The following is a 70,864-nucleotide window of genomic DNA, read 5'->3' as shown; positions in this document are numbered from 1 at the left end:
AACAGTGGAAAACCTACCAAAGGATCATGGAGAACCACCGGCCCCAGTTGTTTGGATTCTGGTATCTTTTGGCTCCTGGCTCTTTGTGGGTTTGGTATCTTTGTGCTGCATATATTTGTATACTCTTTATTTGACTCATGGGTTGGAGCAATAGCACAGCGGGTAGTGCATTTGCCTTGCACGCGGCTGACACAGTCGACCCGAGTTCGATTCCTCCACCCCTCTCGGAGAGCCCGGCAAGCTACCGAGAGTATCTCGCCCACACTGCAAAGCCTCGTGACGTATTCGATATGCCAAACACAGTAACAACAAGTCTTACAATGGAGACGTAACTGATGCCTGCTCAAGCAAATCGATGAACAACGGGAGGACAGTGACAGTGACAGTGATTTGACTCATACTTTCTGCCTATTTATGCCTCTCGGAGAGCCTGGCAAGCTCCCCATTGTGTATTTGATATGCCAAATACAGTAACGACAAATAGGTTTCATTCCTCTGACCCTGAAACAGCCTCCAATCGTTGGGAAAAGACGAGTAAGAAAAGGCTGTTAAAATCTCAGGGCTGGGAAGAATAGACACGTTACTGGCACCCGCTTGAGTAACTCACCGATTAACGAGATGACAGTGATACAGTGATTTGACTCATAGTTTGCTCAGATCCCTGCTTTGTTTATTCATTGAGGCTGAGCACGAGTCCTGCTCGCTCCTTCGCTTTGAAACTCCACCTTCCCCTACAATAAATATCTGCCTTGGACGAAGACCTACTGCATTTCATTGTGCGCATCAAGCTCTGACTACAGCAGTCGTTCTAGGAGTCACCCTCTGAGCTAGGTTGGAGGAGTTGCCTCATTTGACTACGTGGACACCAGCTCATGCCATCTGTGGCTCAGCCTCAAAGACGGCTGAATTAATGCAACCTGCAGCCCAGCGTCAACGTGTAACGGAGAACTTGAAGAGGTTAAGTCACTCATGTAAAGCTGCACATCTGGCAGCTGGGAGGTTAAGGAAGGGTAATCCTTCAGGTGACAGGCAGTTGGGCCAACCAGATATCAGTGTATCCAGAACACTTAGGAAAATTGTACCCAGGTCAATTCAGTTGTGGGAAAGAGACTTCCCCTACCCCAAGGTTCTGACACAGTGACAGAAACTCTTGGGAGTCTGCTTTGGAGCTGGGAGCTGGGATGAAGATTTATCTCCAGCCAGAGGCAAAATCCCCCCAGGATCAGCCAGCTCTCTTTGTTTGTAAGAACCCTGTCCTGACCAACAGATTTTCCAAGTGTCCTCTGAGGCTCCCAGTACACCCCGTGGTGTCCACATCTGTCCAACCCAAGGGCTACCCTTGTTGGCTACCAGTTTAAGGACCCCTCCCCTGAGGGTTTACTGAGTGAGTGCTCCACTCCACACTCTCAGCCTCAAATATCAGGGCCCACTAACAAGAGAAACGGTTTGGTTCTGCAAATCTAAGGGGACCTTCCCATGTCTGGGCGATTTTGTCCTCCCCGGGGGTGTCACAATGGTGAGATACTGTCTGTTCCCATTCCACGTGGCTCAGAGGCATTCATCACCCCCATTCTGCTCCAGACACACCCCCATCCTGTCCAGAGACCCCCTTCTGCTCCCCCCGTCTTCTCCCCTGCCCACCATGTCTCTTGACCTCCCCATTGCTGGGCATCGGGAACCCCCGAGCTGCTAAGAAGTGATGCAATCTATTCCCAACTCCGCCACTTAGCAGGGGCCTGTGTCCCTCAGGCCCCTCTTCACTCTCCTGCAGTTACAGGCCTTCAACTTCATGTCCAGAACACAAAGCGGCGGGGACAGGGGTAGATTGGCAAAGGATACACCAGAAAAGCAGATACAAAAGGTACCTGGGAAGAGAATGTGGGTGCGGTGAAAGGAGATAGTGGGTTCAGAAACAACGATCTGGAAACACAGTTTAGGAACCTCAATGGCGTGCATAGAATCAAGCTTAGCTGCTTCGCAACTTCGTTGTGATAAGCTGCAAAAGTCAACCATTGTGCACCACACAACTTCGTAGCTCTTTGCTCTCATACTCCCCTTAGGCAGATAACTCTGTGTGAGGAGATGGGGGAGCAATTGGAGGTCAGGATCACTGAGAAAGAAAGCCAGCAGCGTGAGGGTGGGTCATGGTGGGCCAACAGAGTCTGGGATGGTGCAGTTTCTAGGGCTAGAGAAGCTCTCTGTTCTCAGCTCCTGACAGCGTCACCCTTGAGCACAGTGAACGCAGGGATTGGAGCCAGCTCCTGTCTCTTAGGAGACTTGCCTCTTACAAAGAGCGAGGCCTAGGGCTGAGACCCAACTTCTTTCTAACTCTGGCCTAGAACTCTAGCTTAATATGTCACAGAGATACACAGGACTCGAATACGTTTTCTAGATGATATGCAGAATCTAAAGAATCAACATTTGGCCGGGGCTGGAACGATAGCACAGCACGTAGGGATTTGCCTTGCACGCAGCCGACCCGGGTTCAATTCCCAGCATCCCATTTGGTCTCCCAAGCACTGCCAGGAGTAATTCTTGAGTGCAGAGCCAGGAGTAACTCCAGTGCAACGCCATGTGTGACCTAAAAAGAAAAAAAAAAGAATAAACATTTGGAAGGCAGGGTGATGGCTCAGAGAGTGGGTTGGGGCAAGGGTGGGGGGTTGGAGTGTATACGGGAGCCCGGATTTGATCCCTGGCTTCAAGTGGTACCCCAAGCATTACCGGCTGTACGGCCGTTCAACCCCCCCAAAATCAATGTCTTTTCTCACCAGGCTACAACAGATATTTCTTGACACCCTGCATTTTAACCATGAAACACCGCAAGCAACTAGCAGATGGGGAACAAAATTCTGGGGGCGGGGGTTGTTGTCGCATCTGAGAGTCTTGAGGTGGTTATGATCCAGATCAAAGTCATGCTGACAAAAAAGAGAAAGAGTCTGAGCCAGAGCGAAGTTAAACAGTCAAGATTGATCTGTACAAAACGATTGCAGCGAGGGAAAGGAGGTTCCAAGAGAGAAGAGGGCTTGATTCAGACACAAGGAGAACAGTTGGGACTGGGAGCCAGGGAGTAAGTTGGTTGTCACTGATGGAAATTCCTAAGAGGAGACTTCAAGTCTGGAGGGATCCTGGTGATCAATGATCAGGATCCCAGTGATCAATTAACACCTGGGGGTGGTAGGAGTGAGGAGGCATTTGCTCAGATATCAAGGATGGAGAATTCACTTTAAAGGGACGTAATAGGGTTCTAGGAAGATTCAACATGAGATTCAACAGAGACTGTACTATATCCCTCTCCCTAGGCCATTCTCTGTCTCTGTCTCTGTCTCTCTGTGTGTGTCCCCGTATCAGTTTGTCTCTCCATACTGCATCTGTGTCTCTAATCTAGCCCTCTCTCTGGGTCTGCATCCAGGGAACTTGGAGATGCTCTGTGACTTTCAGGACCGGTTATAAAATCTTTCAACTCTACTGTGAGTTCCACCATTGTTTCTCATTATAGAAGTCTCCTGAGGCTGCTGTTAGGAATTAGCACAAACTGGGTGGCTTGAACAAGTATAATTTATTATCCTAATGTTCTGATGGCTTAAATCCCGAGATCAATGCTTTGGCAGGAATCTTTTTTTTTTTTCTGAGGGCTGGGATGCCAAATCTGTTCCATGCCTCGCTCTTAATTTCTGCTGGTTTGCTGCAAAATGCCAGCCTTCCTTTGTTGGGAGAATAGTACTCTGATGTCTGTTTTTATCTCCATATCGAGGTCTCTTTGTGTGGGTGCAGTGTCTAGATGATTGTTATAGACACTGTCACACACAGAGGCTGCACCTCCAGGACTTCTTCTCACATAATGGTGACTGAGGACGAAAGAGATATACGGTGAGCACTGCACTGCCTTGCATGTGGCCAACACTGGTCTGATCCCTGGCACCGCATATGGTCTTCCAGGCCCCTCCAGGAGTACTCTCTGAGCACAAGAACCAGAAGTGATATATGAGCACGGCCAGGTATGGGCCCAAAATCCAAAACAAACAAAACAAAGTAATAGTGATCCTCCTTCCGAGTAAGGCAACATTGTGGAGTCTGGCGGTTTCAGTTCCAGTGACTCAGGAGGAAGGAGCCACCATTGGAGACATACAGTGATCGCAGTCCTCTGGCCCACTTCGAAGTTCATATCTGATCCCATCCTTCAGACTGCCGTCCATGTCTGGGTCAGCTCCTGAGTAGGCCACTGTCATGGACATTCTGGGACAACCCAGGGGACAAGCCATTGGACAGGTGCCCAGTGCTTAGTCATGACTCCAGAACTTGGCGGAACAGTTGGGCTGGGCTGGGTGGCACTGCAGTTACCAAGAACCCCAGTGTCAGTGCTTCCCATGGCGAAGCACATGCTGTCACCTGTCACATGCTCTATGCTGCGGGCCATCCACAGTCGTGGTGACGAGGCTGAGCAAGGCCTCTGCTCATGATTCCACACTGTCCTGGGCAGAGAAGAGGGTGTGTGTCCTCTTGTCCACCATCACGCTTATGCTCAGGACTTACTCTGGGCTCAGGGATCATTCCTGGTGGTGCTCCTGGAACCATATCAGTGACAAGAGTGGAATCAGGGTCGGCCCATGCAAGGCAAACACCTTAACCCCTGGATCATCGCTCAGGTTCTTCTCTTCATTTTTCTACCTGGGAGTGAAATGCTTTCCTCGCTGACCACAGCTTACTGTGTGCCTGGCACAAGGAATATCTGGAGCTATTTAGAGGACAAGCGGTTTTAGGAAACCTGGGAGTGACTCCCCTTTCTTCTCTTCCCGGCTTTTCAGGGCACACTGTGAGGGTGACCAGTTGTCCTGGTTGGCCAAGGCAAGTTATGCATTCCAACCTGAATATTAGCCATGTTCAAGAATCCCTGCTTGGACACAGGTTCTACAGTGCTCCTTCTCATTGGTAGGAAGAGAGAAAGTCTGCAGGGAAGTAGGCGAGGTTTGGAAGGGAGACACTGCTGAGCCATCTGCCAGCAGGATCTCCTAATGGCACTCTCTGTCTTATTCCCCGTCAATCACATGGAAGTTTCCTTTCTTTTGGGGGTGGGAGACATGGTCCCCATCCAGTGGTGCTCAGGGCCTATTTCTGGCTATCTTCAGGAGTGACCCCCTCGTGGTGCTCAGGGAACCCTGTGTGGTGCAAAGATCTGGACTGGGGTGGGTGGGGATGATGTTTTCTCACCTTACCCAGTCTCAGCTGAATACTGGGGTGGGGGAGGGGCACGTGATAGAGCACTGCAGAACAAGAGCCCTAGGAGAGCCCAGAGTGGCTATGGTGACAGAAAGGGGTTGTCACGGGAAGGGAACTGATCAGGGTGAGTGTCAGGGGTCTGTTCTGCCATTCACAGCCCCAGAATTCTTTCTGTGGCAACTCTGGAATCTTAGGGGGAGGGATCCTTAGCAAGAAGAGGGGCCATCATCAAAGGTATCTCACTGAGAACCCCTCTTTCTCCTTCCCTCGACCTTTCCTGCCAAGTGAGAAAGCTGGAGCCATCCATAAAATCAGGGCAGGACCATTTACCAGATACAGCATGGGAACTCCAGTCTCCAGGCGAAGGCAGGAAAGCCAGCCAGCACCCCATCCTGGAACGGGGGAGGGCAGGGTCCAGCTGAGGACAGGCCCTGATCGAAGGAGACAGAGTTGGTCATGCCCAGGCATGCTTTGGGAGGACACCCGATCTCCCGGGACAGTATGAAGAACAGTACTCAGGGACCACCTGGCCAATGTGCACAGAGGAATGAAGCCAACACCGCACTTCACTTCCTGGCTTGGCAAAATGAGTTGTGAATGGAGGTGGGAAGGAGAAGGAGGTGAGTGGACCCTGGCGGGCGGGTGACTGACCTATTCAGGCAACACTATGAGCAGAACAACTCAGATGTCATGTGGATACACATTTCGGAGTTCAGGGCCTCTAGCCCGGTCACCCCTGAGCCCGGCACTGGAAGAAGATACCGCTGCCTCCATCTGGACAGTGATCCGCAGACTCTTTCTCCTGCCTCTCCTTTTGGGCACTCACCTCCACAGTTCTGCCTCAGTCGCGCCTCTAGCACACCACTAGGGCTAGGGCTGGCTTCCAGTTTCCCGCTTCCATTCTTGCCCCTTCAAATCTCCAGCGAGAGCCAGAGCCATAGTAGAGTGCACATAGCAGAGTTGGGTTCGATCCTCAGCATCCCATATGATCCTCCAAACACCACCAAGAGTAATTCCCGAGCACACAATCAGGAGTAGCCCCTGAGCATTGTCAGGTGTAGTCCAAAAATACCTTGACTACCTTTAGAAAATAGAGTTCCACTTCCTGTCACCCCTTTGCTTTCATGCATGTAATGATGTTACCTGCACTTGGCATGATGCTGAATTTCTCTCCACAGACCACGGGCCCTATACAACCTGTTTTTCCCAGTCTCATCTCTAGAGCGTTGTCTAGGGGGTAACTCAACTCCCTGCCCCAGGACCTTTGCACTTGCTCTTCCTTCTCCCCGGACCCTCCTTTCCCTACTCTGCTGCTATCTATCTGCCTTCTTATCCTTTGGATCTGGCTAAGCCCCCTACTTCTTACCAATTCTCTCCTCCCAGAACCCTATCCATGTCTTACACACTCAGATATGGTCAAGCATATCTGCACATAATGAAGTGCACTATCATGTCCGTTGGCTGGCAGAAATGTGACCGTGTCAGGAAACATCTCTCCTGGCCGAACAGAAAAACTGTGTGTGTGGCTCCATCTCACACACTCACACATAGATATGACACTTGCTCAGGTGTCTCTGTGGCAAACAGACGTTCTTCTTGCTCATAAAATATCTCCAGAGGGACCAAGGATGCAGCTCCATGGTAGCATGTGTGACTCACATCTTTGATCATGACCCCTACACCACAATCATGACCTTCCATCACCACCACCACCGCAATAAATACAGGAAGAGAGAGAAGTAGTCAGAGACACTCTGCGGTCAGCTTAGTCTCCATCCCCTTCTCAGAAACGGAAGTTGACACTTCATGATGTCAAGTTCAAGATTGGATGGATAGTCCAGGGCTGCAGGCACTTGCTTTGATTCCGGGCACTCCATATGGCTCCCCAGATTTCACCAAGAGTGATCCCTGAGCACAGAGGCAAAGTAAGCCCTGGGCACGGCTGGCGGTGTCCCCAGCACCCTTCTCCATCCCCCATGTCAAGTTCCTGTTCCAGAGTCATACTGTAAAGCTACAGAGCCAACAGGCTGACGGTGCATCCCTGCACACCAGCACTGGACTCTCAGCACCTCATGGCAATGAGCCTGAGCTCAAGATCCAGGACAAAGAGAAGGGAGCACCAAATAAAGGGTGTTGGGAGGATCCGCCCAGGATGGGAGAAGCATGCTGAAAGTAGACTATAGACCAAACATGATTGCCACTCAATACCTCTTTTGTAAACCACAGCACCCAAAGGAGAGAGAAAACAAGGGGGAATGCCCTGCCACAGAGGTAGGGTGGGATGGGAGGGATGGGGGGTGGGAGGGATACTGGGATCAGCGGTGGTGGAGAATGGGCACTGGTGGAGGGATGGGTACTTGATCATTGTATAACTGAAACCCAAGCACAAAAATTTCTAAGTCTACAACTGTACCTTATGGCGTTTCGCGAATAATAAATAAATAAATAAATAAAATTTAAAAATAAAAATAAAACGACCCAGGGCAAGAGACAAAGCGACCCAAGGGCGTGTGAGGAAGCCAGGTTTATTTGCACCCCAAGCAGATGGTGGAGTTGTATTCTTGAAGCCCATCTTGTTCCCGGACTGGGATTAGTAGTTTGTGTGGGGCGATTGAGAAAGCAAATCGGCAGTAGAAACTGTCGAAATTGGGTCAGGGAAAGAAGGTATATGGCTCGCCTCAGTAATCTTTTCAGATTCTTCCGAGGGTGAGCAGAGTCCCTGGGTGTGATAAGTTCCCGAGTTTTCTCAGAGGCCTATTGTTTGCTTCTCCCGCTCCATCCTGGACTAGGGCCAGTGGGAGAGTCAAGAGCATTTGTAGAGAGAGGCTACCTCAAGAGCCCAGAGCACGTGCTTTGTGTGCCGAAGCCCAGGATTCAAACCCCCAAGTTGCCCCCAGACACCCCTGGAGGGAACTGTCCTGCGTCCTGTGTCCTCCCGTTGTTCATCGATTTGCTCGAGTGGGCCCAGTAACGTCTCCATTGGAGACTTTGTTGTTACTGTGTTTGGCATATCGAATACGTCACGGGGAGCTTGCCAGGCTCTGCCGTGCGGGCGAGATACTCTCAGTAGCTTGCCGGGCCCTCCGAGAGGGGCGGAGGAATCGAACTTGGGTTGGCCATGTTGGCTGCGTGCAAGGCAAATGCCCTATCGCTGTGCTATCACTCCATCCCCTGGAGGGAACAAAAAAATGAAAAAGAAATTGGTGGGACATAACATTTGTGAGGAAAATGATGGCGTCTCTAACTGCTTCCCTGCTCACAGGATGGCACAGAACCAGCTAAGCAACTGCGTGTGAGGTTAGGGGGTAAAGGGGCATCTTAAGAGAGCAGAGCAGAGACACAGGTCCCAAGAGGGCACCTCCCTGACAAGCCCTGCAGTAGAAACACAGGGAAACAAGTTCTTGAGGAACTGAGTCACTTAACGAAGCCCCGAGAAGGACCAGCCAATACAGACTCACAGGACACTGAGAGCAAAGGGTCCTTGGGGGATGCTGGGCTACCCACGAGAAGCTCACGTGCTTCCCGAAGGGGGTCGAAAGCAAGAAACAGCCGTGCCCGGTGGAATGTGAAGCTCAGTTTAGGTGGTCTAGTTCAACCTCCTCTACGACAAGGTCATCAGCGTGCAGAGAGCCACCTCGAACATTCCAGCTCCCGGGCCCTGCAGAGTTGCAGGGCGGATCCATTCACTGCTTTGCAGCCTTCCCTTCCTTTTAAAGGTGTCTGGGCTGGCATTGTCCCCGTCACACAAAGGCCTTGTCCGCTGGGAAAAGGACTGCTTCGCCAAAAATCAAAGCTGACAGGAGAGAGACAGAGAGACAGAGAGAAGGAAAACGCCTGCCATAGAAACAGGCTGGGATGCGGGGTGATGGGAGAGAACATGGGGACACTGACACAGGGAAATGTCCACTGGTGGAGGGATGGGTGTTGGAACACTCTAGGACTGAAACCCAACCGTGAACAGCTTTGCAAGGGTCTACCTCACAGTGATTTGATGAAAAGAAAAATTTTAAGTTGACAGTCAAGATTTCCATTGACTGTAATAGCTGAGTGGCTTTTCGCTCCCGAAAAGGCACCGAAAGGGGCTGGAGCGATAGCACAGCGGGTAGGGCGTTTGCTTTGCACGCGGTCGACCCAGGTTCGATTCCCAGCATCCCATAGGGTCCCCTGAGCACCGCCAGGAGTAATTCCTGAGTGCGGAGCCAGGAGTAACCCCTGTGCACTGCCAGGTGTGACCCAAAAAAAAAAAAGGCACCGAGTAGGTGCCACTCTTGTCCCCATGTGTTCAGCTTGCAAAGGAAAAGAGAAGTGGAGCTGGCTTCTCTTCGATTTTTGTGGAGCTAGAAAAGAATGTCAGTGGAAAAAACTATCACCTCCCTAAACTATGCAAAGTTTGCCCTGAAGATCTTACAAGCCAGATTCCTGGGTTCTGCTTCATGGAGGTTTTCCTCAGGACAACAACCCGATGATCAAGAATCACTGTCTCTAAGGACTGGTGGCCGGACTTAGGCACTTCGGTAGAGGAGGAGTAACAAGTTTGTGTGCCAGAGCTACAGACACGAACACTTTTTGTTACCAAGTTAGCTAAACTGAAGTATGGTACCTGCCACAGACTTGGCGGGGGGAGGGGCAGGGAGAGGTAGGGAAGGGGTGAGAGGGAAGTGGGCATTGGTGGAGGAATTGGTGCTGGTACATTGTATGCCTCAATCAATCATGAATAATTTTGTCACTCACTGTAACGCAATAAAAATAAATCATATAGGGGCTGGAGCCATAGTACAGCCAGTAAGGCATTTGCCTTGCATGTGACTGACCCGGGTTCAATCCCCAATCTCCCATATGGTCCCCTGAGCACTGCCAGGAGTAATTCCTGAATGCAGACTCAGGGGTAACCTCTGAACATTGCAGGGAGTGACCCTCAAAGCTAAAAAGATGAAATAAAAATTTTAAGTAATGTATGAGACGACTGCTGGACTAGAGTCATTACCGACTGGATTCCACGGGACGTCAAAAGACCGCGTGGTCGCCCACCTACCAGATAGTCAGACTTCTTCATCAAGATCCTGAACGATTGGTTTGAGGCTCTTCTTCGTGTTCCTAGAGCGAACAGACACCATTGGGCTACACTAGCACGTGACAAGGACAAATGGAGACGTTACTGGCGCCCACTCGAGCAAATCCACAATTAACGGGAAGTCAAGTGATCAAGTCAAGTGAAGTGATCAAGTAATGTATGAAATAAGCTTCAAATATTTGCTTCAACACTCAGTTTAGGGGGTGCTTCCTACTTCCTCACCCACTAACTGCCTGTTTGCATGGGGCCATTTGGTGTTTGCTGCAGATCTGCTGAATGTGTCACCAAGAAAATCCTGGGGAAATGAGCAGACAGATGGAACCGGACCAATGGCCTGCTCTCCGAGACCCTCCCAGCCTTGGGGGAAACTAGCGGTCCCCAAGAAAGAGAAGTGTACCCCTGTAGCACATCGAAGGCGGTACTTGCTCCAGGCTCCAAAAGGCATGGAGGGTCACGGAGATAGCACACAGGTTAAAGCGTTTGCTTAGCATGTGGCTTTGGCATGACACTGGTTGAAGTCCTGGCACCACGTATGGCTCCCCAAGTACCACCAGGTGCGGCCTTCAGCACAGAGCCAGGCGTGGCCCCAAACCTCCAAATTTAAAAAGTTGTGGAGGAGGCAAGTGCATCACTCAACAAGACGTGTGGATGCCTCACATGTGGGAGCCCCTCTCACACTGCATGGTCCTCTGATCACCACTAAGAGTGACTCTGAGCACTGAGTCAGGAGTCACTGCTCCTGAGCAATGTGAACATGGGCATAAACTACCCCATCCAAAAGAAACACAGGAGATAGATCATACAAGGTTCCACATGGCCCCTGGAACCCCCACCGCCACCGAGCTGAACAGCATTGTACCTCGGGCCCTCGCATTCAGCTTTCTGGCCAGCTTGGCTGAAACTCACTGAAAGAAGCTCCTGTGAACCCCCAGAGCAGCCTTGAGAGCCGCCCTCACCCCCATTCTAACAAAGCCTGGAAGAGGCCAACAAGTGACAGGTGACAGTGCTAAATTTTGGACGTGAAGGAGCTGAAGAAGTGTGGCATGTGACTGAACCTGAAGCCGTGCCAATGCCCTGAGGAGTAATGCTTGGTGTAGATGAAGAATCACAAGGGAGCAGAGTGAGCGGCATGAAGGCATGTCAGGGAACTGAGTCACGGAGATAGTTCACCCCACCGAGCCTCGAGAGCAGCTCATTGCTAGCCCAGACCCAGAGGTGTGGTGGGGGTGTCCTCAGGAGCAACACTTGGCCAGGAAGCCACAGGGGACAGAGATGCCAAGGATTATTGAGCACTGGTCCCTTCCATCCCATTTAAATGGGCAGGAACCCGCAGTGGACAGCCAGAGATGCCAAAAATTACTATCCACTCTTCCCCTCCCTCCAGGCCAACTTGTTGGTGAACGGATTTGGCACCCCAACGGGGATGCGGAGTGGACTAGGCTGCTGCCATGAGGAAGCTGATGGCCAAGGACAGTGGGCTTGAGAAGGGGCATGGCAAGTGGGCAGGGGCGACAATCAGTGTGCTCATCCCGAGAGATTTGCTGAACACATACTACTACTCTGAACACATTTGCTGAACACATACACTCTCCACACACATGAAGGTACCGGCAGAGGAACAAAGGCATGCGGGTCCCGGGGCTGAGATCTCAAAGCCTGCTCGGATCGGGGCTGAGCATCCTCCACCCAGATCCTCCACCTTTCACTAGGCAGGGGTCACACCCACCAACTGGCCCCCTGGCGCCGTGTAATCCCATCAACAGCCAAGACTCAGAGATTATAAAACCCAGCTCCTGGAAGCGCGCGGCCGCATTTGTGGCCGCACAACATCTTATTATCTCATTTCTACTTTGGACAAACTGGCAGGCTACCGAATGTAACCTGCCCACACGGCAGAATCTGGCAAACTCCTCGTGGCGTACCCAATATGCCAAATACCAGTAACAATGATGGGTCTCATTCTCCTAACCCTGAAAGAGCCTTGAATATGACACTTTTTAAAAAAATCTCAGGGCTAGGACGAAGGAGACATTACTGGGGCCTGCTCCAGGCAATTGACGTACAACAGGATGGTCATGATCATTGTGATCATGATACTACTACAGTGCTGGCGTTGAAGACTTGCCCTGCTAAAGCCCAGCTGCGGATGAGTTCATTCGTTCCTGTGGTCAAACCCGCTCTACTGACACTGGTTTCACTTTATGGCAGACTCAGAGTGAACACCGGGCCCACCCATATCCACAATCCCTGTAGCAGAGAGGGGCTCCCTGTGCAAAGGCCTAGATTGGCTCCAACTCACTTCACGGCCTCCCTTGTTCTGCTTCTGCTGGGAGAGCCCAAGGACAGACCAACTGGCACCATCTCTCTGCTCCTTGTCTCTTGTGTCCTGGTGCTGTTGAGTGTATGAGCCCTGATGTCCACCCCCTAGTTCTCCCTGCCCACCACCTCTCCTCTGGCCCTAGAGTTCCCTGGAAACGTGCTTGGCCAGACCCCTCTGTTGGGAGACTCAAGGGTACAACTCAAGGATACAACTCAAGCATGCAAGCCAAGGATACAACCCAAGCATACAACCCAAGGATACAACCCAAGGATACAACTCAAGGGTACAACCCAAGGATAAAACTTAAGGGTACAACCTCAAGGATATCAGGGCTCAAGAGATCCTTGGAGACCCCAATCGAGGCCATTTTCTCATGGGACAATGTGGGACCTGGGGCCTGACCAAGCTGCCACAGGAGCAGCAGAGTGACTAGATGGAGTCTGATGCAGTTACATCTCCCCAAAGAAGCCTTGAAGTTCTAACCCCAGGAACTGAGAATGCAAGTATATTTGAAGATAGAGTCTTTAAAGGGATGGAGAGTTAGTACAGGGATTAAGGTGCCCACCTTACATGAAGCTGACCCCAGTTTGATTCCTGGCACCATGGATGGTCTCCTGAACTTTGCCAGGAGTGATCCCAGAGAACAGAGGCAAGATGAAGCTTGGGCCCTGCTCAGTGTCACCAGAAACTGAAGAACAAACAAAAACTATGTGTCTAAGGTCAGGGAAAGGAGAACAGCGAGCTAGTCACATCTGTGTACTTCTAAGTAGAGAAGTCTTGACACAGATGTTTCAAAAAGGGAAGCCCTTGACCGTGATCTAAGACTCCCAGATCTGGAATTCAAAGACAAAACATTGTCATGGCTTAAGCTCCTGGACTATGGCACTTGGCTATGGCAGCCAGAGTGTGTTCCCCAACTAGGCCTTCCACCGGCAGCCTGTTCTCTGCCCCGAGTGGCCATCACCACACTGCCAGGTCATCAGGGGAACTGAGCTCAGTAGACGAAGAGAGTTAGCCTTGAGCTCAGAGAATCTGAGGTTGCCTTCTCCTCGGTCCAAGTGGACCTCAAATGATCCACCTAAGCCCCCAGGGTGTTGAGGTGCCCATCTGGAAAGTGGAAAGAAGGATGAAACAGAGAGAAGTACATAGGGGTGGCACGACTGAGACCTGGGTCACTGTTCTGGGAGACTGGGAAGTCTCACACACATTTGGCCAGGATGCCTGCCAGGGGTCATGTACCAGGTTATGGTGCGCTGGCCCACTTGACCAAGGTGTTTGCTGGGGTTCAGCCACTTTAGTGGCAGTGCTTGACCACTCTTTGGCCTGTGGGGCTGTCACCATCTTCACTGTACTGCTCACTCCTCTATGGTGCTGGTACAGCCATATCTGTGCTGTGACGGGAGCTCACTCTTGACCTGGGGGGTCGCAGAGAGCAGAGCTGTCGGAACAGTACCTAGATGTGAACTCCCAGCATCTTAGCCTCCTCCAGACCCCAAGGACCTTTCTGAACCCTGGACAGCAGGGGAGATTTCCCAGTGGGCTTATTACACTAGTTAGGAGTGTGGTGAGAGTACTCAAGGAGTCTTTCCATTCATGTCACCTTAGCTTGGTCCCTTTGATTGGCCAAAGCTAAAGGGACCATCTTGGAGGGCCTTAGGCGCCCCCCTGCTTCCCAGGAGACACTGAAAGAAGTAGGAGAAACGTTTCTAGGAGCTCTCGCTTAGGTCGACCCCACTGGAATTGGGCATGTGGTCAAAGTTGCCAACAGCAGGGGATGGAGTGCTAGTCATGCAGGCCGGGCACGTACCCTCCACGCAGCCTAGCCCCGTTCAGTACTAGACACTACATGTGTCCACCTGAGCAGCTCCAAGAGTGATCCCTGAGAACAAAGATCGGAGTAAACCCTGAACAAACAAAACAAACAAAAAATAAAGTTAGAAAACAACGTTGCCAATAGTAGAGAGACAAGTGTCACAGTCACCGCCTTTAGTAGAGGTGTTTGAGGCCAGGACTGATTTCCCCAACAGCCTGAAATCTGGTCACATGCTTCATATCTGATCTCAGGCTGGAGTACTGTGACTCATTACAAAACCATGATAACCAGGGACTCACACGGACCAGGCAGTGCCAGGGATTCACTTCAAGGTCTTGTCTATGCCAGATATGTGCTCTAGCATGTAAACTATCTCCACGGCCCAAGACTGATCATTTTTTTGTTTTTAATTTTTATTAGTGAAACGCCATGAGGTACAGTTGTAGACTTACAAATTTTTGTGCTTGGGTTTCAGGTACACAGTGATCCAGTACCCATCCCTCCACCAGTGCCCATTCTCCACCACCACTGATCCCAGTATCCCTCCCACCCCCCTTCCCCCCCTAGTAGGGTTTTTTATTGATTGATTTTTTTTATTAGTGAAACACCTTGAGGTATAGTTGTAGACTTACAGATTTTTGTGCTTGGGTTTCAGTTATACAATGATCAAGTAACCATCTCTTCACCAGTGCCCATTTTCCACCATCACTGATCCCAGTATCCCTCCCACACCCCATCCTCCCATCCCACCCTGCCTCTGTGGCAGGGCATTTCCTTTTGTTCTCTCTCTCCTTTTGGGTGCTGTGGTTTGCAAAAGAGGCATGGAGTGGCAATCCTGTTTGGTCTATAGTCTACTTTCAGCATGCTTCTCCCATCCTGGGAGGATCCTCCCAACACCCTTTATTTGGTGCTCCCTTCTCTATCTGAGCTGCCTTTTCCCCTAGGGTGTGCGGCTGGCCTCCAAGCCATGGCGTGAACCTGCTGGTACTTATCTCGGTTATTCTTGGAGGTTAGTCTCTTATTTTGTTACTTTATGTTCCCCATATGAATGCAATCTTTCTATAAGACCTGATCATTTTTAATCCACGGTGCCAAAATCATTGTTTCCCAGTGATCGGAACACTTGCCAAAACTGTAAGATAACCAGACCCTAGCGAGGACAGTGCCCAGGCTCTCAGGGGATAGAGCTGATCCTTTTGTCAGGAGAGAAAGCTTGAGTGGCTCCAGGAAAAAAGAACTCTCCGTTCACACAGGAAATAAGTGCAGGAGGTTAAGTGTACCCCCTTGGGTGTCCCATCCACGCCGGCCAACACTTACTCCTAACAGCAGCTCTTTTCCACTGAATCACCTTTGGGTTCGGTTTTGGGTGCCAGGGATCAAGCCCAGGTGAGGCCCAATCATGACACAACACCCCCCCATTTCCTCCATTTCCTCTAGCTCCCAAACTTTACCATAGCTGTTTGCATCTTTTACCTCACGCTTTTTTGGCCCTCGCTATTATTTCCATGAACTATCAGGAATTCCTTCCTGCTTCCATCACTATGTCTAGAGAATCTCTTCCAGCTCACCCCTGCTTCTTCTCGACCAGCCCAGTAGACCTGTGAAGAAAGGATCATCTGATGAATTGGCGTGGAAAGCCTAAGAGCCCACCGAGAATTCCTACCAGCAGGAGGCTACCAGCATCACATGTTAGCACGTGGGGCCGAATCCCCCTCTGTAGCTGTCAGTACTCCTCAGCCGGGTTGCAATCCCGTTTGTAAGGGCGCTTTGGAGCTGGACTGGGAGAGAAGAATGCTTTAAAAAATCCCCTGCATTCCCTTTTGTTATCTCTCTCCTTTTGAGTGCTGTGGTTTGCAAAAGAGAGATTGAGTGGCAATCTTGTTCGGACTATAGTCTACTCTCATCACGCATTTCCCATCCTCAGAGGAACCTCCCAACACCCTTTATTTGGTGCTCCCTTCTCTATCTGAGCTCCCTTTTCCCCTAAAGGAGAGAGATAACAGAAGGGAATGCCCTGCCACAGTGGTAGGGTGGGATGGCGGGAAGAGGGGTGGGAGGGATACTGGGACTGGTGGTGGTGGAGAATGGGCACTGGTGGAGGGGTGGGTATTCGATCATTGTATAACTGAAACCCAAGCACAAAAATTTGTAAGTCCACAACTCTACCTCATGGTGTCTCACTAATAAAACTTTAAGGAAAAAAAAGAAAAATTACATCATACAATAAAGAAAATAATCATAGCACACTACATTTCTCAGCACTGAATAGTATTTATGGAAAATATAAATTAAAATACTTAGAAGGGATGGGGAGAGAAGCTAAAATGAAAAGTAGGCTAATTCTTTTTAAAAGGTAAGGTAAAGGCCCTCCCGTTGATCATCGATTTGCTCGAGCGGGCCCAGTAACGTCTCCATTGGAGACTTTGTTGTTACTGTGTCTGGCATATCGAATACTCTCGGTAGCTTGCCGGGCTCTCCGAGAGGGGCGGAGGAATCGAACTCGGGTCGGCCATAATCCCCTGCAGTAGCGGGCTTGTCCAAGGGAGAAGACAGGAGTCCGGTAGGGGCAGGTGGGGGGCATGGTGCCAACTCGGGCTTGCCGGCAAGGATTGTTTTCCTGTTGGCCATTTCCACCTGTGTGTTGAGTGGGCAGCTCTGAAAACCACGGGTCCCTCATCATCAGAAGGCCGGGCCCTAGAGGAAGCTCGTGCACCCACAGAGGTGGCAACTGATGACATCAAGGCTCTCTGCAGAGCTCAAAGCGCTGTCCTGGTCCCGGGTTCAAAGGGCGAGACAGACAGTCCGGGAGCAGGCACACTGTGTGGGAGACCTGAGCTGCTTCACCCACATTGGCCCAAGTCGCCCGAGGGGCAGGCTGGTCAGCACCCCTTGATCTTCTGCCTGCTGATCCTTTGACTCCGGCCAACCCACAGTGCCAGTGAGGAACAAAAGACAATGATTAACATGGCTCTGGGCAGGCCAACCAACATCGAACCTCTGCTCTTGGCAGCGGCGCGACCTCTGTCTTTTTTGCCCACAGCTTGTGTGAACCCGACTGCCCACCGCCTGGCACAAAGCAGATCCCAGGCAAACACAGTGCATGGCCTGGGCCCAGCCGAGCCCCCCTCCCTCCCCCCCCCCCCAGGGCCCCGGCTTCTTCGCCTCCATCCATCACTGCTCGCACATTATTTTGGCATTTGACAAAATAGTAAGAACTTCCTTTTGCTTTTCCCCGGAGATTACGATCGGAAAGACCAGCTCAATGTGCAAGATGTTGGAAATAAAAACGAACAAAAAGAAAACAGGGCTCGCTCCCCGCCACCCAAACATAGCCCCATTTCCCATTGTGCTCCGAAGCCTGCCTGCCTCGAGTCTATTAATATGTATTAGTTGAAGGCAGGAAATGATTGTTTGGGTCAGTCAAAGTGGCTGGATATTAGCACTCGCAAATGGCATGTCCTAATTAGACATTTAGCCAGAAATGTAAATATAAATATATTGCAGTTACTCACAGTGGAAGTACGCTCTGCTTGTTTAAAATAGCACTTCGGTCATCCAGTTTTCCAACACCCATTCCTCCACCAGGGTACGTTTCCCAGCACCCGTGTACACTGTGGAACACTGACTTAACCCTAATCATGAACAGCTTTGGAAGGGTCTATCTCACACCGATTCAACACAAAATTCTTTAAAAAAAAAAAAAAAGTAGAACTTTATTACTGGAAATATATAAGGGACAATTCTCCATGTCTGTTCAGACGCTAAAGCAGCCTTCTTTTCTTAGGGTTTTGGGGGTCACACCCGGCGATGTTCAGGGGTGTGAACATTGCTCTGTGCTCAGGAATCACTCCTGGAGAGCTCGGGGGCTCAGATGGGATGCTGGGGTTCGAACCCAGACCGCTCGGGCACAAGGCAAATGCCCTACCCTAAGCAGTCTTCTAAAGGACCTCGTAAGTGCCCTGCCACAGAGGCAGGGTGGGATGGGGGATGGGGAATGGGGGGTGGGGGGTGGGAGGGATACTGGGATTAGTGGTATTGGAGAATGGGCACTGGTGGAGGGATGGGTACTCGATCATTGTATAACTGAAACCCAAGCACAGAAACTTGTAAGTCCACAACTGTACCTCATGGTGTTTCACTAATAAAAATAAATAAATAAATAAAGTAGCACCTGCCTCTCTTGTTCCAAACAATAAATAAATAAATAAATAAATAAATAAAATAAAGGACCTCGTAGTGCCACCAGGAATAAATCCACCATCTTTTTTTTTTCATGGTTTGCCTGATTTTGATCATTTTGACTTCTGCTACATGTGGGTGCTAATGGGTCCCCCAAAACCTTAGTGCCTGAGTTCTTTAAGATAATGACAAGTTGTGGGCTTGCCAGGGAGCCCTAAGGGCTCCCCATTCTAGCTCCGGGCAAGGCGTCCCCACTTCTTCCCTTGCTTCTGTGCTTGCTATCGTCGTCCTGACCAGGAGGCAGACAGTCTCACACGTGTTTGCAGGGCTTGCACACTTCAGTTGGGGATTTACAACTAAACCCCAGCTTGGCAAGGGTGGCACACTCTTCTGTGATGCTGGGGATCTCCGGGATCACACTTGGACATTTGAAGCAGTGGAAGGGAGCAAACTCACAGTATCACATTTTGTAGGCACCTTCCCACTGAGGCATATCCCTGCCCCACTCCAATCCTTTGAGGCAACAAACACTTAATCACTTAACTTCCCGTTAGTCGTCGATTTGCTCGAGCAGGCGCCAGTAACGTCTCCATTTGTCCCTGTCGCGTGCTAGTGTAGCCCAATGGCATCTGTTCGCTCCGGGAACATGAAGGGGCTCAAACCGATCGTTCATGATCTTGACGAAGAAGTCTGACCATCTGGTAGGTGGGCGGCCACGCGGTCTTTTGACATCCCGTGGAATCCAGTCGGTAACAGCTCTAGTCCAGTGGTCGTCTTTAAATCTCATTACGTGACCAGCCCATCTGATTTTCGACACCTTGGCAAATGAGACAGTGTCCCTGATTCTTGATCGTCAACAAACATTCTTGAGGCAACAAACAATAACGTTATATGGCAGAAGAAGATGAGCACAGGATGGATAGATTCTTTGGGGTCATTACTATAAAGTAATGCATGCAAAATTCTTTTGAATGCTTTGTCTTAAGATTCAAGGGCACGGTAATTGTCCTCATTAAATAATTTTTTTTTTCAGTTTCTAGTGCCTTTTCCCACATAAAGGTTACTGTGAATTATCACATACATTAAAAACACATTCATGGGGGCTGGAGTGATAGCACAGCGGGGAGGGCATTTGCCTTGCACGCGGCCGACCCAAGTTCGGTTCCCAGAATCCCATATGGTCCCCCAAGCACCACCAGGAGTAATTCCTGAGTGCAGAGCCAGGAGTAACCCCTGTGCATCGCCAGGTGTGACCCAAAAAGAAAAGAAAAAAAAACACATTCAGCTGGGTGGGTTTGAGGCAACAAACCCACCCAGGTGAGAGCTCAAAGGACCAGGGTAGAAAGCTTTGCATGCTGGTGCCCCTGGTCTAATCCCTGGCACCACACGATACTCCCAGAGCACTGCCATGCCAGTAGCCTCAGTAGTATTATATGATTATTAATATAATAATATTATTAATAATGGGCTGGAGCGATAGCACAGTGGTAGGGCGTTTGCCTTGCACGCAGCCAACATGGCCGACCCGAGTTCGATTCCTCCGCCCCTCTCGGAGAGCCCGGCAAGCTACCGAGAGTATTCGATATGCCAGACACAGTAACAACAAAGTCTCCAATGGAGACGTTACTGGGCCCGCTCGAGCAAATCGACGATCAACGGGAGGGCCTTTACCTTTTTACCTTTTTACATTTAAGTAGCACAGCGGGTAGGGCGTTCGCCTTACAAGCGGCCAACATGGCCGACCCGAGTTCGATTCCTCCGCCCCTCTCGGAGAGCCCGGCAAGCTACCGAGAGTATCTCGCCCGCACGGCAGAGCCTGGCAAGCTCCCCGTGACGTATTCGATATGCCAAACACAGTAACAACAAAGTCTCCAATGGAGACGTTACTGGGCCCACTCGAGCAAGTCGAAGATCAACGGGAGGGCCTTTACTTACTTTTACTTTATTATTAATAATAGTATTTTTATTAACAAAAATAATAAATGTGTTTGTTGTGGGGGGGGGGACCACATCAAAGCTATGCTCAGGGCTTACTCCTGACTCTACACTCAGGAATCACTCCTGGTGAGTTTTGGGGTGTGCAGTGCCATGGATCAAACCTGGATTGGGCGCATGCAATACAAGTGCCTTTCTGGGTGTACCACCCCTCTGGCCCCCCATAAATTTAGAGCACATGTTTGGCATGCAGCAGGAGTGGATTAAACTCCCCACATCACATGTCCCCTGAGCACCACTTGGAGTGACCCCAGAGCCCTGAGCTAGAAGTAATCCCTAGATAAGGCTTCAAAACAAACAGATGACTAAACAAATAATCTAGACGCAGGTAAATCTACTGGAGTAGAAGGTGTGTAGCGTTAACACTGCCGATTTTTCCATTTGGATTTGGGGGTTTACATCTGCAGGACATAATGCAAATGTATCCACATATGGATAGTGTCAGTTTCCTTTGCCACTGAAATACATTTGATACATAATGTATGTACTCCTGGATGCAAAGGCACTATAGCACGGTAGCCCTGTCCTCCCGTTGTTCATCGATCGAGGGGGGGCCAGTAACGTCTCCATCGTGAGACTTGTTGTTACTGTGCTTGGCATATCGAATATGAAAGGGGGAGCTTGCCAGGCTTTGCCGTGCGGGCGAGATACTCTCGGTAGCTTGCCGGGCTCTCCGAGAGGGGCGGAGGAATCGAACTCGGGTTGGCTGGGTCGGCTCCGTGCAAGACAAACGCCCTACCCGCTGTGCTATCGCTCTAGCCGAGATGCAAAGGCCAGAGGAGTGTAAATAGAAACAAGGCATCAATTTCCAGAAATGTGGGGGTTAGATACTAAGTCAGAAGAGAAAAAAGGAAAAATATTTTCCCCTTGGGGCCCCAGGATGACTCCCTGGCAAAGCGCCTGCCACGTAAGCCTGAGGCACCACGAATTCTGTGCCCCGCACCACCTCACACGCCAAGGGTGATGCCAGCAGCTCTACCGTTCAGGATCTCAGTGCCACCACCGCCAAATATGGGATCCTCACTGAGGACTGCAGACAAAACTGTGTGCAAGCACAACTAAATGCCCCCTGACACACCCTGCCACATGTGTGTGCCGCCTGCAGTCTGACAAGAGAGGAAAGGGAAGGGAAATTTGGGGGCGAAGGGATGGATGTTGGAACGTTGCCTGACTGAAGCCCAATCATAAATATATATAACGTCTTTGTCACTGCAGATCTTGTAGTGATTCACTGTCACTGTCTTCCCCTTGTTCATCGATTTGCTCGAGCGGGCCCCAGTAACGTCTCCATTTTGAGACTTGTTGTTACTGTGTTTGGCAGATCGAATATGTCATGGGTAGCTTGCCAGGGTTTGCTGTGCGGGCGAGATACTCTCAGTAGCTTGCTGGGCTCTCCAAGAGGGGCAGAGGAATCGAACCCGGCTCAACCGGGCCGGCCGCATGCAAGGCAAACACCCTACCACTGTGCTATCACTCCAGTCAATTTTTAAAAACACCTTGTTTTTTAACCTTAATACCAACACTTTTTTCAAAGGGGCCACCCACTCCCTCGAGGTAATCAGGGGCCCAGGGCTACTCCCAGCACAATCCAAGAAGGTACAAGCCCTGTGGCGCACAGTGCTCAGGGTGGGGGGCAGGCCCAGTAAGAGGCACCCACGATGGTAACTTGAACCGTCTCCTCAAGCCCCATACAAGCAGGTTTGGGGGGGGGGGACCACAGAGACAGTACAAGGGTGAAAGTCCTTGTCTTGCACGGAGCCAGACATGTGTCCATCGGCATAGTCCCTGAGCACCACCAATAGTGATTCCTGGACACAGTCAGAAGGAGCCCTGAGCACTGCCAGGTGTGGTCCCCCAAACACCAGAACAAACAGGTTTTGAAATAACGGTTTAATTCCCTTCTCCTTTCCCTTTGCTGCTGCTGTTGTCATTGCTGGTGGGATGTCTGGGGGCACGTAAGGGAGGGGCAAGGCAGAGATCACACTAGGACAGGTGGGGCCCCGGGATGCTGGAAATCCAACTCACTCTGCCAGGCTGGTGCTCCACAACTGAGTCATACAGCACTGCTCCCTGCTACAGAGAGAGAGAGAGAGAGAGAGAGAGAGAGAGAGAGAGAGAGAGAGAGAGCTTGTTTGGGGGCCACACCCAGCAGTGCTCAAGGGTTAATCCCGGCTCTGCTCTGAGGGTCACTTCCGGTGGTGCTTGGAGGCCCACGCTGCTCCAAGGATGGGACCCGGGTCCCCCACATGCGAAGTATACTGTTTGAGCTACCTCCCTGGCCCTGTATGTTGCAAACAGCACTCAGGAGCACTGTAAACTGCCGTACCTAAATTATTATTATTTTTTATTATTTTTTTTCTTTGGGTGTCACACCTGGCGATGCACAGGGGTTACTTCTGGCTCTGCACTCAGGAGTTAGTCCCGGTGGTGCTCAGGGGACGATATGGAATGCTGGGAATTGAACCCGGGTCGGCCGCGTGTAAGGCAAACGCCCTACCCGCTGTTCTATCTCTCCAGCCCCTAATTTTTTTTTAATTTAAGCGCTCAGGAAGTTTTCAATGTACCTAGAGACCTTTGCTCCTGCTACCAATCACGTTCTGAATTCTTCAAATATTGTAGAAGAGTGTAATGACGGTGAGCGCTTTCCATGGCTCCGAGTCCGTGGCAGACACGCTGGGAAAGCCCTGTGCTGTCTTTCCCAACTCCGATCGTTGCCCAGAGCTCGCCTCCAGCCACGCGCTCTGTTCCCTCATCCTGGCCAGCTCCACACAGTGGCTTGTTTCCCAAGTGTGGCCACGGCCAAGAAGCAGAGCTGTCATTTGGTTTCCATTGATCGTTCTGATTTGGTTGCCGTCTCCTGTGTATTTAACACTTGGACGCCCCTGGGCGAACCACCGGAAGCTCACCCTGGAATGTGACTCCATCAAGACAAACGGCAGGCTGGTGGCGATGTGGGAATGACTTCTTGTCTTCCTTGTGTGTTTATTTTTGTCATGGAAGCACCTGAATGACTAAACTGTTAATAATAGTTTCAGGCATACAGTTTTCCGATGCCAAACCCTGGTCCAGACTCCCTCCAACAATGTACCAACATTCAGAATGGAGTCAATTTGCATCCTCATTTCTACAGCACTGATGTGTCCAAGGCCCCTGACCCTTGCCCCTACATGACCTCCAGTCCACCTCCTCTCACACCCCTCCTCCATTTCTCTCCTTCCTCGGCATTTTCTTTTCCATAATCTAGGGCCAGAGTGATAGCACAGTGGGTAGGGCATTTGCCTTGCACACAGCCGACCCGGGTTCGACTATTCTGTCCCTCTCAGAGAGCCCTGCAAGCTACGTAGAGTATCCCACCCGCTGGCAAGCTCCCCATGGCATATTTGATATGCCAAAAACAGTAACAACAAGTCTCACAATGGAGACGTTACTGGTGCCCGCTCGAGAAAATCGGTGAACAACAGGATGACAGTGCTACGGTGCTAATCTAGGGCCAACGGTTTGCCCACCTTCTGTTCCTTTGTCTTGTTAAGAAATATACCAAAGGGGCTGGAGAGATAGCACAGTGGGTAGGGTGTTTGCCTTGCACGTGGCCGACCTGGGTTCGATTCCCAGCATCCCATATGATCCCCTGAACACTGCCAGGAGTAATTCCTGAGTGCAGAGCCAGGAGGAACCCCTGTGCATCGCCGGGTATGACCCCCCCCAAAAAAAAGCAAAAAAAAAGATATAAGTTGCTCCGTTCTTACCCATAAAAAAATTTTTTTAAAAAAGAAATATACCAGAGATAAGTGAAAACTGAATGAGTACACAAATGCTGGCCGACTTTGACCGTGAGTGTGGAAAGGTAGGACTACAGCTGAATCTTACGAAGACAATGTTCATGAGAAACAGCCTCGTTCCTGACGCCCCATTCGCTCTCAACAGAACGACCATCTCCGAATGCAACAGCTATGTGTACCTAGGTCGAGAGGTCAACATGACAAATGACCTGGCACCCGAGCTGCGCAGGAGGAAGAGAGCGGCTTGGAACGCCTTCAAGAACGTCGAAGAAATAGCTAAGAGGACGAAGAACCTCCGGCTCCGGGCACATCTCTTTGATTCCACTGTTCTTCCTGCATTAACATATGCCTCAGAGACCTGGGCCCTACGCAAACAGGATGAGAACGCTATTCAGGTCTCCCAAAGAAGAATGGAAAGAGCTATGCTTGGAATATCACGTTTCACTCAAATGAGAGAACGAATCCGGAGTTCTGACATCCGTCGACGATCAAGGATCAGGGACGCTGTCTCATTTGCCAAGGTGTCGAAAATCAGATGGGCTGGTCACGTAATGAGATTTAAAGACGACCGTTGGACTAGAGCTGTTACTGATTGGATTCCACGGGATGTCAAAAGACCGCGTGGCCGCCCACCTACCAGATGGTCAGACTTCTTTGTCAAGATCATGAACGATCGGTTTGAGGCCCTCCATGTTCCCGGAGCGAAGAGATGCCATTGGGCTACACTAGCACGCGACAGGGACAAATGGAGACGTTACTGGCGCCCGCTCGAGCAAATCGACGACTAACGGGAAGTTAAGTGATTAAGTGATTAAGTGAAAACATCCCGATTTTGCCCTCCTTCTGACTTTCTTCACTTAACATGTTGACACACTCCAGTTTCACTGACATTCCAGGGATCTGCATGGTTCTATCCTTCCTTGTGGCTACATAGTATTCTATTATCCACATGTACTGTCTGAAGCAATAGCACAGCGGGTAAGGTGTTTGCCTTGCAAGCGGCCAACATGGCTGACCCGAGTTCAATTCCTCCACCCCTCTCGGAGAGCCCAGCAAGCTACTGAGAGTATCTCGCCTCCATGGCAGAGCCTGGCAAGTTCCCCGTGACGTATTCGATATGCCAAACACAGTAACAATTGTCACAATGGAGACGTTACTGGGCCCGCTCGAGCAAATCGATGAACAACGGGAGGACAGTGACAGTGACAGTGACATGTACTGTAACTTCTGTATTTGCTCATCTACACTCAGACATTCGGGTTGCTCTTCGATCCTGGCTGTTGTACTAAAATGCTGCAATGAGCATAGGTGTGCACGTATCTTTTCAAATGAAAACGTTTGTGTTGGGGTGGAATAAATATCAAGAAGTCGAATCAAAGATCGCAGGGCTTTTATTTCTTCCTAGTTTTTTTTGTTTTTAATATTTTTATTAGTGAAACACCATGAGATACAGTTACAGACTTACAAATTTTTGTGATTGGGTTTCGGTTATACAATTATCGAACACCCATCCCTCCACCAGTGCCCATCCTCCATCATCATGGGTCCCAGCATCCCTCCCACCCCCCTTTACCCCCCCCATCCCACCCTGCCTCTGTGGCAGGGCATTCCCTTTTGTTCTCTCTCTCTCCTTTTGGGTGCTGTGGTTTGCAAGAGAGACATTGAGTGGCAATCCTGTTTGGTCTATAGTCTACTTTCAGCATGCTTCTCCCACCCTGGGAGGATCCTCACAACACCCTTTATTTGGTGCTCCCTTCTCTATCTGAGCTTCCTTTTCCCCTAGCACAGGTGGTTGGCGTCCAAGTCATGGAGCAAAATTCCTGGTACTAATCTCGGCCACTCCTGGGTGTTAGTCTTCCATTTTGTTGCTTTATGTTCCCCAGATGAATGCAATCTTTCTGTGTCTATCCCGCTCTTTCTGCCTCATTTCGCTTAACATGATACTTTCCATGTAGTACGACTTGTATGTGAATTTCATGACTTCATCTTTTCTAACAGCTACATAGTACTCCATTGTGTAAATGTACCAGTTTCTTTAACCAGTCTTCTATTCTCAGGCACTCAAGTTTTTTCCAGTTTCTGACTATTGTAAATAATACTGCAATGAACAAACAAGTGCAGATGTCACTTCGACTATACATTTTTGCCTCTCTGGGATATATTCCCGGGAGTGGAGCAGTTCAATTCTTATATCTGGAGAACCCTCCATACTGTTTTTCATAAGGGCTGACCCTGGCAACATTCCCACTAGCAGTGGAGGAGAGTTCCTTCTCATCACAGCCAACAGTCCTTTTGCAATAGGTCATACTCATTGGTATAAGATGGTATCTCACTGTTGTCTTGATTTGCATTTCCTGACACTTAACGAATGCTTTTTCATATGCCTACTCACCATCCTTCTGTCCTTTTCAATTCTGATGGTATTATTGGATTGTTTTCTTCCTGAGGTTTGTTAGTACTTGATATCTTTTGAATATATAGCCCTTTATCTGACATATTGTATGCAGATATTTTATCCCATTCAGAGAGTTTGAATTTGATCCCTAGGTAACCCAGGAGCCCTGACATTCTGGGACTTTCTGTTCCTAAATTACTAAATCTGAGTATCAGATAGACATTTAGACTTGGTTTGGATAAAGCCAAAATCTCCCCAGGCCTCAAAAAGGCTTCAGATAGGATGGGAAGAAGACAAGTGCTATAAAGTGATTTCCCAAGAGCGGTAAACTTTCAGGTGATGGCAGTAGAAACGGAGTCAGATGAACCAAAAGATCCCGGAAGGGCCAAGAGGGTCAAGTGTGCTCCAAAGAATAGGGCCGAGTTCCAAGCTTAACTACCTAGAGTACCCTGCTTTGCAAGAGAGTGGCAGGGAGGTTTTGGAAAGAAAACAGAGCCTTGGACTTCACAAGATGCAACAAATCTCATGGGGACCTCGGTGAGTTAGTGAATTCCCAGAGAAGCTGAAGGTAAAGCTCCAGCCTTTGGGTGTTTGCAGGGGGTTGAGGGATGAGATGCCCATTAACACTCAGAGCAGCTGAGTTGCTATTTCTTCCTTGGGAAAATAAAGTTCGATTCTCTTGCCCAGAAACCCAGAAAACATTTCCAGTGGCCCTCAAAGCTACCAAAAGACCACATGTCCCTTGGGGCTGGAGCAATAGCACAGCGGGTTGGGCGTTTGTCTTGCACGCAGCTGACCTAGGTTCGATTCCCAGCATCCCATATGGTCCCCTGAGCACCACCAGGGGTAATTCCTGAGTGCATGAACCAGGAGTAACTCCTGTGCATCGCTGAGTAGGACCCAAAAAGCAAAAAAAAAAAAAATCACATGTCCCATCTATTAGGAGAGCCATGAGCAGGAGGGCCAGGAATTGGTGGCGATGTGGACAAACTGCATCACACACACACGCGTGTGTGTGTGTGTGTGTGTGTGTGTGTGTGTGTGTGTGTGTGTGCATGCACGCATGCTCATGCACTGGGAGTAGAAATATTAAATAGTTGTATTCCTCGGTGGGGGAACCCAGGAATACTGGGGGGAGTGGGAAGTAGTCCCACACCAAGGCACATGCACAAAGATACTTCAAGACATGGGCCATGGGGCTGGAGCGATAGCACAGTGGGTAGAGTGTTTGCCTTGCATGTGGCCAACCCGGGTTCATTTCCCAGCATCCCATGTGGTTCCCCGAGCACCGCCAGGAGTAAGTCCTGAGTGCATGAGTCAGGAGTAACCCCTGTGCATTGCCGGTGTGACCCAAAAAGCAAAAAATAAAAAAGACATGGGCCACAAAAGAACTCACACAGCATGTCCAGAGGAGCATTTGCGACTAACTCAGATGCCCACCCACTGAGGAGTGGCTGCACACGGTGACACAGCTATAGAAAGGAATGGGAGACCGACCATCCCACAGGGGAGCCCTGAGAACATCCCCCGGAAAGGAAGCCAAGAGGAAAGACCAGTACAGGCTTCTAGACACTGAAAGTAGAACAGAGGTCCCAGGGACCGGTGCGGGGTGAGAACAGGGAAGACAGTGGCCTCTGGGGGTGGCCACAAGGATCTGTAAATGGACTAAACTCATCAAATTGCAGAAATCCCAGGTGCAGAATCACCGTGTTCACACACAGAGAGGAGTCTTCGCTGGGGTAGCTCAGCAGTAGAGCACAACAAAAATGGGAAGCTCGTGGGGACTCCCACCCCCTACAAATGCCCCGTGGATGAGTTTGTTCAGGCTGCCATAAGGAAGCACTGGAGACCGGGCAGGGAAGGAATGGAAGTGTGTTTTCTCATGTGGCTAGAGGCCCGAAGTCCTTGCCCAAGGGGAGCTGCCCTGTCTGACGTGTCCTTCAGGGCCGGCAGATACCTTGCTCCTTCTGCATCCCCACCCCATGCTCTTCTCTTTCTGCACGGCTCAGTCCCGATCTCCTCAGCCCCTAACACCCCTCCTGGGAACAGTCTCCTCCCTCCCCCCCACAGGGCTCAAACACAGTTGGGAGTTTTAAAACAACCACTAGTTGCTTCTCTTTATAGTTGAGTCATCTCTGTGTGTGTCTCCAAAGAACAGCGTTTCCTCTGGACGGTTTATGAACTTTGCTTAAATGGAATCATCTGGCCTGTTTCACTCCACAGAACGCCTGTGAGATTCACGCCCGCTGCTGTGGGCAGCTGCACTTCATTCCTGTCTATTGTCTGACTAGACCACAAGTTTGTTTTGTGTTGTTGTTTTGTTTTGTTTTGTTGTTTTTGATCCGTTCTCCTGCTGACGGACGTTAGGGTGGCTTCCACTTTGGGCCCGTCGTAAACATTGGCTGTGAATCCTGGTCCTGCCACATCTGCCCTTCGAGCGTTCCTGCCTTCACTGCTCATAACGTTAAACGCTGCGCCAAGGTGACTGTGCCAACACAAACTCCCCTGAGCAAAGCTCTTCCCAAACGTCTTCAGTGCTTCGAATTGTCACTTGTCCGCTGGAGCTCAAGCACCTCGGGCCCTCATCGTCATGAAAAGGTCCATTCCCAGCTGCGAGTGGAGCTCCGTGCAATGAACACAATTCCCCTGTCTGACGCCCTGGGTTGGATTCTTCCGCCTTTTATTGTCCTAACCGAAGAGATTGGGCATCTTTGCACAAGCTTTTTGGAGATTAGACAAGCTCTTTCATGGATTAATTGTTCACTTGGGGACTTTTTGGTACACAGTTGTCTGATTTTTTCTTCCTTCTTAACTTGTAGCTGTTCTTTATATGTTCTGGATACAAGTCCCCTGCCCCATTCTGTGACTTGTCTATTTGACTTTCTGTGAGGAAGAAGGGTCACACCCAGCAGTTTTCAGGAGCCTTGGGTCGTGCCTGGCAGTGTCTGGGATTGTACAGTGCCAGCGATGGAACGCAGGCGATCATACATGCAAGAAATGTGCTCTGCCACTTGCGTCATATCCCTGCCCCAGTACCCTGTGCCTGTGTGTTGATGAACAGAAGTTCTTGATTCAAATGCGGTGCAGTTTATCAGGCCTCTTGTGGTTAGTGCTTGCTGCATGCATCTTGATTACAAAGTCCCTGTCCTAGTTGTTGAGGATACGCCTCTATAGCATCTTTTTAAATAGTCTTTGTTTCGGGCTGGAGCGATAGCACAGCGGGTAGGGCGTCTGCCTTACAAGCGGCCAACATGGCCGACCCGAGTTCGATTCCTCCGCCCCTCTCGGAGAGCCCGGCAAGCTACCGAGAGTATTCGATATGCCAAACACAGTAACAACAATGTCTCCAATGGAGACGTTACTGGGCCCGCTCGAGCAAATCGACGATCAACGGGAGGGCCTTTACCTTTACCTTTTGTTTCGGGGCTGGAGCATAGTACAGCAGGTAGGGCACTTGCCTTGCACGTGGCCGACCCGGATTCAATCCCCATCACCCCATACGGTCCCCTGAGCTCGCCAGGGGTGATCCTGAGCACAGAGCCAGGCATATGCCCTGGGCACCGCTGGGTGTGGTCCCCAAGCTCTCGAAATAAAAGGGTCCTTGTTTTACCTTGTTAGCTTCTGATCCCAGTTCGCCCGGAACTTGGTGCTTTTCATGGTGCTGGGCAGGGCTGCCATTTCATCTTCCCTATGCAGTTCTCATTTCTTAGCGTTGTTTCCCATTTGTCCCATTATAGTGACACAGTTGTCCCAGGCCAACTGTCCATATATGCTCTTACCGATGACTCCTCGTCCTAAGCCCTCAGCTGTTTCTTCTAGGTCAGTAAACTCCAAACATCCCATGGTAAAAGTAGCTTCACATGCCAGACTCACCTCTCTGCATTCCCTTGTCTCCCAGAATACTTTTTTTTGGCTACACCCAGTGCCGACCCGAGTTCGATTCCTCCGCCCCTCTCGGAGAGTCCGGCAAGCTCCCGAGAGTATCTCGCCCGCACGGCAGAGCCTGGCAAGCTCCCCGTGACGTATTCGATATGCCAGACACAGTAACAACAAAGTCTCCAATGGAGACGTTACTGGGCCCGCTCGAGCAAATCGATGAACAACGGGAGGGCCTTTACCTTTACCTTTTACACCCAGTGGTACTCAAGACATACTCTTGACTCAGTGCTCAAGGGTCACTCCAGAGGTGGTCAGGGGAACGTAAGGTGCTGGGAATAGCACCCGGGCCTCATGAGCTTAACCCAGATGACTCCAATACCTCAGCCTGGGAATTGTTCACTATCGAGTCAGCGCACTGATGCCTTCAAATGATTTTTTTTAATATCCTGAGGGGCCAGTGAGGTAGTAAACAGGTTAAGTTGCTTGCCTTGTACATGACCTACCCTCGTTCCATCGTCAGCACTGCCTATGGTTCTCCAAGAACCTTCAGGAGTGATCCCTGAGCACAGAACCTTGAGAAAAGCCAAATGTGGTCCAACCACTACCCCCAGAATATAGCTCAGTGATGGAGTTCTCGCCTTGCATGTGTGAGGTTCTAGATTCCATCCCTAGCACAGAAAACAAAAAATAATGTATTTTTTAATTATCTTGGAGCCTAGGAGACTCATGCATTGACTTGGAAGGCCTGCCTTGCAAGCCTATGGTCATGAGTTCAAATCTCTGGTGTCTTACATATGCTAATCACAGTCCTGACAGCTCTGCTCTTTGACTCTGAAATCTAAGATGTCTCTGACCCCTGATGCTACCAGTCATTTCTGGCCACACCTCATCTAAGAGTATATGAGCCCCACAGACTAAGAATAAATTGCAAGCACATAGCCAGGAAATGTGACTTTCAACAAAAGCACATGTGAGCTCCACAGTGATCCCCAGCGAGCATCACAAGCATAACTGTGTACCTCCGTGAAGAGTGTGACTCCCAGCAAGCACATGTTACAAGCACCCAATTAAAAGACGGCTAAATTTGTTGCGCACCATCTCCAAGTGTGTGAGCACCACGTGTCTGTGCAGTAGCAACATCGACAACAAGAAATGGAGGGGGAGAAAAACCAAGTACTTGATTAATTAGTGAACATCTCAGCCACACAACTTCTCATGTCATTCCTCTGTGGTGGATGAAGGAGTAAACACAACGAATGAGCAAAACCAAAATGACACAAGCAAACCCTTCGGCTACAAGAACAAAATAATGGTTCCCAGAAGGGAAGGAGAAGGAGAGTGGGAAAATTAGGTGAGGGACCCCATTGGAGGGTGATGGACAGAAGCCAGGCTTCCGGTGGTGACCACAATGCAGTGTAGACAGAAGCTTCTAGCTGAGTCTGTGCCCGTGAACCCTACCAAACCTTACACAAAGGCTCCTCTGACTAGGAAACAAACCCTGGGACCAGGGAGATAATTCAGAGGACAAGAGCACACACTTTGCATGCTGTAGCCCCAGGTATGATCCCTGGTACTGCACCACCAGGCATGTTCTCCCAAAATCAATTAATTTAATTAAAGCCTGGGCTGGTCACGTAATGAGATTTAGAGACGACCGCTGGACTAGAGCTGTTACCGACTGGATTCCACGGGATGTCAAAAGACCGCGTGGCCGCCCACCTACCAGATGGTCAGACTTCTTCGTCAAGATCATGAACGATCGGTTTGAGGCTCTTCATGTTCCCAGAGCGAACAGATGCCATTGGGCTACACTAGCACGCGACAGGGACAAATGGAGATGTTACTGGCGCCCGCTCGAGCAAATCGACAACTAACGGGAAGTTAAGTGATTAAGTGATTAAAGCCTGGGAAGGACTGGGTGATGTGCCTCAGTGGTAAAGCCTTGCAGGGGTGAGGCTGAGAGGTGGTTTCCAGGCACTGCCCTCCATGCCGGGGTGATCCCAGCAGCCCTGCATTTCGGGCTGCCCAGGGTGCCAAAACTAGAGGAGTCCGCCCCTCATCAGGGAAGGAGGTGAGGGACATCTAGTACCTTTGAGAATCATTCTATTTGCGTGTTTGGGAGCCATACTCAGCGGTGTTCAGGGACTACCCCTGTCTCAGCGCTTGGGGTCACTCCCGGTGGTGCTCGAGGGACGATGCAGTGCCAAGAATCAAGCCCAGCACTCCAGCACACAAAGCTTGCACTTCAGGCCTTTGGAGCTGTTTAGTCCCTCGGCCCAAATCCAGTCCAATGGTTTCAACAGGGCCTGCTCAGATGTAAAGGTCATGATCACATCTACACAGCTTTTTCGTTAGAAAAAAACAACCTTTGAGGAAGGATAACCCGGCTGCTAGGGGAGCTTGCTCTGCATGCAGCCAACCAGGGTTCCATCACCGACCCCCAGTATGGTCCGGAGCGGGCCAGTGAGCCCTGAGTGCAGAGCCAGAAGTAAACCCCGAGCACAGCAAGACGTGGCCGCGAAGCGAACAAAGAAAAACTAAACACGGCCTCTTAGGGTCAGAGAGATTGTGCAGTGGGGAGGAAACTTGGGTGCCATGACCCTGACTCCAGCCCCCGGTACCCCACAGCCAGGCGTGATCCCTGACGAGAGCCAGGATTAAGTCCTGAGCATTGCTGAGTGTGGCTTCAGAAGCCACAAAAGTGGGGGGAGCACTTTTTATTAAGGGGTAATGGACATCCAGTGTCGGCCCTTAAGTCCACTAGTCTTTTTTTTTCTTTTTGGGTCACACCTAGCAATGCTCAGAGGTTATTACTGGCTCTGCACTCAGGAATTATTCCTGGCAGTGCTTGGGGGACCATATGGGATGCTGGGGATTGAACCCAGGTTGGCCACGTGCAAGGCAAACGCCCTACCCACTGTGCTATGGCTCCAGCCCCAAGTCCACTAGTCTTAACTACTGTACATCAGTTGCCTTTTTCTCGGGGGGGGGGGGGTCCATCCATATAGCCACCAGACAGAGGAGACGCAGAATGTCCTCAGAGATCTGTTCCCCTTGCCAGTCACGCCCCCCACTTCCGGGAAATGCTATTGCTATAATTCACTTCCCCTGGGGGTGGGGGGCTTGAACTTTATTTGAAGGCACTTTGAAGGCACTCACTCCTTCAATAGTGAGCCTTTTGTCATTCAACATGGTGGCTACAAGCGGCACACACACACACACACACACACACACACACACACACACTGTGACCTGCCTGGGGTCATCATCTACACCCCCATGTGAATAAGCCCTGGACTTGCGCCCCCTCTAATCTAGAGGCAACCACTCCTAGACGTATTCCAGGTTTACTCTGGCTGAGTCCTGCTGGGGTGGAATGCCTGAGGGACCAGGTAGTGCCCATCCTTGACAAGTCCTGCTCAGTCTGGTCAGGGGTTGTTACCAAATAACCAAGTCAGATCTAAAGGTCACAGTCACATATAAAGGTCCAGAATATGCACACTTTCCTTTAAAAAAAAAAGTTTTTCTTATTAAGGGGTAATGAACACACTGCATCATGTTTGAAGTCCCCGGAAGGAGCCCTTATGAACATCTGGCTTGTGCTTGGTACCATAGACACCTTGAGAGTCGAATTACTCCTGCAGTATATGCCTAGCGGGGCATCGTTTCTTGAGTCTTATGGAGATCGCACTGACGTATCGCGTTGGGACAAGTTGAAGGAACACTGCACAGTGCCTTAACCTCCGAGTACTGTGAGCTGACAAGCACTATCAGCTCTGTTAACTGCCATCAGCTCTCACAGAGACACAATTTAAGGGGACAAGCATGTGCTTGTGACAAGAACCCTCGCGACCTCCTGTCTGAACAACTTGCAGATAGAACAGGGTCTGAGAGGTAGCAGAGGTAAAGGCACGGGCCTTGGCTTCGGCTAACCCGGCCTGATCCCCGGCACTCCAGATGGTTCCCTGAGTCTCATTGGGAGTGATCTCTGAGCACAACCAAGAGTAAGCCCTGAACACCTCTGGGTGTGGCTCCAACACACACACACACACACACACACACACACACACACACACACGGTTCAAATCAAGCAAATGTTAGGCTGGAGAGATGGCTGCGTGTTTTGCATGGTAATAAAAGCAAGAAAATGAATAAAACTCGGGATCTCCCGGTTTCTCCTCCCAGCAGGGACTGAAAGCCCCATTTGCTACCCTGCCCGCCTTGCGGGGGGTGTCTCCTTTTTCTCTGAGCCACTCTGGAGAATATACGGCAGTGTCTCTATATTTTTTCTTTTTTTTGGGGGTCATGCCCAGCGATTCTCAGAGGATCCTCCTGGCTCTACATTCAGGAGTTACTCCTGGCGGTGCTTGGGTTATCATATGGAATGCAGGGTATCGAACCCAGGTCGGCCGCATGCAAGACAAATGTCCTACCCACTGTACTATTGCTCCAGCCCCGACAACAATGTCTCTTAAAGGCTTTTCCCTACTGACCAATTACCCACCCTGATTTGGGGTGAATTTGTGTGTGTGTGTGTGTGTGTGTGTGTGTGTGTGTGTGTGTGTGTGCATGCGCTGTCAGAATTCAAACTCAGGTCTCATGCACACAAAGCCTGCGCTTTACTGTGAAGCCACTTCGTGGTTCCACCTCGATTTGGGGAGAAGCAGGGGCAAAGTGATTGGGTCACACCCCGCAGTGCTCAGGACTCAGTCCTGGTGGGGCTCCGTGGAACCTAGTCACATGCAAGGACCCCCCCACCTCCATGTGCTGGACCATCTCACCCCATCTCCGGCCCTCCAGCTGGATGGCTTTAGGGGAGACCTTTCATTTCCTTTTCAATCTGCTTGTGATTATGCCGATGTTTTCGCCTGTTGTTTTGGTTTGATTCAGGGTGCCAAGGTGTGAACCCAGCAAGCTCCAGGCATGATTATTTCTTAAACTTTCTAGTTTTTCTTGGGCCGGTGTTGATGTTTTATTCTGCTAGGAAATCACCTTATTTTCTACGATTCCAAAGTCATTGCCCTAGAGTTTTGATAATAGCTTTATTGGGCGATAATGAGCAAACCATACAGTTCACCTACTTAAAACACTCAGTTTAGTATTGCAAAGCCTCACCCCTATCTCATTTTAGAACATTTAATTACCCTCCCCCCCCCCAAAAAAAAAGTCATTAGCACTCATTCTCCATTTCCCTTCCAACCAGCCTCCCTTTTCAGCCCGGGCAACACAAATGATCATCAATGGGTGAAAATCATCTCTGGTATTTACACACAATGGAATGCCAGCATCAAAATAAATGAAGTCAAGTCACACAAACAATATGCATGAACCTCCTCCCAATGTGATGGGGGGGGGGGGGGGAGATTCAAAAGACTGCACTGTACAATAGGACTTTTTTATAAAATTAATTACAACTGAAATTTTCTGTTAGCTCCAAGGATCCCCTGCAGGTATTCACGCCCTCTTGACCATCTCCCCGAGGCTGAGCCTGTCATTCCTGCTAATGAAGGGATGGGTGACGGGTGATGGGATTTTGCTCTTCCTGTTCCGCTGTTTCCGTTTACCTTATGGGCTCTCCTCTCCCATTCTCTCCCATTCACCCCCTTCTATCTCTCTCTGCCTGTTTCTCTCTATCTGTCTTCCTCTTTCTCCCCCTGCCTCTCTGCATCTCCTTCTGTCGCTCTGTCTCTCTGCCTCTGTCTGCCTCTCTCTCCCTCTGTCTCTCTGTCTGTCTCTGTCTGTCTCTCTGTGTCTTGGTCTCTCTCTGGATCTTGCTCTCTCTCTGTCTCCGTCTCTCTCTGTCTGTCTGTCTCTCTCCCCCCTCTTTCTCTCTCTGTCTCTCTGTATCTCTCTGCCTCTCTGTCTCTTTCTCTGTCTCTGTTTATCTCTGTCTTTCTGTCTTTCTTGCAGTCTCTGTTTGTCTCCCTGGCTGTCTCTCTCTCTCTGTCTCTCCCCCCTTCTCTGTTTCTCTGTCTGTCTCTTTCTCCCTCTCTCTCTCTATCTCTGTCTGTCTGTCTCATCGTCTTTCTCTCTGTCTCTCTTTGTCTCCCTGTCTGTATCTCTCTGTTTCTCTGTCTGTATCTCTCCCCCCTCTTCTCTCTGTCTCTCTGTATCTCTCTGCCTCTCTGTCTGTATCTTTCTCTGTCTCTGTTTATCTCTGTCTTTCTATCTTTCTTGCTGTCTGTCTCCCTATCTGTCTCTCTCTGTCTCTCCCCCTTCTCTGTCTCTCTGTCTGTCTCTTTCTCTGTCTGTTTATCTGTCTGTCTCGTCTTTCTCTCTGTCTCTCTTTGTCTCCCTGTCTGTATCTCTCTGTCTCTCTGTCTGTCTCTGTCTGTCTCTTTGTATCTTGGTCTCTCTCTGTCTCTGTCTCCCTCTGTCTCTCTGTCTGTCTCTCTCCTCCCTCTGTCTCTCTCTGTCTCTCTTTATCTCTCTGCCTCTCTGTTCCTTTCTCTGTCTCTGTTTATCTCTGTCTTTCTGTCTTTCTTGCTGTCTCTGTTTGTCTCCCTGGCTGTCTTTCTGTCTCTCTCCCCCCTTCTCTGTCTCTCTGTCTGTCTCTTTCTCTATCTCTGTCTGTTTATCTCTGTCTCTCTGTCTCGTTGTCTTTCTCTCTGTCTCTCTGTCTCCCTGTCTGTATCTCTCTGTCTGTCTGTCTCTTCTTGAATGAGTCAAGCTGCCATGTGGTTTACTGGGACCTAGGATTGAGGACCGGCTTCCAAGCCCTCCACCCCCACCCCATCCCCCCAGCCAGCGACTGTCCTCCTGACAAGATAGGGACAGCCTGGGCAACACCTTGCCCCGAAGGTCCAGCAAAGTGGCCTGGCGCCCTGAGCCAGAGCTTGGGGCCAGCGAGTGGCCCGTCTTGGGGGCATTACTGCTCATCCTGCAGTGCTCTCTGCTTCTAGCAGCCCAGTCTGGGAGCAGCGCGAGGACCTGGAGGAGCCTCGCGGCCGCTTGCAGTACCTGTATGCCATGAGCAGTCAGCGGGAGTTTCCATCCCCACTGTCCCCCGCACAGGCCCGGAACGAGACAGCTCTGCCCCCTGAGGCTGGCTCTGATCCCTGGATCCACAGGCAAACTCCAGTTGTCCCCCAGCCACGCGTGCGTGAGCACCCCCAGAAGATGTGATGCTGGCACTGTGCCAAAACAGCTGCGCCAGCCTCAGCCGGCTCGCGTGGGCAGTGGAGAATGAGAAGCGGACAGGGCAGAGGGGCACCCGGGCACTGAGCTCTTGGCAGACACCGAGACGGGACTGCAGCGTTCCTGTCACCCTAGCCCTGAAGCAGCCAGAAGGACCTTTTTGTTTTGGCTTTGAGGCCACACCTGACAGTGCTCTGGGCTGACTCCAGGCTCTGGACTCAGGGACTAGCGGCGCTCAAGGGACCATATGGGGTGGCGGGAATCGAACCCAGGTCGGCCGCACGCAAGGCAAATGCCGCACCCACTGTATAGCTCTCTGGCCCCAAAAGCATTATGGCCAAACTGACTTTGTGGACCCAGAACTGATGTCTGATGAGACCCTTACTGGCTCCAGCAGCGGCCTAAAGAAGGCTGGACCCCCGCAGGAGACAGGGCCCCGCGGGAGCTAAGGGCTACGATAAGGACGTGAAGGTGGACACCAAAAGTTCCAAGCTCTCCCCTTGACAACACCATAGCAACGGACTCGTCTCCATAGAAAACCCCACATGAGGGCGGATTGGAAGAAACCTTTAAAACCAGCTCCACAGGCAAGCGGAGAATTGCCCCCATGGCTACTACAGAAGGGGACTCCCGACTCTCCCTCCTCCCTCTCTCCTTCCTCCCTCCTCCCTCTCTTCCTCCTCCCTCTCCCTCCTTCTCTCCTCCTCTCTCCCTCCTCCTCCTCTCCTCCTCTCTCCGTCCTCCCTCTTCCTCCTCCTCCTCTCCCTCCTCCCTCTCTCTCTCTTCCTTTCTGTCTCTTCCTCTCCTTCTCTCTCACAACCACTCTCTCCCTCCTTCCCTCCCTCTCTCCCTCCTTCCCTCCCTCCCTCTTTCCCCTCCCTCTCTCTCTCCCTGCTTCTCCCTCCCTCTCTCATCCTTCTCTCCCTCCTCCCTCCCCCTCTCTCTCCCTCACCCCTCTCTCTTCACTCTCGTTCTCTCTTTCTCTCTCTATCCACTCTCTCTTCCTCACAATCTCTAAATAAAACCGTTTTATTTCACTTCTCATCTTCTCCTGAAAGAGTTTTCAAGATTTACTTATTGCATCTCTGTGAGATAGACCCTTACAAAGGTGCTCATGATTGGGTTTCAGTCACACAGTGCTCCAACCCCCATCCCTCCACCAGTGTGAGTTTCCCAGCACCAGTGTCCCCAGGTTCCCTCCCATCACCCCCCCACCTCTATGGCAGGCACTTTTCTGCTCTCTCTTTCTCTTTCTCTCTCTTTCACCTTCTTTCTCTCTCTCTCCCTCCACTCTCTCTTCCTCACAATCTCTTAATGAAACTGTTGTATTTCTCTCGTCATCTTCTCCTGAAGTTCTTCTCTGTCAGGGAAGGCCACATTCCTGGAGGTTTGGAAAGAATTTTGGACCAACTCTCCTTTCCCTACACAGGCTAATTCTGCACACACACACACACACACACACACACACACACACACACACACACTGAGAGCTCAGGTGCCAGGGTCATTCGCCAAGCTGGAAAGACCAAGTGGTCCTTTGATGAGTGTTTCTTGGGGTTGGTGAGATGCTTGGAACAGACTCTCATCACGCCTACTTTCCTGAACATGTGCACTTCCCAGGTGACTGATTTGGGGACAGAGAGGAAAGCAGTGGGTTCCCTCTCTCCCCCCCCCTTCCCTCCACAGAAGCCCTCGACGGCAGTGGACATTGGAGCTAGCACATGTGCAAGCATAAGCGAGCATAACCTCAGGGAGCACTGAGGTTGGGTTTGGGAGCACCCCTGCCAGGCATCACAAGGGCAGCAGTGACAGGAAGTGGGAGGAGGGAGGGGATGAGAAGAGAGGCAGGAAGCCGCAAAGCACTGACTCGCCTTGCGTGTGGAAATGCCGGGATCAGATGGCCAAAACCACCCAACAAATCAACATAAAAGGGGTCGGAGAGATCATACAGCAGGTAGGGTGCTTGCCTTGCATTCGGCCACCCCGGGTGCAATGCTCTGAATCCTACATGCTTCCCCCAAGCACCACCAGGAGAGATCCCTGAGCACAGAACCAAGAGTTAATTCTGAGCAGCGCCAGATGTGGCCCAGAAACAAACGAACAAAAAAAAGATAAGGATGTAAGCATCACAACATTTCTTTAGTAAAGAGCAAAAGGATCATTCCACGGCACTCAGATGAGAATGTCGCCCACTTCTAGCGGGGTCCTTGGCACAGTGGGGTGCATCAGTGGCTACACTCTCCCCTTCCTACGTGACAAGCCCTAACGTAGGTACCAGATGCTGGCGGCCACCATCCCAGGCGCCCTCTTGGTCTTACGCTATTCTTCAGGATCAAAAGGCAAGAGACTGGAGAGGGGGCACTGTGTCACTCAATGAGCTGCCTTTATATGCTAAAGTAAATATATGCAGCTGAGCTTCATGATATAGAAGTTAAGAGTGGGCCCAGCATGGCAGGATTCAAGAAAACAGCAGGGCTAGCCCAATATTTGGAAGTGGCATCTTTCAGCCTTCTGCTAATGTTTCAGCACGGAAATGCCAGCCCCCCTGCATGTACACAAGTGAGGCTTTGGACGAAGGACAGGAGCATCGTATGTTCTACACATCTTGCAACAGGAACTGTCAAGCGTCGCAATCAACACAGCCCCATTATCACCGCTGACGCGCTTCCAAAAGACGGTTTCAAACAAAACCCCACCACGGGCCTGGAACAAAATACACAGCCTGGGAAAACGTGCCTCTCCTGATTCCTCCCCGGACTGACAAAACCAACTGCGGCCCCAGGCCAAGCAACAGGAAGCCGCTTTGAGCTTTTCCTCAAATCCTCCCAGTTGAGAAACAGACTGGGGACTCTACGGGGGTGGGAGGGGGGAAGCCCCTTCTAGCCCGAGGGATTTCGTTTTCCTCCAGGGAAAGTTCTAGCTGTGAACCTCTGGGGAAAACGCTTGTATCTTAGCATGGTGTGAGAGGCAGAGATTTCCCGGGAGGGAAGGGAAGGCCTGAAAAAAAATCAAATCCCAGACCAGTCCAAAGAGGGAAACCAGGTTAGGCTAAGAACAGCGTGGATGGTGTGTGAAACCCGCAACGCTCCTCCTTGCCGGAACCCGCCATGCCTCAGTGCCCCCAACACACTCATTCTCACCCCTTCCTTCTCGCCTGCATCCAGCGCCCTACACGGTCCCAGTGAAACGCTTCTCCACCCCCATCCCCTTGGAACAGGCCCTGACAACTGCTTATCCCCACACATGGGCACCAAATCCACTTGATTTTTCTCCTCTGTCCTTTCCCCATTCACTTGCCAGGAACTGAAACTCGCCGGCGGACATCCCAGCCCAATCTGCCCACAGCGGGAGCTTCTTCCTCCTACGAAAGACCAACTCCTGGATGTTGTTTGCCAGGTCTCTGCCGGTGGCTAGTTAATAGTTGGACGTCACCATGTCCCGAGATGCCAGGCTTACCCCCCCCCCATCACTTCCCACGGCTTTACTGACATGAAGTTCGTGGCCCATAAGATGCACCCATCGAAAGTGTCCAATTCTCAGGATGGAGAAAGTACAGTAGGGAGGGCGCTTGCCTTACCTGCACATGCCCCAGTATGCTGTCCAGCATCCCCTGATGAAGGCAGGCAGGTCGAGGGGGAGGCCCTTCCCTCGAGGCAATGGCAATGAATTTTCCAGGAAATAATAATATCAGTATCTCTGAAGTTGCAAAAAGCCAACCTTGCAGAAAACAGGAACTCAGGCCTGATAAGACTTTTACCCAGCCACCAACAGACCGAGAGAAGGGTGGACTAACTCCTACTGACTGCAAACTGAAGTAAGTTTTGAAGTAGAGACATCTGAGTCCTCCAGCTCTGCTCCTTTTTCAACATCACTGTGGCCAACGTGGATCTCCTGAGCTAAATATAAAGTTTACCGCCAACTAGCCCCAAAGAAGCTGCCTCAATTCTGATGCAGATGACATTGACTCTGGATCCCATTTTTGGAGTAATGTCTTCTACCTCGTGGAATTAAGCAGCTCTCCTGCGTCTGGACCCCCAATTCACCTGCTAGTTAAAAATTTAACTCTATCTGTATCACCCTATTTAAAAATTTAGAATTCCTGGAGCGACATCTCATATCCTACGCCACTGATAGACCACACTGATGTAAAGCAGCGGGCAACCAATCTTGATTCAAAAAATATTAGCACACAAGGCTCACCTCTAACAACGTGTCAGTAAACTCCTAGGCAAGGGCGTCACAGCTCCAGAGTGAGATACAACAATCTTCACACACTTTTTTTCTAAGATAATGTTTGGGATCATTTTTATCGAATTATTCATAACAACCAACACAAAATCGATTATTTAGGGCCTGCTATTGGGGTAGGCTTAGGGGGGTGGTTGGGAAAATTCAAAATAATGGCTGGAGGGAGGTTTAAGGTTGGTGGGATTGGTGTTTGAATATTGAGTGGAATAAATGATTGTGAACAATTTTATAAAAATAAAATTGAAAAGGTTAAAAAAAAGCATCTCTCTTGGGGTTGGAGAGATAGCACAGCGGTAGGACGTTTGCCTTGCACGTGGCCGACCCGGGTTTGATTCCCAGCATCCCATATGGTCCCCTGAGCACCGCCAGGAGTAACTCCTGAGTGCAGAGCCAGGAGTAACCCCTTGCATCGCCAGGTGTGACCCAAAAAAATAAAAAATAAAAAAATAAAAAATAAATTAAAAAGTATCTCTCTAGTGTTCTTCCAACTCGCGGGATTAAGCATTTCTCCATCCCATTACCTCTTTGACAGCGCCCATCATATCATTATCCCCACAGTTCCTCTGCCATTAAGTTTCTTCCTACATCTTTTCTTCGTCGTTTAATGCTTGTCTCTCCTCACTGGAACTGAGGTAGTGGGACTTCCAGTACTGTTAATGAGAGTTTCACGACTGCATCGTTCCAATACCGTGCCCACTGCCAGGGTGCCTGCTTCCTACCCTCCACCAATGCCCCCAAAGACCCCTGCACCGCCCAAAGCCCCTCCCCCACAGGGAAACTCAGTTGCGTGGACGAGTCTCTAGTCGTGATGCCTTTGTCCAGATGTTGTTCTCTTGCCCCACAGATGAGACAGATCATCTGTATGTGTCCCTCTCTCTCTGCCTGCCTTCCCTCGGCATGATCTCCTCCGGTTCCATCCACGTAGCCATGAACTGCAAGATTCCTCTTTGTTCACAGCTTAGTACTATTCCACTGCATCACAGACCACTGTTTCTGGATCTCGTCATCTGTCCTTCCACACTTGGGGTGCTGCCAGATCGTGGGCACTGTGAGCAGTGCTGCAAGGGGGCTGGGGGCACAGATGTCTGTGTCATTGCAATGACCAGGGCTGAGGCATGCGCTTGGCTGCAGTACTCACCCGCGCTTATACTCTTTTAGTTGGGGTAGTTGCACACATGCTGGCCAAGGGTCACACTTCCTACTGCAGTGCTCCTGTCTTTCTGGGTTGTGGGGCTCACACACCCCACCCGATTGCAGCAACGATGACTTCGGATTGCTGTGGATCAGACAATGCTCGGGGCTTGTGGGAGCACCTGGGAATGGAATTTGCAGTCTCACACTTGCCAGAGACTCTCTAAGCCCCAACCCTCTAAGTAGTCGATATTTTTGGTGCTCTTGGAAAATGGAATTCCGTTTCCTTTCAAAAATTTGCGAAGATATACACAAATATAGCAGTTTTTGTATGGGGAGGCCCTCCTTACATCATTCCACTGTTACTGAACGCATTTATCCTAAGTTTTATTTGGAAATTCTTTGGGATTATCTATAAAAAGATCGTAGCGTCTGCAGTAGCTGCCAGTCTGGATGCTTTTTCTGACTTAATTGCCTTGGCTAGAACTTTTAGTACAAGAATGAATAGATACGCCACACACAGGGATCTTTGTTTTGTTCTTGAACTTAAGGAGAAAGCTCTGAGTTGATTATCTGTTGCTTCCTAAGTACCTCTCCAATTGAGTCCCAATTTTCTGAGTGATTTCGTCATGAAAGGGTGTTTTAATTTTAACAAACACTTTGCATGTACCTATTGAAAGCTGGGCTTTTTTGGTCCCCTTGGATTTTATCAACAGACTAGTAAAGAAAAATGCTTTAAAAATAGATCAAAAGTGCTCCAGTGAAAATGCTCCGCGAAATGGGTGCGGGGGTCTATTCTGGTGGCAGCAGGGAGGGAGAAAGGTCGCCAAGCCGGGCGGCTGGCCCTTCCCTTCCCAAGCAGCCTTTGGATCCACAGGAAACTAAGCCAGGGGCCAAGAACAGCCAGCGCCCCCCCCCCCCCCCAACCCAGTGCCGTCCAAAACTCCTGTTGCGCCTGGCTATCTGCCAACTAAACCCTGACCCTGGGCTGCAGGGAGCTCTGGTTGGCAGCGCTGGCCGATTGCAAGCACCAGTCACTTTATCCAAAGTAGCTCGTTAGCGACGTGCAAACTGCCTTCTGCCATAGGGCTTCAGAGTCACCCCGGTCCCCTTTGTCTGAAAGCTCCAGGTCTTTGGGGGTTTCTTTTTTGTACCGCGGGATGGTTCACAACGTACCAATACTCAGGCCTCGGTGTCACCGTGCCCCTAGGAGTCCCTCGATCCCCCTCTCTCAGCCCCTCGGCCCACCCCGGCTCCGTTAGCACGCCGAGCTCCAGATGAATGCCAGAGCTTAGCGCTGCCTCTCTGGATGGTATCTCTGCATTAGTTCTGATCCGTGGCTAGAGCAAAGCTTGTACTTCTGAAACCTTGATTATAATCAACCCGAAATACAGAGATTCCGTATCTCCCACAGATTGCAGACAGCCCACTGATTACTTTTGGGGAAGACTGATTAAGAAACTTTATTACAGAAAATGAATGCATCCAGCGTCCCCAAATACATTTGTGACAAGAACCGACACGCGGGAGACACAGACAATAATTGCTACATCCCAGCCTTGTTCTGTTCAAAGGCTAAAACATCACTTAATAATGGACGGGGTTGGAAGAGGCGGTTAGAAAAAGCAGGTACTGGACTTCGCGTGGCAAAAACGGTTCCGCGTACCAGCACACACCGTGGGCCTAGAGACGAAATCAAGCCCAGACCTTCCACGGTTGACAACCTGTAGCACACCTTGGGCAGCTAATGGGCTAAATGGCCGTCACTTGAGTGTCTGGAGAACAAAATGCTTAATCCTAAATCACTCAACAGACTCGCCACTTGCCACTTGTTCTGCCCTGGTGGAAGCAGAAAACCGCCCATCTCGTCCTTGCCCTTTCATGCGTGGATGGCCTAATTGTACCCGACCAACAGGCATTACTTAGCAAGAAATCGCTCCTTTGTGCTCCCAGCTGAGCCTCTCTTCTGTTTCTGCAGGCCAGAGGCCTGGCTGGAAGCAAACAAGGCCTGGCTTCGAGAGACAAGTGGTCCTGGCTAGATTTCAGGGCTGGGAGTTTTTGTTTGTTGTAATGAGCAGTCATTTTCTAGAAACCAGAAAAAACATCTAGGAGCCAGAGCGCTAGAACAGTGGGCAGGGTGCCTGGCCTTGCACGCTGACCCGGGGTTCCATCACTGGCTCCACATAGGGTGCCCCCCCAAGCCTTGCCAGGAGTGATTTCTGAGCAGAGCCGGGAGTCAGCCCTGAGCAAGGTATGTGTGTGGCCCCCCAAAAAACAAAAACCGTTCTGACTGGCTGCGCAGCTCAGAGGCTAGTCCAGGGCCCAGGTACTTGCCTTACAACGCATCTAAGCAGGGCTGGATCCCAGTATTCCACACGGTCCCCGGGCCCAGAAAGGAGTGATTCCCGAGCGCAGCTAAGACTAAGCCCTGAACAAAGTTAGATGTGCCCCCCAAAAAACCCAAAAAGGTCAGAAGGCTGAGGACAGTACAGCAAGGAAGGCGCTGGCCTTACACATAGCTAACTCAGGTTTGATCCCCAGCATCCCATGTAGTTGCCCAAACACAGCCAGGAGTAATGCCCGAGTGCAAAGCCCTGAGCACTGCCAAAAGGGGCCCCCAAAGGCAAAAAAGACCCAAATGAAGATGGGGCCAGTTATCCAGGTCCTGCCAAGGGGGCAGATACACCTCCCGTCGGGGTTCCAGAGGGAATCTTCTCAACTGTGGTGCTCAGCAACACCTCCTCCCAACCCCACACGCGGCCACTGGCAGGTCAGACATGTGTCCACCAATGGTAGTGGCATGACTCAATACTGTGCTCACCACCACCCCCGGCAACGATACGCCGCACCCTTCACCAACACGGACCACTGAAAGATGTCCGCCCACTCAGTGGGCTTTCAGAACATCCCACTCCCCAGCAACGTAAAATACTAGCAAAGGGCCTGCTAGCCTGCCTGGTGGGAGGGTGGAGCCAGCACGGGGACCCCGAGAGTTGGGGGTCCTTCAGGGAGCCGCAGCCAAACACTGGGGTTGGGGCATAGATGCGATCCGCTCCACACTCGGGGTGAGTCACAAGGCACCGTGCAGGGTGACTCGTTTATGGGAATGTCCAGCTCACTCGCCAGGATCCTGATCCCCCACCCCCGTATCAGAGGCCTGCCCCTTCTGACCTGCGACAAGTCAACTCTCCCAGCCCGAGCTTCACCTGCTTTTAGCCCCACACCGCCCAGACCCCACTCCGTGGCTCTCGGTGGCCCTGTTCCCTCCCAGGCGAGCTGGCCACACTGACCAGGCACAGGGTTTCCTGGGAATCTGGGGGCAGCGGCCACGCCTCCCGAGAGCGCTGAGGATCAGAAACAGACTCGGTTTCCAGAGAACGGCTTGAAAAACTTAATACTGTTTATTTAACTTCAAAAACATCTCAGCATTCTAAACATACACAAAAAATAACAGAAGGTTGTAAATCGTTTAGTACAGGTTTCGAACTTTCATTGGTACACTGGCTCTTGGCTGTGCTGTCCATGAGAGCTCTACAGTCGAACCAAGTTGTACTACCCCACAGAACCCAAGAAACTCCACACACTTTCTCATGCCGGCTGACCCCTTGCCCTTTCCACAGCTAAGAATGGCAGCAGAACCCTCTAGCACTATATACACCAGCAGACGGGCTGCAGCCCCACTGCCGTCCACCTGGCCACCTGCCCGGCGCACAGCCCCGCGCCGCTGCTCCACGCCGAGCCGCCAGCAGCAAGTTTGTCTCCTGTCGTCTCGCTTTCCTTCTTTCTTTTTACAAACTAGAGATATATACAAGTAAGAACTCAGGAATTTCTAGCCCATAACCACAGTTAAACACCACCTTAACGAGTGAAAACAGAAAATGCCGAAGGACAGTTTGAAATGCCTTGTCACACCAATAGCAAAGTGCACAGAGTGAGAACACGAGCGAGCCTTTCCTTCTTCAAAATGCTGGGAGGGTATGTACAGCTTTGATACAGTTTCAGGGTATACCCCGGACGCCCATGGCCGCGGCGTGGAAACCACTGACAAATCCTAGAGCACTTGGAGACTAGATGGGATCATGAGTGAGATTAAACCTAATGAGGGCAACGGACGGGCTCAGCGCAGGGGTGTTGATGCGGTGCTCCCTACTCTAAGGGGCTCTCGAAGAGCCGGAGCAACCGTTTATTCGTCCTCCTCTTCCTCCTCCTCCTCCTCTTCCTCCTCCTCCTCCTCCTCCTCCTCTTCTTCCACCTTTTTCCTGGCAACTTTGGCAGGCCCCTTCGCGCCATCAAACTTCCCTTTCGACTTATAGTCGGCGACGTCCTAAAAAGCAAAGGAGGGCGCACAGCGCATGAGCAGGGGACCTCGCGGGTGGGGACAGGAGTGACAGCGCCGTGATGAGCCCTGGAGGCAACCAGAGTGGCCCCTGAGCACCCCCTCACCCCAGCCGTCCGTGTCCCCCAAAGAGACCAGTGGAGGGGGCTCCCGCGGTAGAAGGGCGCCCTCCCCCCACCCCGAGGGACCAGGGCAGCTGCCCCCAGCTCACCTTCTCGTACTTCTCCTTCAGCTTCGCCGCCTTGGTGTTGTAGGGCTGCTTTTCGCTGTCGCTCAGATTGTTCCACATCTCGCCCAGCTTTTTCGCCACGTCCCCAATGGAGATGCCCGGGTTTGTGGATTTGATCTTGGGGCGAAATTCGGCACAGAACAGGAAGAATCCCGACCTTGGGAGAGAAAAGGGGACAGGCGACAGTGTGAGGAGGACCGACCTGCGCACACACCCTTCGGAGCCCAGCACCCGGCCGGCCAACTCTGGCCTCACGAGCACCCGTGTTAACGCACGCACATCCTCCATCCTGGCCTCCTCCCGTTACAGCCCAGCGCCCAGCAGGACACAGAACACAGTGTACCCGGGGGCGGGGGGCACCGCACTTGAGGCTCAGAAACACCTGCTTTCCCAGCAGCTCTGCCAAGGACCCACGCTCCTGCAAAAGCAGCAGCCACCTGCCCACCTGTGGGGGGGGTCACCCACCCCCACCCCAAGCTCAAAAGCATCTCAGCAGCCACCAGAGCCCAGCAGGGGCTGGGACACGCCCTCGAGCACCCTCGGGTGAGCCCCAAACCAGCCTTCGCGCCAAGGAATCTTTTCCAACAGTTCCGAGCAGAAGGCCCGTTTCCGCCCGCTCCACCGGAACTTACGGTGGTCTTTTGGGGGCATTCGGATCCTTCTTCTTCTTGCCGCCCTTCGCCGGCCCGTAATCCTTCATTTCCCGGTCATAGCGCACTTTGTCGGCCTTTGCCATCTCGTCGAATTTCGACTTCTCCTTCCCAGACATGGTCTGCAAAGGACAGGACCCGCTGGTTCGGCACGGTGCCCAGCGAGCCCCTATCCGGCCGGCCTTCGGGGAACTCTTGCGGCCCCTTGGCCCAAGCGGCCCAAGCCTTTCCAGTTGTGCAGCCAGGAAGCACGAGCCGAACAGCCACCTGCAGCACCCCCTGAAGCATCCCCCTGGCCAGGCCGCCGGCAGGATCCCGGGAATACCTACCTTCCACCTCTCGGAGCACTTCTTGGAGAATTCGGCAAAATTGACCGGCACTTCGGGGTTTTTCTTCTTATGCTCTTCTCTGCACGTCTGCACAAAGAAGGCATAAGCAGACATCTTCCCCTTGGGCTTCTTCGGATCCCCTTTAGCCATCTTAACTGTGGAGGAAGCAGAGAAAAAATGCTACAGGTCAAAACCCTGGATAGCAACAGGCCAGGCATGGGGCAAGAGGGATGTCCGTCCCGCCCAAGCCCCCTTCTCCCGGAGGTCTGATGGCAGCGGCTGTGAAAACAAGGAGTGCGGAGCAAATCCGCGGCACTGTCGCGTGTCATTTAACTTTTGACCAGCATGAAGCGCCAGTTGCTGCTCTAGGAGATCAAGTTCTCCAAATGGAAGCGACCCAAGCCGGCTGGCTGCGTGCCCCGTTTCGCCCTAGAATGAAGATCAGGGGGCACAAGTGGGTGCCCCGGGGAGGGAAGGGCTTGAAGACACCTTCGGAGGAGGGGGAGGGAGGGATGACTTTCGGGCTCGCCGTCATCTGTGCGAGCGCGTTGGGAACAAAAATATTGCCTGGCCGCTGCAAGAGCCAAGCAAGCGGCAGAGGCGGAAAATCGGGCACCTGGGAAATCGCGCTATTGTCGACGCGTCTGGGGGTTGGGGAAAACGTGTTTCACGTTGCACGGAGGTGGCCTGCCCAGTGGGCCGCTGGCCCGGCTACTGCCGGTTCCGAGGTGTCGCCATCTGAATAGCGGGGGAAGGGGGTGGACACCCAAAGGTGTCGAGAGCCTGCCGCCGGCGGCCGGCGGCATCCGCCTGTCCAGCCGGGCGGACTTTTCTGCAAAGTTTCCAAATGCAAAACCCGCCGCTGCGGCATGTCATCGTCCCTGTCCCACCCCCCCAGCTTCCCGCCATCTTTTCCTTTTCTCACACCCAAGGTCATCCTGCAAGAAGGGAGCGTTTCCCCCGCGGGCGGGCGGCTGCGGGGGGCGTGCGGCTCCGGCCGCCGGCGGCGGCGCGGGTGGGGCGGCAACCGGGCGCCCCGAGCCCGCCGCGGGCAGCGGCCCCGGGCTCGGCCCGGCGCGGGGGGTTCGCGGGGGACCCCCCGGACTTCGCCTTCCATCTTGCCGCCCACCCCCCCCCCGCCTCCCGATCAAACAAAGTGGCCCCGCCAACGGCCGCCGCCTCCCCCGCTGGGGGGCGGCGGCGGCGGCCGCGGTGCCCGCCGAGCCGGGGCGGCCGCGCCGGTCCCCGCCGGCAGCCGCGGGAGCCTCGGAGCCCCGCTCGCTAAAATGGCTGATCGCGCGCGGCCGGCGGGCGGCGGCGAACAAAGCGGCCCGGGCCCCACGCCGCCGCCGCCCGCCGGCCCCCACCCCGCCCCGCCCCGCCCGGGGCCGCGGGGCTGCGGCGGCCGGACCCCCCCGGCGCGGCGCGGGCTAACAAAGGCGCCCGGGCGGCCATGGCGCGCGGCGGCGCCCCCCGGAGCCCACCCGGCCACCGGCGCGCCCGCCCTGCCCGGGGCCCGGCTCGCACCGGCCACGGCGGCGGGAACGGCGGGAACGGCGGCGGCGGCGGCGCGGGGAGCGGCGGGCGGGCGGGCGGGAGGGAGGCGGGGGGCGGCCGGCGCGCGCCCCCCCGGCCCGGGCGCTCCTGCGACGGCCATGTTCGTACCGAGGCAACGCCGCCGCCGCCGCCGCCGCCGCCGCCGCGGCGGGCCCAGCCGGCCGGCAGCGAAGTTTGCCCGCGCCGCGGCCCCGGGCGGCCCCGAGCGGCCCCGAGCAGCGCAGCCAGCCCGGCCCCCGGCGCTCCGCTCCGCTCCGTCCCGCCCGCCCCGCCGGCCGCCGCCGCCTCCGACCCCGCCGCGACGGTGCCCGGCTCGGCCGCCCGAGGGGAGCCGCGCCGCGGCCGGGGAAAAGTTGCAACACCTGGATGGCTGCTCCGCGGCGGGCGGGCGGGCGGACCGGCGGCGGCGGCGGCGGCGGCGGGCAGAGCGCGGGACCGGGAGCCCGCGGGGCCGGCGGCGGCGGAGACGACGGCGGCGGCGGCGGGCGGGAGCGCTGGCTGCAAAGTTGTGCGGGCGGCGCGGCGCGGCGCGGCGCGGCGCGGGCCGGGGAGACGTACCTGTATTGTTCGCGAGTCCGGGCAGCGCAGGGCACGACGCGCGGCTCGGTGCTCCCCAGCCTCGCGCTAGCTGCCTCCACGAGAGCCGCCTGATTGGCCAGCGGGCTCCGCCGTTTAAAACAGCCTCCTCGCCAGGCCATTGGCTGCGGGCCTCATGCATATTAAACAGGCGCGGCCGCCCATTGGGCGCGGGCGCCGGGATCATTCATTCAAACCCAGCGACCCGCCTGCCCGCGGCGGGGCGGCCCCCGACGAGGCTCATCTTCTCGCTTTCTCACGGCCGCGCCGCCCGCCCCTGGCCGCGCGGGGCATCCCGGAGGACTCGGCCCCGCCGGCCCCGGCGCTCTCGGCCTCCGGCGTGGGAAGGCGAGGTCGCGGCCGGCGGAGCGGCCCTGGGCTCCCGCCGAGCCGCGGCCCGGGCGCCCCCGTGCTCGGCCTCTGGCCCCCAGGCAGCTCCCTCGCCGCGGGGCGTCCCCCCCGGGGTCGGCAGGCCACGGGCGAGCCGCCAGCCACTCGGTCCCCGGCCCGGCGCGCTCCTAGGCGATCTCGCGCGTGTGCTCGCTCCGGAGCATTTCGGGGTTTCGCTCCGGGACGCCCCTCCAGCGAGCGGCCCGGGCTCTTCCCGGCGCCAGCCCCGAAGTCTATTCCTGCCTCTAGCGGCGCCTGAGACGCGGAACGCGGACTCGGGCAGAAGCGGAGGAAGCGTGAGAAACTGTAGCCCGGGGGTCCCAGTAGCCCCCGCTGCCCGGCCTCTGTTCACACCCGCCGTCCCCCCCTTTACACAGCCCCTCGGTGAAGGATGAAAGTTCTTGGGATGATGATGTGGATCGCCTCGGATTCCCCCCCAACTTGGTTTCGGGGTCACCCCCGGCGGCGCTCGGGGCTTAATCCTGGCTCTGCGCTCAGGGATTGCTCCTGGAGGGTTCGCGAGACCGTGTGGGGTACAGGGGTACGGACCGGGCTCAGCCAGATTAAACACCAGTGCCCTTGCCCGGGGCTTGGACTTTGCCTGGCCGCTGAGCAGCCTAATGGGTGGGGGGCGGGGGGGGGGGGTGGCGGCAGGGGTTGGGGCTGCATAGGGATTCAGGAACGGTTTTCACGAGGAGGGGGCTTGGGGGGTGCATAGAAATGATTAGGGATTGGGGCTGGAGTGACAGCACAGCGGGTAGGGCGTTTGCCTTGCACGCTGCCCACCCGGGTCGACCTGGGTTCGATTCCCAGCATCCCATATGGTCCCCTGAGCACCGCCAGGGGTAATTCCTGAGTGCAGAGCCAGGAATGACTCCAGTGCATCGCCGGGTGTGACCCAAAAAGCCAAAAAAAAAATGAATAGGGATTTGTGGGTTGCCCAAGTCCGGGGAGTGAGTGTAGAAATTGAATATAAGAGGATGCGGCCAGTCACACGGGAGGGAGAACTGTCCCCTTTCCGAGGTTTGTTAGTATGTACGTACCCCTTTGAAGATGCAGTAACTTGAAGACACAGTAACTTGAAGCCAGTGAGAGGAAAGCTGAGGGGTTTACCTTGTATGTAGCTCACCAGGATTCACTCCCCTGCCCCAAGCAGGAATGTTCCGATTCCTGAGCACTGCTGGGTGCGCCAACCCCACCCCCATAAAAAGATCTCAGCCCTTCCATGGTTGAAGTACCACCCACAACTTTCTGGGACAGAGCGGAAAAGAAGAGCCAGAAGTTCCCTTTGTGAGGCACTTGGAACCAGCAAGCCAGGTCTTCAGAATTCCCCTTTTAGGAATAAATAAGTTTCCTGAAGCAGTTTTCCCCAAACTGGTCGCGTTAGAGGTGTGCAAAGAAGCAGACCTCTGCATAAATCACGTGCCTCCCTGTGCCCCCCCCTTGACAATGCCTCCGAGCTGCCTGAGCTAGCCAGAGGTCCCCTCCATCATGAGCGCCCCCAACTGGCAGGGTCCACATGGACCCTGTGGGCACTCAGCAGCGCAGAGACCCGGCCGCCTTGCCTGCTTCCCTCGGGGCTCCTGGATTCCCCCCTAAGTCTTGGGGAACCTGCCACTGTACACCACATCCCACACCCTGCAAAGATCTCATGGCAGCCAAGACTCCTTCCAGAATCCCGTCTCTCTTCCTCCCAGTACTCCTGTGCCCCTGGGCCAGAGCCAAGAGGGTCCTCGCAATGAGGACCAGTGCTCCCTGGCCTTTCTAGGGCCGGGCTGTAAGCAGGCCTGGGGCAGCTCCTGCCCAGAGTGTCCCAGTCACACCGGAAGCTGTCCTTTGCAGCTTTGAGGACTTAGGGGTCAACTTCAGAGTCCCGTCTCCCCCTCCCCCCCGGAGCAAATGGCATGGCCATCCGGCCCAGAACAGGCAACTGGTGAGCGGCACCCCCGGAACCTTCCCACGGGGGGCGCAGCTGGGAGCCCAGATCTGGGACATCCCAGCACAGTGACCCCAGCACAGTGACCCCAGCCCAGCCAGCCCAGGCGGCGCCCTGGGGCCCACGACACTGTGTGTCTCCGGGGGAGAAAGGGCTGTGAGGCACAGCCACTCCTCGGAAACACCCCAGCTCTGGCCTCACTGCCGGTCACCACCCTCGTCCTCAGAACTTCACAGAACTGGACTCTGACGTCGCCGAGCACGCCGAACGGTGGTTGCCATGGCTCCCTGTTCCTGACTGTCACAAATGCACGTATCACGCCAACACTCCTGTCACAAACACAGACCACACCAGCACTGCATGTTTTCCTCAGGCTCTCAGATGCCTCCTGTCCTTCCCCGCGAGCCCCGGTAGGGAGGCTCCGCACAGCCTCTTCGGCTCCTCAGCACCCCCTATCTGGGACACAGGCCACAGCCTAGCACACTCCTCCCTTGGTGGTGGAAACTGCTGCTTGGATTCCTGTCTTGTCTGCCTGCCGAGAAAGCACAGGCGGGAACGTAGGTGGAGAGACGGCCGGGCAGGAAGGCACAAGGCAATGGCCTGGGGCTCCGTTCCCGACTTCCAGACTGGACCCACCTCTCATCCACCCAGCTCTGAGGCGATTCCACCCACTTCCCCAGAACCCTGCAGTTCCCATCTGCCCGTTTCCTGACTGTGAAGGGGGGAGGGTGTCTGCTGGTCAGAGGTCACCCAGAGGTGAGCCACAGGCCAGTCTGGAATGTACATCAGGCCTGGGAAAGAGAGCTGAGTCCATGCTCTGCTTACAGGAGATCTGGGTTCAATCCCCGGCACCGCCTGGTGGGTGCCCAACCCCACCAGGAACGATCTCTGAGCACAGAGGCAGCTGGACGGAGGCCCCAGTACTGCCAAGGGTGGCCCCCAAACCAGAGAGAGGAGGGGGGAAGAGCGTCAGGGATGTCTGGACAAGGCCTGGCCTCAGGCCCCGAGGCAGTTTGCTTCCTTGGTTTTCAGCAAATTATCAGTGCCCAAGGCTTGGGGACAGTTCCAACCAGTCAAAGTGAAGGGAGCTCTGGATCTTCCTGGAAGCATCTGGAGTACTTCAGTTACCTGAGGCCCAGCACGGGGCCAATATGGAGAAAGCTTTTGAACCCCAAAGGTTCTGGGGTCTCCTCATCTTTTTTCTTTTTTTTTTTGCTTTTTGGGTCACACCTGGCGATGCTCAAGGGTTACTCCTGGCGGTGCTCAGGGGACCATATGGGATGCTGGGAATCGAACCCGGGTCGGCCCCATGCAAGGCAAACGCCCTACCCGCCCTACCCGCTGTGCTATCTCTCCAGCCCCTCCTCATCTTTCAACAAAGATGACCTCCCCCTAGGTCACGTCATTGTCCTCAGAACTTCATCCCCTCTCCCCATCCCAGAGGCGCATTGAAGCAGCCGCCTCCAGAAACAAGGGAAATGCAGCCATGGGGGCTCAGGCTATAGAAACATTGAATGGGTTATTTAGCATGAAAATGGGATGCTAGAGACTCCAGGTAAATTCTGGGACGTTTGAAAGGCCAGCTACAGGCCCACTGGCCAGTCCCACCCCTGGGCCCACTACCTCTGCTTCCAGGCCTGGAGGTGACCCTCTACCTGCCTTGCCTGGGCGTTTAGGCCACCCTCGCCTTCCTAGCTGACTCGTTGAGCAGTGAAGTGTGGAGAACCTTGGTGAACGGAAGCGTTTTGAAAGCTGGGTTAACCTCTAGCCTCGCCTCCACGGGGCAATGAAGGCGCCATCGGAGGCCCTGAATAAGCCGGGTCTGAAGCCTGACCCTTTGTGTCCCCTCAGGTCTACCTTGGGTAGCTTCATGGTGGCCAGAGGGTCCGCTGTGGGCCCCCCGGGGCACTGTCCCCACCAGAGTATCTTCACAGATCTTTCTGATGGTGCCTGGACCTCCAAGAGCCTCAAGGCCATGTGACTTGGGTTCCTATGGCCCTGGGCATCCCCAGAGGCCAGTTGCTCAGCCTTGATCCTTTCACGTGCTCGAAGCTGGGGTGCTGGCCCCTAGGTGACTCCAAGTCCCTGCCTGCCTTACCCATCACTGGCTCAGTGGAGAGGGGAGGTACCCTTGCCTTGCTGGGGGAGCAGGCAGCACTGGGAGGCTCACACCTGCGTTCAGAATAACCCTGCCCTATCATCCCTCCCATGGCCCCGTCCCACTTAAGAGTGTACTAGAAGGTTCCAATCAGTTCTTCACTGGCTGTCTCCGATCCTTCAGACCTTCAGAACCCACGCCTCTAAATGCCTTTTCTTTCCTTTGTTGGATGGAATCACCATGACATACACAATTTCAAAGTTGTTCATGGGTTTGATAGTGTTTCAACACGCTTTCTTTGTTCACCAGTGAACCGTTCCTTTACCACCAAGGTTCCAGGTTTTCTCCCCACCATCCCTAGGCCGCCTGTATGGCAGACAATGATTTTTTTCCTCTCTCTCCAGATGCCTTTTCTTCCTTCAGACCGAAGCAAGTCCTGCAGAAGATCGCCCCTCCAAACGGCACTGCAATTGCAAACTACTCCACACTTCGTCCTTCTGATCTTCAGTTTCCTATAATGGAAAGGGGGAGTGGTGAGGGGGAGAGAGAAAGAGAGAGAGAGAGAGAGAGAGAGAGAGAGAGAGAGAGAGAGAGAGAGGACATACAGCAGTAAGGGCACTTGTCTTGCACAGGCAGACCCAGGTTTGATCCCTGGTACCCTATATGGTCCCCAAGCACCACCAGGAGTAATTCCTGAGCACAGCCGGGTGTGGCCCCCAAAACAAAACAAAACAAAAAAGAAAAACAAGGAAGAATGGAAGACTGAGGTCCCTAGGGACATCGATGTTCTTCCTTTTGTGGGGTGTGGGGGTGTATCTTCTGGACAAGGTTGGGAGACCATGCGGTGCTGGGGACGGAACCCGGATTCGAGCACGCAAACACAGCCTGTGGATCAGACCTTTGGGCCATACACGTGGTACCAGCTACTGAGCTGTTATTTGCTGCCCTCCCAAGCATCACAGAACCCAGGCCTGTCTCAGAAGGTGGAAGCTTCCTTTTCCTCTCCCTCCTTCCCAGTTTGTGGCACGGAGCAATGAGGCCAAGTTCTACAGCAAACAAGGTTTCCTCTGGACCTAACCTTGACTGCTTGTCCACCCCACTGCAGGGTGGGGGGGACGCCCCCATGATCACAGCTCAGATTGCAATCTAGCGGGCAGATGCCCCCGCCACCCAGGTGGAGCAGAGCCAGCCAAGGCCAGGGCAAGGCTGGATTTGTGCCGGTGACTGGTGACCGCAGTGGCAGCGGGGACGGCTTTGGGTGGGAAGGGGTTCAAGGCCCAAGCTGAGCGAGGTTTCCATGGGCAACCAAGGTACACGTTAAGCCAAGCCTAGAAAGCAGCGTGAGCAGAGGCAGGAACAGCTGCTTCCTGAAGCCCCAAGGGCGAGTCTGAATCACTCAGAAACCAAGGCGGCAGTGGCCGGTTCTATCCTGGTCATCTGCACATTCTCACCGCCTCTAGACCATTGGGAGTGGTGGCAGGCATCTGAGTGGACAGTGCCAATTCCCAAGAGAACACAGAACGGAAGAGGAAACATTCCCTGGAGCCAGGGACAGAGCTGAGCGGGGCCCCGAGGGTGGGGAGGAGGCCCCCCACTCCTCCCGCCCAAACACCCAATTGTAATCTTGTCTGCAGTTACCCACCCACACAGGCCCACCTGGGGACTTCCGCTCCCTCCCCGGAAGTGGGGCAACCTGCTGTGCCTTCCCTCCTTCTCCTCCCCAGCACCCCGTCACCCTCATCCTTCACGGCCCGGCTGCCTTGGGGAGACTGCGGGGCAAGATATAGGGCCCAGGAACTCGGGGTGAATGCAGGGCTGAGCCAGGAGGATGCAGTGGAGGCTGGTCCCTCCTCTCTTTCACCTGGGGGTCCCCCTCCTCACAAGGAAGACCATCTGGCTGGGGAGGGACAGTGAACACTTTGAGGACAAAGCCGGGGTCTGGCTGCTCTAGGACCCCACTCCCAGAGGAAGCCTGGACAGTCCCCTTTGACTGTGGTGAGCCCCTGAGCTGCCCTGCAGGTGGGGAGGGGACCATTCTCTTTTTCCCTAAGCTGATGGGCGTTGTGTGCCAGCTGGGTCTGGGGCAGCCAAGAACAGCCCCCAAAGGGAAATAGCATGAGTGTGGGCAGGTGGGCATGTGAAGAGCTATGCCCCTGGCACTGGATGCCTCCTCCTCACCTCCACTGCCAGGAGGGCTCACCACACCCGATTCTCCAAGCCAGAGACCTCAGCGTCCAAGCCTCAGTCACGGTGCTCCACATGAGGAGCACCCCTGCGGAGAACTGCATCTTTCCAGATCCCAGCAAGGGGACACTCAGTATAGTCATGGCCCGAGCCAGGACCGAGCCACTTTCAGCTTGTGGGTCCTCCAGGGGAGAACCGTGACACCAGGGACCAGCTCTACTGATGAAAGATGCCAGGAGAGAGCGTTTTGCCCTCTGTAGAACGGAACGTGTTTGTTTGGGAAATGGACATTCTGAGCCAGGGCCGAGCTCATGCTTGCATTTTGCTGGAGGTTCCTATTAAGGCTTTCTGTTGGGCAAGTAACTGCATTTACAGATCTGATTCTCCAGAACATCAGCCCTAGAGACAGACTGGCAAGCTTTGGGAGTCTTCACAGGTTCCTGGGGTCTTGGAACCCTCCTAAAGATACCTCTGCACCTCACTGATCCTCTGTTTCTCCTCTGGACAGACAAGGAGCCGTGCTAGCTTCCAGATGATCTCTGGGGTATGTTCCAACCTTCTTATCTACTGGAGTACAAGGGACTCAAAGGCAGTGATACACCCGCATTCTAGCCTGTCCCCATAGTTTTCCAGAGGGGAGCTCAGGGCATATGGCCTGGATAATAAACACATGGGTGTATGAGTTGGCTGGGTAAAGGTCTCTGAGCAGGTGTGCTCGTAGTCACTCGGAAGGAGATGTTTGTCTTCATCCTGAATCTCCTTGGGTCATCTGTTCCCAGCATTCCAGGCAGCTTTTAAAACACATGCAGATGTGTCTTCTTTCAGGGCTTTCAACTAAAAAGTCTGTTTTTTTCTCCAAATCCATGTGACTACCATCTCAATCTTCCACTGTGGTCCCGCAGGATTGCTGGTTCATTCACAAAAAAAAAAAAAAAAAGGATAATCAAAGTTGATAAGATATGGGTGGAAATCTTGGAAAATATAAACCACAAGGCCCCAAGGTTTTTTTTTGGGGGGGGTGCTTTTTTGGGGGGGTCTCACCTGGAGATGCACAGGGGTTACTCCTGGTTCTGCACTCAGGAATCACCCCTGGCGGTGCTCAGGGGACTATATGGGATGCTGGGAATCGAACCCGGGTCGGCTGCGTGCAAGGCAAACGCCCTACCCACTGTGCTATTGCTCCAGCCCCCAAGGCCCCAAGTTTTTGGAGAACAGGAGAACAAAACTCCAGGCTGTGACAAAGCTGTTAGGTTGTATTTTGTTCCAGAACAGCTTGCGAGGTGACTATGTATCGTCTGGACTCTTAAGCTCCCCCTCACTATGATCGTGCCATGTTTGGGCGTATTTTGGAAACACTGAAGCCCAGTATTTTGTCCAAGGATGCCAGCCGTCACACACAGACCTTGGGACTAGATACACCCTGTCTTTTCGATCGGCCCCGGCAGCTGGTGGACCGGAGTGGGAAGCAAACGAGGAGAGGGCTGGCCACACTGCGCCTTTCCTGCGTCAGTCACCAACTCAAACCGATCCTTCGGCCTGCTCGCCGCCACAGAGACAAGACCAGCAAAAGTCCCACAGCTGGAGGGCGATTGCTGACTTCATCAGCCGAGTGACCTGCCCGGCACACCCCCAGCCAAAGGTCCCAACCTCAGCCCCTGAGCCCAGAGGCCTGCAGGGAGAGTGGCAGCCGCCAGCCCAGCATCCTCCCCCTTGTCTCATCCCTCTCGCTCAATCCTGTGCATTCAACCTCCTAAATGGTCAGTTCTGCTTCCCACCGCTCCTGGGCCATGGTCTCCGCTGCCCTGGCTGGTCCCTCAAACTCCCCAACTGTCCATTGCTCTCTAGTCACAGCTCAGATTCAAAACCTTTCGGGACACTCCACACCCTGAGATAAAGCCCCAGATCCCGTGCCTGGCAGGTGCCTGCAAGCAACTCCTGGCCCTAGCCCAAGACTTCACTCCTCCGGCCTAAGAGCTGGAAGCCCTGCGCGTGTCAGTGGATTTGGTAACCCCCAGACTCCGCCCTGAGGTCACAATGGCCTCTCCTGCCTGTGACTTTCTACACCATCCACTGCCCTCCCTGCAAAGAGCTTGGTGCTTCTAGAACCAGGAAGGAAACGTGGCACACAACTGGATGAATGGAACGGTGTGGAGGGATGCTGAGTGCAACATCTCAAAGCTTGGGGGAAGAGACTGTGTGAGATGAGACCGTCGCAGTAACCTCTGGGAAATGCCTCCCATTAGCTTCCCGCTTTTAATGAAAAGGGCTGGGTAACAATAATGGTGGTGATAAGCAGGACTTATCCAGACATCGGGTATCTAGAACCCCGGATCGGGGCAGAGAGAGAGAGAGAGAGAGAGAGTCAAATTCTGGGTCACCTCTGGCTCACTGAGCTTGCTCATGATTATGTGATGAGCTCAGGAGAGGCTGCCAGCTAACTGAAATCTTTTTACGGTGCTTTTCAAATCACCTCGGAGAGCCCGGCAAGCTACCGAGAGTATTCGATATGCCAGACACAGTAACAACAAAGTCTCCAATGGAGACGTTACTGGGCCCGCTCGAGCTAATCGACGATCAACGGGAAGGCCTTTACCTTTACCTTTACCTTTCAAATCACCTCTCAGCAAGCCAAAGTGTTGGCCAGCTATGATCACAGAATGTTACAGGTGAAAGGAAAGGCCATCAGCACCCGGGGTGGACTTTTCTAGATGGGACACTCGAGTGCCAACAGGACCAGGGGCCGACGTCATGTCCCAGCTCACGGTTCTGGGCTGAGCCCGCTGGTGGGCACGGTGGAAGAAGTGGGCAGATGGAAGTGGCCATGCTCTGACATCAGATGTGGGTCCTGCTTGTGATGCACATCATTCTCTGGGGTCAGTGCGATCGTTCATTGAAGGTGGACGCAAGTGTGGGCAACTTACTGAACCTTGGCCCACTACCCTGTCAAATATATCAAAGGGGTGAGATGGGGAGGGAGCCCCTTGGGTCCTCCTGATGGAGTCCTGTTGTCCCCAAGGTCAGCTTGTAGGTGCATGTTCACTGTACGAACTCAACATTCCCTCCAGAAACGTCGGGGGTCCCCACAGCTCAGCATGTGTGATTAAGGGAGCTCGTTCTGGTCAGGAGTCATCCCGGCGTAGTTCTTTCTTGGGAGCTCAGGGTGTTAGGGCACGGTTCTGGGTCTCCGACTGCAGACAAGGACCACACAGGAATGCAATCAGCAAGCAGGCAGTTTATTAAGCTGGCTATCCAGGGTCGTGCACACGCAGACAGCGACGCCCAGGTCCCGTGTGAGAGGTCAGACCCCGACCTAAGGTACAGGGGTTACTTGTATAGGCCCAAGTCGGCCGTTACAGCAGATTTGAAGGTCACAATTTACGTAAGTGCCCGCTCCGGGCTTCATGCGTTATCCGGGTCCGAGGGCTGAGCCCGGACTGTGACAGCCATCTGTTTCATAGCTCAGGGGCCTGTACATTCCTCCCAGAACAAGCAGAAAGTTCCTCCTGGAACAAGCAGATAGTAGAGGCCTGAGTGGAAACTTTACTATCTTCATTGTCCCTGGCCCAATCCGAGGCTGTCCGGGCCTAACAAGGGGTGGGGGTGGGGGCTCCCAGGACCACACCCAGTGATGCTCAGGGATCACTCCTGACTCTGCACTCAGGGATCACTCCTAGTGGCGCTCAGGGTATGACATGGGGTGCCGGGGATTGAACTCGAGTGGGCCGCATACAAGGCAAACACCCTAACTGTGGTCCTGTTGTTCCAGCCCCAAGGTGCCCAATAGAGCAGAATCGAGGGAAATGCCAGAGCCGACACCCCCCGCTGCTCTTTCCCAATGCCCAGCGTGTGCCACCTTCCCAAGCAAGCCAGTGCAAGCCCAGCTATCCACAGCCCCGCTGGGCTCTTCTAGCAAGACGAGATCGTAAGTCATGTGGGCTTCGAGTCTGCCCTTTCCCATGATGAAGTCACGGAGTTGGGGCTCCCAGACCTTGAGCTGGAGAAAATAATCATGCTGTCCATTATTTTAATGTGTGCGGATGTTGAGAAAGCCACTGCGAGGAGAATTTGGAGTAGCTGCTGAAGCCTCTAATTCTTGCAGCTAAGAAGACTGTGGAGCCGGCCCTGCAGACCCTAACTGCCAAGACGCTACATGGCGCCTTACGTGGCAAAGTGAAAACCCAGGCCAAACAGTCAAGCTTAGGATCTCGAGACGGGCACATCACCCTGAAGTTTCTGTGTGGATCCTAAGAAGGGCAAAGGCAGGGGGCAGAGCCACAGAGATGGAAAAGGCCCCTGTAGCTGGACTAGAGAGCGAGGTGGCGATCAGGCCTTCTAGCTTGGACTTTGGTTTTTCTTTGGTGGGAGACAGATGCTCAAAAGTCCCTGATGCTCTCCCAGTGATTCTTGACTAAGTGGGCCCAGCAGGTCAGTGCCCAGGCCGAGGACTCCTGGCCCCCTGGGTGTTGCTGCGGGTCTCCAAGGTCAGGAATCGGACTGGGATGAGAGGCATGCAAGGCAGACGCCTTAACCCCTGTGCCATCTCTCTGGTCCCAGGAAGCAGATCTTGAAGGTTTGCAAGATTTGGCCACAAATCAAAGGGTGCCACCAGCTGCTGGAGAGGGCAGATCTAAGGAGGGTATTCTCCCCAAGACCACTTGATTTTACCCCTCAGGTACTGACTACAGACTGCCAGCCAGAGCCCAGCGAGGTTCTGTTGTATTGAGTTACCTGGCTTATGGCAATTTGTTATGCCAAGTCCTGGGGGTTAGTAAGGGCCTTACAGGTCTAGTCCTGGAAGATTTCCACGTTTTCTTGGTTAGTTTGGACTCCAGACCCCTCCCGAGCTACTCCTTGCTCTGTACTGGGGAGGGGGCACTCCTTGGAGAGTTTGAGGATTAAACCTGTCCCCCCTAGCACCCCCCCATCCAAAACATATCATCTTGCCTGCTAAGCTAGCTCCAGCCCGGTGTCCACCCACTTTTAGCAAACTTAATGGCTTTTCCCGTGACACCATACCTCCTGGCAGTGACAGAGAAGGGCCAAGTAGAGGGATAATGATAAAAAAAGGGGGGGGGGGGGCAAATCCTGATCCCAAGCTCCGGGGTCACTGCCTCCTCTAATCCCCTTCATGGCCTCCTCAGCCTCGGTCAGCACCTTCACCAAAATAGCGTTAGCCATCCTGAGGCAGGCGAGTTAGGCTGGGCTTGCAGCCGGAGTGACACACCTCTCTCTGCTGGCCGGGTATGTGCAGGCGCGGGACAGAAGGCCAGCTCATTCCTCCTCGCTTTCCTGCTGCACTAACACCATCCCAGCAAACGGCAAGCCAGCCAGTGCAGCCTCTCCATGGATTTTCTTTCAGGCCCCAGTTTCTGTTTCACACAAGGACCGCCAACTGTGTGAGACATGGCGAGGCGCAAATGAAGTATTTGTTCCTGAAGAGCACAGCCCTTGAGCGGGTTGTGGAAACCTAGGACTTGGGCAGGAACCAGTCTCCCCAGGGTGCCTGGGGCTGTCCGGGCCAGGAGCCAGGCAGGAGCGGATGGTGCGATGAAAGAGCTGGGAGCGTACCCCAAATACGAATCCCTGATATTATCAAACGGACCCCGATGGGAACACAGCCAAATCCAAACACGTTTATGAGTCTTCTCGTTAGATTTAAAAATAGTGACAGTCACTCATGCTTAAAGTTGTTTGGCCAGGGAGTAAGGGGGAGCAGAAAAGATTACAGTCAAGTATTCTAGTCCCCTTTTGCCCTCTGACATTTGTGAAACAGCCCAGACAGACAAGAGTTGGGTTCTCTTTCCCCCTAAACACAGCCCAGCAGGATGGCACTTTACATGAAACGATGGGGAACCGCCAAAAGAAACAAGCGAAGGGACCCCAACCCTTTCTCTCCAGAGGTTTGTAGGTCTAGGCACCAGACACCAAAGCGACAGCTGTCGTCGTAACTCAAACGGCTCTTTCCAGGCTTTCTGGCCTCTTTCTTATGCTCCTGGGGTGAGACAGAGGGTCAACGAGCACAATTTTGAGAGTTGGAAAAAGGGAGGCCAGGAGCCGGGCGTGCTCCAAGAAAGAACAAAGCGCCCCGGGAGGCCCGGCCTGAGACCAGCGACCCGCCAACCCTGTCAGCTGCCTGCTCCAGCTCCAGACTGCGATGAGGGCCACTCGGCTCCAGCAAGCGGGGAACAACTGTCGTGCCACGGCAAATGGCATGAGCAGGGGCTGTGTCTGTTCCTCGAGGACAGCGTCTGACCCTCTGCTCAGGAGAACTCATGGTTCCTCCTTCCTGAAAGGAAGTAGACAATGAAGTCCAGTGGCTGCTGCCTTCTAGGGGGACAGTGTGTCCACACAAAACAGGCCGGTCCTCATGGGAGCGGCAGCTCTGGAACCAACCTTGTCCCTGTTTCCCTGTCCATTGCTTCAGTTTGGTCTCCCAGTAAGAGCAGGCCCCATTTACTGATGTGCAGAGGCCCATCTCTGACCTGACCCAGCCTGCCCTCCCTCCCTCCACCCATAACTCCTTTCATCCATCCCTCCCTCCATCCGCCCCTCCTTGAACACTCTGCCAAAAATGTAGGGTTGTGTGTCTACATGTGTGTGTTTTTGAGAGAGGGCAACAGACAGAAGCAGAAACAGAGATGGAGAGTCTGTTTCCAACACACACACACGTGATATTGTTCTGCAGAACATGTTCTGTTTCTTCCTCACAGCCCGAGGTGCGAGAGTCCTCCTGCCTTTGGTGCTCTTGAGTGGGTTGCTTGGACCCACTCAGTAGCTTCTTTGTCCCAGCAGCGGACAAGTGGCTAACTGCCAACCATCTGTTGATACAAGGAATGTACAGTCCCTCCGGCGTGTCCCTGAAGCAGACACAGCAGCCCCCAGAAACCAGGCCCCAAAAGGGCACAAGAACCTTCGACGATGTGATTTCACGAAGGAATCAAAGAAGGGGCCACGCTCCTGCACATGTCCCGGGCAGCACGGTATTCCCTCATTTAAAGAATTCCATCTGCAAAGGCTTCTTTCCTAATACATCACTTGGACATCTGCGGAGCACAATTTGGAATGGAATTTGGAATTTGGAATGGGGGTACGATTCAATCAATCCACAGGAATTCTTAGACAACGGGGGTTGTCAAGGCACACTTGATATATACAGAGGGAAAGGATGGTACAAAGAGCAATGTGAAGATACTACCCTTGGAGGTAGGAGCGCTGTGGCCACAAGCCAAGGGATGCCCGCGCTCCTGGAAATGGAGGCGGCACAGAGGAGGGAGACGGACCATGCCTGCTGATGCATCTGAAACTTTGAATTGGCAGCCATGGGGCACTGAACCTCCCTTTGGAGACTGGCAGAATTTCCCAGGCGATGCCCAGCAGGACTTGTGCTGGCCACTAGGCAACGGTAGCTGGCTGCCCACCGCCCGCCCCCCCTCAGCACAATGGTTCCCCTTTCTCTGCGTTCAGCCGGCTCTTGGCATCCAACTGCTGATTTTTGCCAATCTGACATGTGTGTCCCTTCTCTCATTGTTTCATTTGCATTTCTCTGATTACTAACGAATCTGCGCATCTCTCAGCCGACTCACTTGCTAGCCTTTTGGGTTCCTCCTTCTGGGGATCGCCTATTCGCATGCTTTGCTCATTTTCCTGTTGCGTCTGTGTCTTCTCGGTGGGCAGGATTTCCTCGTATATTTTCTCTATTAATCCCTGGTCGGCTTCAAACAGCAAATATCTTCTCCCCATCTGTCGTCTGCCTGTCAACTATCTGTGGCGTCCTTCGTGGGAAGGAGGAACCCTTCATTGGAGGTGGGGGGAGCTTATCTATGAAAACAAGGCTACAAGCGAAGGAACGACAGGGTAGGGAGCACTGTGAGAACCACGTGAGTGTGAAGGCGCCTCTGACCATGGCAGTGGGTCTCAACTCCAGCACACACTGCGGTTCCGGGGGTGCCACTGCAGCCAGGGAACGATGAGTACACAGGAGTGGCTGGCAGGGGGACAGGGGCCGACACACCTTGAACTTCTTTAGGTTTGGGGGTTCACCGGCTGTCCTGAGGGCTGAGCCCTGGTCAGGAGCTCCAGAGTCACTCCTGGAGGGGCCTGCTGGACCCTCTGAGCGCCTGGAATCAAACCTGGGTCGGCCATGGGCCAGGCAAGCACCTCCCCTGCTGTACTATCGTCCAGCCCCACCATTTACTCCAGCCTTCAAAAGCAGTAAGGCACAGAGGACGGGGATGCAGCATATAGTCACGGGGTGCCAGTGCTGCAATGAACCCACATCCCAGAACAGCACAGGAGAGAAAAACAACAACCTAAGCAGCAACAGCTGGACCTAGGTAACTGCACAGGGTGCTCTCCACTTCCTTGCCTACACCCCCAACGGAACACATAGACCCCCTCCCCAGTGCCGGGGACCCCTTGGCACCCTGACCTGAGCCTCACATCCATGTCGGTGGCTTCAGCAGAAAGGCAGCAAGAGAACAGACAACGGGTTAAAGACCCTTTGGTACATCTATGCAATGGAATACTATGCAGCTGTTAGGAACGATGAAGTCATGAAATTTGCTTATAAGTGGCTGGTCATGGAGAGTATCATGTCGTACTTGATCATTCGTGCTTGTACCATCAGGTCCTCGATGGATGCATCTGATGCTAGCGTACGTGCATTGAAAGTACAGACGATCATTTTTTGTCTTCCTTCGTTGTGGCAGCCTAGGTCGGCCTTGAGATTTTGTCGGCCTCTCCTTTCTCATCCTTCTCAGTGCTGCCATGTCGGTGAAGCCTTCAGGGTCAGGTGAATGAGACCAGTTGTAGTTACTGGTTTTGGCATATCGAATACACAGCGGATAGCTTGCCAGGCTCTTCCGTGCGGGCGGAATACTCTCGGTAGCTTGCCAGTCTTTCCGAGAGGGATAGAGGCTTTTGGGGTGACCTCTAATCACCCTTGTAGGTGTTACCATATTTGAACCCTATCAAATATGGTACGACAATTCCGGAAGATGGGTATTTAGTGTCTTATGATGTGTCCGGAAAGCGTCCTGGAGTGTGGCAACGGCTGGGTAGTGGAAGTAGTGTCGAGAGTGGAAGTCTGCCAGTGGGGTATTTATCTGGGTAGGGTGGGTCTCCTGTGCACAATTCGATCCCTGGATGGTTGATGGAAGCAGACAGGGCAGGGTAGGGTGGGGCTCCTGATTAGAATCCCTTTGTCACCTGTGGTGGTGGGAGCAAGCAGAGAAGCTCTGTCCCTGGGTCCGCCGAGCCTGGAGTCCAAGGTCTCAGAGAGTTCCGCTTATCTTGTTCTGTGGGTCTTCAGTTGTGCGTGGGTCTCGGCCGGAGCTGCCGCGCGGGTCCGGAAAGCGTCCTGGAGTGTGGCAACGGCTGGGTAGTGGAAGTAGTGGAGAGTATCATGCTCAGTGAAATGAGTCAGAAACAGAGGAACAGACATAGAGGGATCGCACTCATTTGTGGAATATAAAATAACATAATATGAGGCTGACATTCAAGGGCAGTAGACATAAAGGCCAGGAATATTGCTCCATAGTTGGAAGCCTGCCTCATGAGCTGGGGCAGAAGGCAGCTGGAATAGAGAAGGGATCACTAAGACAATGATGGTTGGAGGGATCGCTCAGGATGGAGATGTATGCTGAAGGTAGTTAAAGGACCAAACGTGATAACCTCTCAGTGTCTGGGTTGCAAACCATAATGGCCAAAAGTAGAGAGAGAGTATAGGGGAAATTGTCTGCCATGGAGGCAGGGAGAGGGTTGGAATGGGGGTGGGGTATAGTGGGGACATTGGTGGTGGAGAATGTGCCCTGGTGGAGGGATGGGTGTTGGAACATTGTATGACTGAAACTCAAACATAAAAGCTTTGTAAATGTATATCGCGGTGATACAATTTAAAAGAAAGAGGGGGCTGGAGCAATAGCACAGCGGGTAGGGCGTTTGCCTTGTGTGCGGCCGACCAGGGTTCGATTCCCAGCATCCCATATGGTCCCCTGTGCATCACCAGGTGTGACACAAAAAAGGAGGGAAAAATCTCTAAAAAATGAAAGAAAGAAAGAAAGAAAGAAAGAAAGAAAGAAAGCAAGCAAGCAAGCAAGCAAGCATCCTGGGAGCCACCCCCAGCCTCACCAGGACAGTGCACCTTGACCCAACAATGTCATCACGTCACTCTCTCCCTCTTCGCCTCCTCCTCCTCCTCTACCTGGGGGAAGTAAAATCAGGGAGGCAAGGGGGAGGAGGGGGGAGGGGAGAGGAGAGGCAGGGAGGAGAGAGGGAAGGGGCACTGAGGAAGGAAAACTAGAGGAACAGGAAGTGCTGGGCTGCATGTCAGGATTGCAGAGTTGGTGGCCCTGGAGTCACAGCCCAAACAGAAAAAGAGCGGCTCAGCTGAGTAAGAGGAGACCCCACTCCCCTTCCACAGTGCCCCCTATCCCACTTGGCACTCTCTATCCTGATTGCAGGGGATCCAGGGTGCGCTGGGACGCCCCCACTATGCGGGCTGAGGGTGCCGTATGGGCAGGCAGGAGGACTTACCACTTGGCTGGCCTGTTGTTCCCTGAGCCTCTGGCTGCCATGTTCTCAGCAGCTGCCACCACCTGTCCCTGGGCCCTGCCAGTCACCCCAGGAATCTCACAGGTGCTCATGCCAGTGAACTCCCAGGCCTGGGAGTTCCCACTTCCACCCTCTCCCATTCTTCCTCCTTCCGTCCCTCCCTTCCTTCAGCACACATCTCCCATCCCGAGCAATCCCTCCAACCATCTTCCCTTCCCTTCCTTCTTCTGTTTTAGTTTTGGGGCCACACCAGGCTGTCTTCAGCCGTTACTCCTGGCTCTGTGCTCGGGGATTATTCCTGACGGTCTTGATGGTGCCAAAATCTAACCCGGGTCTGCTGTGCTCAAGGCATGAGCCTACATCTGTAGTGTCTCTCCGGCTCAATCCCTCCCTTCCTTCTTGCTTCCCCTTCCTTCCCTTCCCTTTCCTTCCTTCCTTCCTTCCTTCCTTCCTTCTCTCCAATTTTCATTTTCCTTCCTCCCTTTCACTCCCCTCTTCCGTCCTCCCTTCCTTCTTTCTTTCCTTGCCCTTCGTTCCTCACTTCCTTTCTTCCCATTTCCTTCCTTTCTCTTCCTACCCTCCTTCCCTTCACTCTCCCTTCCTTTCTTCACCACTCCCTCCCTTTCCACTACTTCGATCACGATCACAATCATGACCATCCTGTTGTTCGTCGATTGCCTCAAGCAGACCCCAGTAACATCTCCTTCCTCCTAGCCCTGAGACTTTTTTAAAAAAGTGCCATATTCAAGGCTCTTTCAGAGTTAGGAGAATGAGACCCATCATTGTTACTGGTATTTGGCATATCGGGTACGCCACGGGGAGTTTGCCAGACTCTGCCGTGTGGGCAGGTTACATTCAGTAGCCTGCCAGTTTGTCCAAAGTAGGAATGAGATAATAAGACGTCGTGCGGCCGCAAATGCGGCCACGCAGTTCCAGGAGCTGGGTTTTATAGTCTCTGAGTCGTGGCCATTGATGGGATTACACGGTGCCAGGGGGCTAGTTGGTGGGTGTGACCCCCGCCTACTGGAATTTGGAGGATCTGGGTGGAGGATGCTCAGCCCGGATCCAAGCAGGCTTGGAGATCTCAGCCCTGGGACCCGCATGCCTTTGTTCCTCTGCCGGTACCTTCATGCGTGTGGAGGGTGATCTCAGCATGGTGGTGGCTTGTTCTGGAGGTCTTCGGCTGCTGGAGCCCGCTACTTCATCCTTCCTTTTCTTTCCTTTCATTCTTTTCTTCCTGCTTAGACTCTTTCCTCCCTCCCTTTTGTCTGTCCTCCATTTTATCTGCCCATCCTTCCTTCGATTTCTCTCATCAATCTTTCCCTATATACCCCCTTGCTCTTTCCCTGGCCGTGTCTCTTCCTTGCATCCAGATGTCACTGGAGCTCTCAGGACCCTGCGGGCAGGGAGCTGTAACCAAACAGGGGGACAGGGCACCCCTCATCTCCATGGTGAGGTTGCTCAGTATTGCCCTTAGCTTCCCCAAGTTTTCTACTTCCAATCTCCAAACTCCCCAGGAGAGCTCTGGCAGTCTCCCTTCCAATAACCTGTCAGTGGGCCTCAGGACCTTGGCACATGCTCTCCCAACTCCCACCAATCAGGGGGAGGCACTGAGCCTAGAGCAGTCCTAATGCATCTCCCTGACCTCCCTGGCTTCGGAGACCTGCAGCTCATCTTCCCTTCCCCCCCACTTTCCTTCCAAGTCAGCCCCAAGTCACGTGTGGCTGTGGTGCTGGCCCTCACCACTGCAGCTTGCAGGCACTCAGCAAACTGAGCCTGCAATTCAGCCACTGGGCCCCAAGGTCTCAGCCCCATCACCCACATGCTGGGACTCCAGACTTAATTGTCCCCGAGAGATAGTACCATGGGTAAGGTGTTTGCCTTGCATGCAGCTGACTTGGGTTGGATCCTCAATGCCCTGTACACTTTGGCAGGTGCCCAGGGGAGTGATCTGTGAGTGCAGAGTCAGCCACCTGAAGTGCCGAGTGTGCCCCCCTATAGAAGGACAGTCCACTGATCTCACTGCAGTCATTCATTCCAAACTCACGGTGGAAACACCCCAAACGTCAGTCAATCTGGGCACAAAAAAGCAAGCACAACGTGCCCCAGAGACAGGGCGAGAAAGCGCCAGGGGCTTCACAGCTTACTCTGCATGCTGTCCCTGACACTGTCTGAAGTACTGCAGGTTCCCTAAGTCATTTAGGCCCCTGTAAAATGACTTGAACCTGTTAACATGAAGTAAAGGGGCTCCTCTTGCCACAGCATGACGGCACGGAGTGTACACATGTACTTTGATCACTTGATCACTTGACTTCCCGTTAATCGTCGATTTGCTCGAGCGGGCGCCAGTAACGTCTCCATTTGTCCCTGTCGTGTGCTAGTGTAGCCCAATGGCATCTGTTCACTCTAGGAACACGAAGAGCCTCAAACGATCGTTCATGATCTTGATGAAGAAGTCTGACCATCTGGTAGGTGGGCGGCCACGCGGTCTTTTGACATCCTGTGGAATCCAGTCAGTAACAGCTCTAGTCCAGAGGTCGTCTTTAAATCTCATTACGTGACCAGCCCATCTGATTTTCGACACCTTGGCAAATGAGACAGCGTCCCTGATTCTTGATCGTCGACGGATGTCAGAACTCCGGATTCGTTCTCTCATTTGAGTGAAACGTGATATTCCAAGCATAGCTCTTTCTATTCTTCTTTGGGAGACCTGAATAGCGTTCTCATCCTGTTTACGTAGGGCCCAGGTCTCTGAGGCATATGTTAATGCAGGAAGAACAGTGGAATCAAAGAGATGTGCCCGGAGCCAGAGGTTCTTCGTCCTCTTAGCTATTTCTTCGACGCTCTTGAAGGCGTTCCAAGCTGCT

At 53.0% G+C, this 70,864-nt stretch overlaps 1 protein-coding gene across 1 annotated transcript; it reads right to left on the bottom strand.

Annotated features, from left to right (window-relative positions):
* Positions 1–46,543: 46,543 nt before the first annotated feature.
* Positions 46,544–50,913, bottom strand: HMGB3 (high mobility group box 3). Its single transcript, XM_056130289.1, has 5 exons — positions 50,821–50,913; positions 48,706–48,860; positions 48,359–48,498; positions 47,709–47,883; positions 46,544–47,485 (listed from the first exon to the last, which is right to left on the bottom strand). Exons 2-5 carry the CDS (start codon positions 48,853–48,855, stop codon positions 47,345–47,347), a joined length of 606 nt encoding a protein of 201 aa, XP_055986264.1. The 5' UTR covers positions 48,856–48,860; positions 50,821–50,913; the 3' UTR covers positions 46,544–47,344.
* Between the last annotated feature and the right edge of the window lie 19,951 nt (positions 50,914–70,864).

Source organism: Sorex fumeus, unplaced genomic scaffold (genome assembly GCF_029834395.1).
Source record: "Sorex fumeus unplaced genomic scaffold, SorFum_2.1 ptg000075l, whole genome shotgun sequence".
NCBI lineage: Eukaryota > Metazoa > Chordata > Mammalia > Eulipotyphla > Soricidae > Sorex > Sorex fumeus.
Note: the sequence above shows the minus strand (reverse complement) of the source record. Positions and strands in the feature narration are given on the sequence as shown.

Bases quoted from the DNA above. Each gene is read 5' to 3' on its own strand.
- HMGB3 (XM_056130289.1), bottom strand. From the start codon at position 48,855: ATGGCTAAAGGGGATCCGAAGAAGCCCAAGGGGAAGATGTCTGCTTAT. The intron at 48,499-48,705 runs GTAGGTATTCCC...TGTCCTTTGCAG, and splicing joins AGTGCTCCGAGAGGTGGAAG to ACCATGTCTGGGAAGGAGAA. The intron at 47,486-47,708 runs GTGAGCTGGGGG...TTTGCTTTTTAG, and splicing joins TGAAGGAGAAGTACGAGAAG to GACGTCGCCGACTATAAGTC.